The sequence below is a fragment of the Lynx canadensis genome, chromosome D1 (assembly GCF_007474595.2).
Source record: "Lynx canadensis isolate LIC74 chromosome D1, mLynCan4.pri.v2, whole genome shotgun sequence".
NCBI classification, from domain to species: Eukaryota; Metazoa; Chordata; class Mammalia; order Carnivora; family Felidae; genus Lynx; species Lynx canadensis.
The window spans coordinates 107,024,347-107,089,250 of NC_044312.2; the positions used below are offsets into that span (position 1 = coordinate 107,024,347).

General features: G+C 41.7%; 1 protein-coding gene and 1 non-coding gene across 2 annotated transcripts; both read right to left on the bottom strand.

Annotated features, from left to right (window-relative positions):
* Positions 1-34,913: 34,913 nt before the first annotated feature.
* Positions 34,914-36,929, bottom strand: LOC115526460 (solute carrier family 22 member 9-like). The gene is given in 2 exon segments (XM_030333848.1): positions 34,914-34,988; positions 36,528-36,929. Coding segments are annotated over 2 exon segments (477 nt in total).
* A 20,678-nt stretch (positions 36,930-57,607) lies between these two features.
* On the bottom strand, positions 57,608-57,692 carry TRNAQ-UUG. The gene has a single exon. It is a non-coding gene; the product is annotated as a tRNA-Gln (tRNA).
* Positions 57,693-64,904: the final 7,212 nt, after the last annotated feature.

A 64,904-nucleotide genomic window follows, 5' to 3' on the forward strand; every position in this document is an offset into this window, starting at 1 on the left:
GTATCGACACTTTAACAATATTTGTTCTTCCTATCCAGGAGCATGGAATCTTTTGCCATTTCTTTGTGTCTTCTTCAATTTCTTTCATAAGCTTTCTATAGTTTTCAGTGTATAGATTTTTCACCTCTTTGGTTAGATTTATTCCTAGGTATTTTATGGTTTTTTGTACAACTGTAAATGGGATCGATTCCTTGATTTCTCCTTCTGTCACTTCATTGTTGGTGTATAGGAATGCAACTTATTTCTGTGCATTGATTTTATATCCTGCAACTTTGCTGAATTCATGAATCAGTTCTAGCAATTTTTTGGTGGAATCTTTTGGGTTTTCCATATAGAGTATCATGTCATCTGCGAAGAGTGAAAGTTTGACTTCCTCCTGGAAAATTGGGATGCTTTTATTTCTTTGTGTTGTCTGATTGCAGAGGCTAAGACTTCCAATACTATGTTACAGTGGCAAGAGTGGACATCCCTGTCTTGTTCCTGACCTTAGGGGGAACGCTGTCAGTTTTTCCCCATTGAGGTTGATATTAGCGTTGGGTTGTTCATATATGGCTTTTATGATCTCGAGGTATGCTCCTTCTATCCCTACTTTCTTGAGGGTTCTTATCAAGAAAGGATGCTGCATTTTGTCAAATGCCTTCTTTGCATCTATTGAGAGGATCGTATGGTTCTTGTCCTTTCTTTTATTGATATGATGAATCATGTTAATTGTTTTGCGGATATTGAACCAGCCCTGCGTCCCAGGTATAAATCCCACTTGGTTGTGGTGAGTAATTTTTTTAATGTATTGTTGGATCCGGTTGGCTAATATCTTGTTGAGGATTTTTGCATCCATGTTCATCAGGGAAATTGGTCTATAGTTCTCCTTTTTAGTGGGGTCTCTGTCTGGTTTTGGAATCAAGGTAATGGTGGCTTCATAGAAAGGGTTTGGAAGTTTTCCTTCCATTTCTATTTTTTGGAACACCTTCAAGAGAATAGGTGTTAACTCTTCCTTAAATGTTTGGTAGAATTCCCCTGGAAAGCCGTCTGGCCCTGGACTCTTGTTTTTTGGCATATTTTTTATTACTAATTCGATTTCCTTATTGGTTATGGGTCTGTTCAAATTTTCTATTTCTTCCTGTTTCAGTTTTGGTAGTTTATATGTTTCTAGGAATTTGTCCCTTTCTTCCAGATTACACATTTTATTGGCATATAATTGCTCATAATAGTCTCTTATTATTGTTTTTATTTCTGTTGTGTTGGTTGTGATCTCTCCTCTTTCATTCTTGATTTTATATATTTGGTCCTTTCCTTTTTCTTCTTGATCAAACTGGCTAGAGGTTTATCAATTTTGTTAATTCTTTCAAAGAATCAGCTTCTGGTTTCATTGATCTGTTCTGCTGTTTTTTTGGTTTCGATAGCATTAATTTATGCTCTAATCTTTATTATTTCCTGTCTTCTGCTGGTTTGGGGTTTTATTTGCTGTTCTTTTTTCAGCTCCTTAAGGTGTAAGGTTAGGGTGTGTATTTGAGATCTTTCTTCCTGCTTTAGGAAGGCCTGGATTGCTATATACTTCCCTCTTATGACCGCCTTTGCTGCATCCCAGAGGTTTTGGGTTGTGGTGTTATCACTTTCATTGACTTCCATATACTTTTTTGTTTGTTTGTTTTATTTATTTTTGAGACAGAGAGAGACAGAGCATGAACAGGGGAGGGTGAGAGAGAGACACACACACACAGAATCTGAAGCAGGCTCCAGGCTCTGAGCTGTCAGCACAGAGCCTGATGCGGGGCTCGAACTCACGGACTGCGAGATCACGACCTGAGCCGAAGTCGGACGCTTAACCGACTGAGCCACCCAGGCGCCCCTTCCATACACTTTTTAATTTCCTCTTTAATTTCTTGGTTAGCCCATTCATCCTTTAGTAGGATGTTCTTCAGTCTCCAAGTATTCGTTACCTTTCCAAATTTTTTCTTGTGGTTGGTTTTGAGTTTCATAGTGTTGTGGTCTGAAAAGATGCACGGTGTGATCTCGATTTTTTGCACTTACTTAGGGCTGATTTGTGTCCCAGTATATGGTCTATTCTGGAAAACGTGCCATGTGCACTGGAGAAGAATGTATATTCTGCTGCTTTAGGATGAAATGTTCTGAATATATCTGTTAAGTCCATCTGGTCCAGTGTGTCATTCAAAGCCATTGTTTCCTTGTTGCTTTTTTGATTAGATGATCTGCCCATTGCTGTGAGTGGGGTGTTGAAGTCTCCTACTATTATAGTATTATTATCGATGAGTTTCTTTATGTTTGTGATTAATTGATTTATATATTTGGGTGCTCTCACATTTGGTGCATAAATGTCTACAATTGTTAGGTCTTCTTGGTGGATAGACCCCTTGAGTATGATATAATGCCCTTCTGCATCTCTTGATACAGTCTTTATTTTAAAGTCTAAATTGTCTGATATAAGTATGGCTACCCCAGCTTTCTTTTGTTGACCATTAGCGTGATAGATGGTTCTCCATCCCCTTATTTTCTTTTTTTTTTTCTTTTTTTTTTTTTTATTTATTTTGGGACAGAGAGAGACAGAGCATGAACGGGGGAGGGGCAGAGAGAGAGGGAGACACAGAATCGGAAACAGGCTCCAGGCTCCGAGCCATCAGCCCAGAGCCTGACGCGGGGCTCGAACTCCCGGACCGCGAGATCGTGACCTGGCTGAAGTCGGACGCTCAACCGACTGCGCCACCCAGGCGCCCCTCCATCCCCTTATTTTCAATCTGAAGGTGTCTTTAGGTCTAAAGTGGGTCTCTCGTCAACAGCATATAGATGGATCTTGTTTTCTTATCCATTCTGTTACCCCATGTCTTTTGATTGGAGTATTTAGTCCATTGACATTTAGAGTGAGTACTGAAAGATAGGAATTTATTGCCATTATGACGCTTGTAGAGTTGGAGTTTCTGGTCATGTTCTCTGGTCCTTTCTAATCTTTTGTTGCTTTGGGTATATATATATATATATATATATATATATATATACATCTTTTCTCCCCTCAGAAAGTCCCCCTTAACATTTCTTGCAGGGCTGGTTTAGTGGCCACAAACTCCTTTAATTTTGTTTGGGAAACTTTTTATCTCTCCTTCTATTTTGAATGACAGCCGTGCTGGATAAAGAATTCTTGGCTGCATAGTTTTCCAATTCAGTGCATTGAATATATCCCACCACTCCTTTCTGGCCTGCCAAGTTTCTGTGGATAGGTCTGCTGCAAACCTGATCTGTCTTCCCTTGTAGGTTAGGGACTTTTTTGCCCTTGCTGCTTTCATGATTCTCTCCTTCCCTGAGTATTTTGTGAATTTGACTATGACATGCATTGTTGATGGTCGGTTTTTGTCGAGTCTAATGGGGGTCCTCTGTGCTTCCTGGATTTTGATGTCTGTGTCTTTCCCCAGGTTAGGTAAGTTTTCTGCTATGATTTGCTCACATAACCCTTCTACCCCTATTTCTCTCTTTTCCTCTCTGGGAACCCTGTGATTCTGATGTTGTTCCTTTTTAATGAGTCACTGATTTCTCTAATTCTTAAATCGTGCTCTTTTACCTTAATCTCCCTCTTTTTATCTGCTTAATTATTCTCTATAATTTTGTCTTCCTGATTCTCTGTTCTGCCTCATCCAGCCTTGCTGCCGCTGCATCCATCCATGATTGCAGCTCAGTTATAGCATTTTTAATTTCATTCTGGCTGTTTTTTACTTCTTTTATCTCTGCAGAAAGGGGTTCTAATCTATTTTTGACTCCAGCTAGTATTCTTATTATTGTGATTCTAAATTCTGGTTCAGACATCTTGCTTGTACCTGTGTTGGTTAAATCCCTGGCTGTCGTTTCTTCATGCTCTTTCTTTTGGGGTGAATTCCTTCGTTTTGTCATTTTGAAGGGAGAAAAGGAATTAATGAGGTAGACAAATTTAAATTAAAAAAATTAAAATTGAAAAAATATTAAAATTAAAAGTTAAAAACACACACACACACAGAAATCGAATAGATGATGCTAGATGCTACGTGTGTTTTGGTCTGGGGGTTGAAAGTGGTTTGACAGATTAGAGAAAAAAAGGGGGGAGGGGAGAAAAAAAGAAAAAAAAAGAAAATCGTTTGAGAATTTGAAAAATGAATACACTGGAGTAGACTAAGATGAGATGATGGGGGTAAAATAGAATTTGAAAAAATATACACAAAAGTAAAGAATATAGTTGAAAAAAATTAAAGAAAAACATTTTTCATAAAAATTAAGAATAAATATGATTTTTTCATTTTCTGTATTTAAGAAAAAGAAAAGAAATGAAAAAGAGAAGAAAGAAAAAAGAAAAAAGAAAGAAATCGTTTGAAAATTTGAAAAAGTGAATACACTGTAGTAGACTAAAATAAACTGATGGGAGTAAGATAGAATTTGAAAAAAATTACATAAAAGCAAAAAATATAGTAATAAAAATTAAATAAAAATATTTTAAAAAGAAATTGAAAGTAAAAATGAAGATTTTCTCTTTCTGCATTCAAGAAAAAGAAAAGAAATGAAAAAGAGAAAAAAGAAAAAGAAAGAAAAAAGGAAATTGAAAATTTGAAAAGGTGAGTACACTGAAGTAGCATAAAATAAAATGATGGAAGTAAAATAGAATTTGAAAAAATTTACACAGAAGTAAAAATATAGTAATAAAAATTAAAGACAGATATTTTTAATAAAAATTGAAAATAAAAATGAATTTTTTCTCTTTCTTTATTCAAGAAAAGGAAAAGAATTATAAAAGAGAAAAGGGAAAAAGAAAAAAAAAGAAAGAAAAAAACTGAATAGATGAATCTGCTATCAGATTGAAGTAGGACTGAAATTGCTTTGTTTTCCCCTAGAGGTCAGTCTAGATAGGTCTTTATAGTCCATAAATTAAGCCGGCGGTGAGGTTTGTGTTCTTGAAGAGCGAAGGTGGCCCAGTTGGGCAGGGCTCGGTGTAATAGCTCTGCTCTCCACTAGATGGCGCTGCTAGAATACTGGGGTGGATTGCTGCAGTGCTCTTGGTGCGTATGCGCGTGCGTGGGAGCGGTGAAAATGGCGCCACCCATCTACCGAATCTGTTCTCCCGGATCAGCAATGGCGCACCCGTCCTCTGTCTTCAGCTCTCGTCCACTCCCCGCTTTTTCCCTCTCCGTGACCAGGCCCCAGGCAGACCTCTCTCCTGAGTTTTGTCTCAGATGCGGCTGTTTTCCCCGGCCCCTTACTTCCGAAGGACTGTGGCTTTGACCCGTTCCGCCCCTCTGCCGGAGGGTCTCACCGAGCAATGGCTGAATGAGCAATGGCCGAATGTCGGCTGCACCCAGAAATGCCCGCTGGACCTTGCTGTTGCCGGTGCCCTGAGACTGCGGCCAGGTGCCAGCCCGCCCCCAAAAAAGATGCAAGACAGTATAGCAGCAGCGTTTCAGGGATTATGGAAAATTACTGGCACCAGGCTTCACCCTCAACGACCTTGTTCCAGCACCAGCAAATGTGGCCACCTTCCGGGGTCTGCTGGGACCAGGTGGCTTCAACAGTCTCTACCAAATGTCCTTCCAGCAGTGGAACCGCTTCTCCCCGTGTGGCCCGAGAACCTCCCGGACCCCACTCTGCTCCTGGGGATTCGCCCTTCCCACCAGAGCACCGCCAGGTATGGAGCTGCGGAGTTGCAGCCTTTGCGCTCCCTTTGTTTACAGTCTTAATGGAAGTTAAACCCTCTCCTTTCTCCTTTCTCCCTTTTTAGTTTAGTCCCTGCGGCTGTTTCCAATTTTCCACTTTCTTTCCAGCTGCTTTTGGGGAGTGGTGCTTTTCCCGTATGCTCCCCTGCCTCCCCAGTCTCCATCCTCTCTCCACCTGCAAAAGGGGTTCCCTACCTTTTGCGGCTTCTCGCTCCCCAAGTTTGGCTCTCCATGCCATGAACCTCCTGAATTCTGTGGTTCAGGTTGTGCAGATTCTTCTTCTCCTTCTCCCCTCCCCCTCCTCCTCCTCCTCCTCCTCCTTCTCCTTCTTCTCTTCCTCCTCCCCTTCCTCCCCCTCCCCCTCTCCCTCCTCCTCCTTCCTCCTCTTCTCCCCCTCCTCTTCTTCTTCTCTTCCTCCTCCCCTTCCTCCCCCTCTCCCTCTCCCTCCTCCTCCTTCCTCCTCTTCTCCCTCCTCCTCTTCTTCTTCTCTTCTTCCTCCCCTTCCTCCGAAAAAGAAAAGGAAAGCAAAGAAGGAGAGGGAAAGAAGAAGGGAGGAGAGGACGGAAAGGAAAAAAAGAACCGAAAGAAGAAGACGACCGAAGAGGAGAAAAATAGGGGGGGGAGAAGACAAGAAGAGGAGGGAAAAAAAGAAAGAGGGAGAGGAGGAGGGGGCGAAGTGGAGGGGGGGAGTCTTCCCCCCCTTCCCCTCCTCCCCCTCCCCCTCCCCCCTCCCCCTCCTCCTCTTCCTTCCTCCTCCTCCCCCTTCCTCCTCCTCCTCTTCTTCTTCTTCTTCTTCTTCTTCTTCTTCTTCTTCTTCAATTACCAGTTTATTTCAAGGGATATTAAAGGATACAAATTAACAGATGAAGAGATACATAGGACAAGGTACACAGTGAGGGAGCTTCTGTCCTCATGGAGTTTGGGTTTTACTATGGTGGCCTGTAGAAACATTCTGTTCCCCAGTCTGGAGGTCAGACTCCACTTCTCATCAGGGAGATCATGTGTCATTACAAGGCCATAGTTGTGAGGGGGGCAGGGGTAAGGATTTGCGGCATAAGGATATTCACAGTGTCTTAGACTGCTGGGACTGCTGTAACAAAATACCATAGGCGGACTGATTTAAGCAAGAGAAATTTATTTCTCACAGTTTTGGAGGCTGGGAAGTCCAATATCAAGGTGCTGGCAGATTCAGTGTCTGGTGAGGACCCGCTTCCTGGCGTGTAGACAGCTGCCTTCTCACTTTGGCCTTACGTGGACTTTCTTCAGTGTGTGCATGGAGAGAGGCCAGATCTTCCTATTTTCCTCTTCATATAAGGTCATTAATCTCATCAGGAGGATCCCCCTCTCATGACTGAATCTAAACTGAATTCTCTCCCGAAGGACCCGCTTTCAAATACCATCACAGTGGGAGGGCTTCAAACATAGGAGTTTGGGAGAATTCAAACAGTAGCTCGTAACATACAGATACCAAAGAGAACATCTGTCCGTGGGCATAGAGTGGTGGATTACTTTCCTGAGGCTGCTGTTGCAAATTACCGCAAACCGCATGGCTTACACCAATAGAAATTTATGCTCTGACAGTTTTGAAGTCCAGAGGTCTGAAAGCGAGGTCTCGGCAGGGCCAAGCTGCCTCTCGAGCACCAGGGCAGAATGAGTTCTCTGCTTCTCCTTCCTGGTGGCTCCTGGCATTCGCCAACTTGTGGCCACATCACTCCCATCTTGTTCTCCATGGTCTTATTGTCCCCTCCTCTGCTGTAGTGAAATTCCCCTGTCTGGCTCTTATAAGGACACTTGTTATTGAATTTAGGGCCCGCTTGCAAGACAAGTCCTTCCTCTCAAAACCCTTAACTTAATCACATCTTTTTCCTATGAGGGAATAGTCACTCTTACCATATAAGGTAATATTCACAGGTTTTAAGGGTTAGAATGGAGACATGTCTTTTTAGGGGCCATTTAGTTCACTACAAGTAGGTTTTGGAAAACTAGATTTATCTCGGTCAGTTTTTTTTTTTTTTTGACATGAAAGACTGGTTGCATTATTATTATTATTATTTTAATGTTTATTTATTTTTGAGAGAGAGAGAGAGAGAGCGCAAGTGGGGGAAGGGTAGAGAGAGAGGGAGACACAGAATCCAAAGCAGGCTCTAGGTTCTGAGCTGTCAACACAGAGCCTGACGTGAGGCTCGAACCCACAAACGTGAGATCATGACCTCCCATGATTGAAGTCAGACGCTTAACCGACTGAGCCACACAGGTGCCTGACACTCAATTTTGTGAAGGTGGAAAGAGAGGGTATGGGTGGGTGAGTGAGTAGGTGCTAGATTTCAGGGGGGAGGTTTGTCATGAAGCCACTGGAAGGCTATTATGAACGTGATTCGGGAACTTTCTCTAATGGAGGAAAGCACACAGACTCCAAGTGCATCCTCGTTTTACTGAAATTGGCCTTGTTGTTCAGTACATCTTATATCATGAGGAAAAAAGTCCACACTTCAATCTCCAACATGCCCATTCCAGATCCTTCCACAAACTCAGATTTCTGTGGAACATACTCTATTGGTTACATACTACTGTGTAACAAATTGCCCCCAAGCTTAGTGGTTTAACCAACGCATATTTATTAGCTCACAGTTTCTTTGGGTCAGGATTCTGGACCTGGCTCCCCTGGGTGCCTTGGGCTCAAGGTCTGTTAGGCAAATTCAGCCAAGCTGGGGCTAGGGCTAGGGTCTTATCTGAAGGCTGTGTTGGGGGCAGGGGATCTGACTCCATGTGGTTGTTGTCAGGCCTCAGTCCCTCACCATGTGGAACTCTCCTCAGAGCTACCTTACAATATGGCAGCTGGCTTCCTCCAGAGTGAATGATGAGGGAGGGAGAGAGCAAGAGAGAGAGACTGACTCAAGATGGAAGCCATAGCCTTTTTCTAATCTAATCTCAGAAATGACAGCTTATCACTTTTATTGCTTTCCGTGTGTTAGAAGCCACTCAATGAGTGCGACCCACACTTAAGGACAGACTACACAAGAGTTTGAATACTGGGAGGCGGGAATCATTGGAGGCATCTTAGAAGATGCTTTCTACAGTCTCCAAAATTTAGGAGACATGGGGCATGGAATGAATCTCATTACCTTTACTGTTAATAGGGGATTGTTTCCTAATTTATGATAAAAAACCCAAACACTTAAGCACTAATGTTTGTGTCCCCGAATCACCAGTTAGACGGACGTCAAATGCTTCAGCAGGATTTTGAGTGAGGCTGAATTATCTTCCCCTCCCTTCAGTTTTTCTAGATGAGGAAGGGTTTAGAGAAGTTAAAAGTGTTTCTGAAGCGAACAGCAGCCGGTAAGCCTGCGTTCAAACCCAGATCTGCTCAGTCCCACACTCTAGAGGTGCCCTTTCTATCAGGTCAAGATGCTCCTTGAGGTCAAAGTGGATTTTATGAGGAACACTCAGCTGCCTATTGGTCGGCGCTTCTTTGTCACTCAGTTGACTCTGTATCCGTTTCCCGGGGCTGTTGCAACAAAGTACCACAAGCTGTGTGGCTCGGAACATCAGCAATTGTCTCACACTTCCGGAGGCTCGAAATCCAAAATGGAGGAGGTGCCAGCAGGATTGGTTTCTTCTGAAGGTTCTTAGGGAGAGTCTGTTCTATGCCTCTCTCTATGCCTGCAGTGGCCCCAGGCATTCCTTGGCTTCTAGATGCGTCATTCCAATCTTCCACCCTCACACCATATTCTCCCCGTGTGTCTGTGTCTTCTTGTGGGGACCCTGCTTGGACTGGGTTAGGCCCCATCCTATTCCAGTCTGACCTCATCTGCGATGACCCTCTCCCCAAACAAAGTCACATTCTGGGTTAACGGGGGATAGGACTTCAACATATCTTTTTTGTAGGGAGACACAATTCAACCCGTAACAGACTCCCAATGAACTGAAAAGGGTAGAATTTAGGACATTTAGACTAGTTAGAAAAATGACCTTCATTGTACCTAATTAAAGCAGGTATCTGAAATTGCTCATTCAGCTTGATGGTTTTAAAACCTTGACTCTGGGGCTTGCCTGACAGGTTGAAAGTGGCTCCAGTTTTAGCCATAGGTGGCCTTTAATTGGGCCACTGCTCGTGGCAATCACTCCACAGGGACTCTTCTTTGCCCTCAGGTATGGGACAAGGGTCAAGAGGCTGGAGGGGCATTTCCTTCAGCAAATGTTCCTGTCACGGAATACCTAGCTGTTGACTGGGGTTGGGAGGAGAGGGTGCCCGGAGAACACCTGGAGAGAGCTTATTCCAAGGCATCTTTAAAGCCTCTTGGGCAGCAGCCTTTTTGGTTGAGGGACAGACACCCCTTATGTGAGTGGAGTATGCTGGAACATTGTGGAAGCTGGCTCATCTTATTCTGCTCCAGGCCAGGGACCATAGACCATATAGACATGTGTACCAAAAAACAAGCCAGGGGGGCCTGAGTGGCTCAGTCAGTTGAGTACCCAACCCTTGATTTTGGCTCAGGTCATAATTCCAGGGTCATGAGTTTGAGCCCTGCGTCAGGCTCTGTGCTGAACGGGGAGACTGCGTAAGACTCTCTCTCTCTCTCTCTCCCTCTGCCCCTCCCCTACTTGTGTGCTCTCTCTGTCTGTCAAAACAAACAAACAAACAAACATAAAACAAATAAGACAGTCCCAGGAGTGCCTGGATGGCTCAGCCGGTTAAGCGTCTGACTCTTGATTTCAGCTCAGGTCATGATCTCAAGGTTCATGGAGTCTAGCCCCATGTCGGGGTCTGCACTGACAGCGCGGAGCCTGCTTGGGATTCTCTCCCCCTCTCCCCCCACCACTCACTCTCTCTCACTCTCTCAAAATAAATAAACATCAAAAAATATATATATATAAGCCAGTCCCAGAAGAAAGCTTCTTACCTGGCTTTGCCCACTCTTGGATTAAGAATGATGTTGGGTTTGGGTGGCCCATTTGATCTAGTCACCTGGACAGTTTTTTAAGTTGGGGTTCTGTTTGGAAAACAAGAGGATATATTGAGAGTGATGGGGGCCCTGGTCTGAAATGAGAACTATATATAAACCCTGGATTTCTCCTCCTTTACCTCAACTCTTTCTCTTCATGGAATCCACCAGCAATCTTGTTGGCTTCAACTCCAAAGTGAAGCCCAGTCCTGTGTCTCCTGTCCTTCTTAATTCAAGTCACCTTCTTCCTCCCCTAGACCTCTGCATTAATCTTCCGACGGTCTTTCTGCCTCCCCCACGGTCCATTTTCCACTTGTTCCCCCACAGTCCATTTTCCACCTAGAAGCCAGAGCGGTGTTTTAGGAACCTCAGTCCAAGCCTGTGGCTCCTACGTTATAACCTCCACTCGATTCCCTTGATGTTTCAACTCCTACACAATCTGGCCCCTGTTTACCTTCACCTGACACTGTTTGTATTCTTTTCTTTCTTACTTGTGTCTATGGAAAATGAAAAAAAATGTTTAGAGTTTCTTCTTCTTTTTTTTTAGTTTATTTATTTATTTTGAGAGAGACAGAGAGAATGCCAGCGGGGGAGGGGCAGAGAGAGAAAATCCCAAGCAGTCTCTTTGAGGTCAGTGCACAGAGCACGACGTGGGCCTCGAACTCATGAACCTTGAGATCATGACCTGAGCTGAAATTAAGAGTCGGACGCTTAACCAAATGAGCCACCCAGGCGGCCCCCACCAAAACGTTTAGAATTTCTAAAAAAAAAAAAAAAAAGGAAGAGATTTGTTCAAGCCCACGTGAGGACAGCTCCCTGGGATATATAATCTTTGCAAAGCAGAGAAATCTCTGGAGAAGGAACGTGTGACACACGGTTACGGTTACGGATTTTGTTGTTACCTCGGGAGTTCCAAATCGTCATGAGGCAGGATATTTCAGAAAATTGCAAACTTTATCTTAGGTTTTTAGTATGTGCAGGGTTGCAGGCTTCAGAGGCATGGGAAACATTTACTCTTTAATTTGAAATGTTTCTTTTAGGTTATTTGCTAATGAAGCAGATGTACAACGTTGGTGAAGTCCCTGTGACCTTGGTGAAAACGTAACTTCCTTGGGAGCCCAGGAGCAGGGCACACAAACATCAAAAGCTGAAAATTTCCTTTGTCACTCGTTACAATCTGTTCCTTCCCCTGTCCCTGTCCCTGTCCCCCCTCCTCCCGTCAGAACGTGAATCTGAGAGCAAGCATCTTATCTGTGTGTTGATCCTGAGACACAGAACTGTGCTGGTGCCTTGTAGGTGCTCAGCCAACATGTTTACAACGCACACGACATAAAGGAATTTAGGTGAGGAACCATGGAAATTCTGTACTCAGTTCTGACATCGACTTCCGGTGCTTTTTACTGAAGAGCGGGTGGGACTCCCGAGCCAGGTGGTAGAGGGCATGATCAGGATTTCTTCTAGGTTCTGCCGATACCCTTCTAGGTATCCCGACAACGTTCCTGTTCCACACTGACCCACGGTGCCTTTTCATACACCGCCCTCTGCTTTGCCTCAGCAGCTACTGAACAATTACGTCAACTACCAGATCGTTCCACCAGAGGGCAGTAGAGCACAATGTTAAGAGTTTGCGAACTGGGGGTGCCTGGGTGGGTCAGTCGATTGGGCGTCAGACCGTCAGCGCAGAGCCTGCTTGGAATTCTAGCTCCCTCTTTCTGCCCCTACCCCACTCATTGTCTCTCTCTCTCTCTCTCTCTCAAAATAAATAAATAAACTTAGAAAAAAAAGTTTGTGATCTGGAGGCAGCTCTTGTTTGCATCTCTTCCCTTCCAGGTGGGGTTCTAGAATGCTGGGGAATGAATCATTTTGGATCATCAGCCTGGCGATGGTGGAAGAGCAAGATGGAACCCAGGGCGGTTTAACACTTTGGCACGTATAACATGATAGTTCAGAATTAGAGGTTTTTCTGTTTTGTTTTATTTTTTTTTTGTTTTGGAGGTGAGCCGCCTAGGTTCAAAAGTGGAAGGAGAGGAGACGGTGTATCTCTTCTCTTGAAAGACCACCTAGAGGTTATGTACCTCATTTCTGCTCACATCCCATTGTCCAGAAAACACTGCTGCTATGGCTTTTTATGGCCACACTTTTCTGCAAGACAGGCTGTGAAATGTAGCCCTTTTTTTTTTTTTTTTTTTCCTGAGTGGCCACAATTCTGGATTATGGAAGAAGGGGAAAAATGAATATCAGAGGTTACCTGGCAGTTTTGACCACAAATTCTCAAACCAGCTGAGGTTAAAGGAGCAACCTGGGTTATAAATGGACTGAGTTAGAGCAGGGGACTTCCAAGGTGATTCAGATCCAAGCCACTGGTCGTTAGGCTTAGCTTTCTTCTTTGTTTGTAGTTTAGCTTAATTTGTTACGTCAGGTAGATTTTTGGATTTTACAACCCGGATCCTCCCCTGGTGATATATATGTTTTTTCCGAATCCTTTTTGCCTGGTGTCCTGTCATTATGATTATGCTGTACTGGTCCTTTAGCATTATTTAAATTTTTTGTTTGCCTTCTTAGCATCTTATTGTATTTAGTAGAATCATATGGGAGTTTCATCTCCCAGGACATGAGTGATGAAGTCTGAGTGGTCAGCTCTCTTTTTTTACATTTGGCTGATTAATCACTTTGGAACACACTGTTGAACCCCAATCTTTTTTTTTTCTTTGTTTATCTTTGTTTTCTCTATTATTTTTTTTTAACGTTCATTTATCTTTGAGAGACAGAGAGAGACAGAGCATGACTAGTAACTGATAGTAACTGATAGTAACTTCATTTCCTTTGGATATATACCCAGAGGTAGGATTGCTGGATTATATGGCAGTTTCATTTTTAATTTTTGGAAAACCTTTATTCCATTTTCTATAGTGGCTGCTCCAAGTTACAGTCCTACCAAGAGTGCACAAGGATCACCTTTTCTCCATATCCTTGCCAACAATTACTTCTTGACTTTTGATGAAAGTCTTTCTAACAGGGGTGAGGCGATATCTCATTGTGGTTTCGAATTGTATTTCCATAAGGATGAGTGATGTTGAGTATCTCCTCATGTGTCTGTTGGCCATCTGGATATCTTCTTTGGGAAAATGTCTATTTGTTTCTGTGGGGCTTGAGTTCACAATCCTGAGATCAAGACCTGAGCTGAAATGGAGAGTTGGACGCTTAGCTGACTGAGCCACCCAGGTGCCCCATTGCTCTGCCTTTTTAAAAAAAATTTTAATGTTTATTTATTTTTGAGAGAGAGACAGATGGGGGGGGAGGAGGGGCAGAGAGAGAGGGAGACACAGAATCCAAAGCAGGCTCCAGGCTCCAAGCCGGCAGCACAGAGCCCAGCATGGGGCTCAAACCCACGAACAGTGAGATCATGACCCGAGCTGAAGTCAGACGCTTAACTGACTGAGCCACCCAGGCACCCCTCCTCTGCCTATTTTTTAATTGGATTCTTTCTCTTTGCTATGTATTTTAGATAGTAACCCCTTATCTGATACATGATTTAAAAATATTGTTTCCCAGTCTGTAGGCTGTCTTTTCATTTGTCGACTCTTCTTTTCCTGCACAGAAGCTTTTTAGATTGACATAGTCTCACCACATAGTGATGACAGTGACACAACATTGTGAATGCACTTCATGCCACTTATTGTGCACTTTTAAATGACTAAAGTGGCTATACCTACTTCACAATTAAAAAAATTACTACACAAACATACATTAATAAATCACATTATAGGGGCCTAGTAACAATGAGCTTGGCTTAAGATGTTTATCCTGTCCCAACAAAATGAGATCTGCAAAAATATTCAGATGTTGGAATTTGTCAGACGCATGAGAAGAGTAAATATATATTTATCTATACCTAACGAAGTAAAAACAAGATTAAAAATATTTGCAGGGATAAGAAAACTATAAGACAGCATAGCTGTGAAAAAAGTAGGGCTTTCCAAAATGAAAACTACAAATGACGTCTTTGGCAGCTGACTCCAGCAATTCTTTAAAAAAACTTTTTAAATGTTTTTATTTTCTGTTTGAGAGAGAGAGAGAGAGGGAGAGAGAGAGAGAGAAAGAGACAGAGCACAAGCAGGGGAGGGCCAGAGAGAGAGGGAGACACAGAATCTGAAGCAGGCTCCAGGCTCTGAGCCATCAGCACAGAGCCCCACGCGGGGCTTGTACTCACAAGCTCATGACTTGAGCCAAAGTCAGACACTTAACCAACTGAGCCACCCAGGTGCCCTTGACTCCAGCAATTCTAACAAAAAAAACTTTCAAGTTCAAGAGATTTAATATTATAATTATAATTATATAAAATTATAGTTATATAAAATTATAATTATAATTATAATTTTTCTTATTCACTCAAAAAGTTGGAGTAAGTTAGACAGCTTTCCTTGGTAGCTCTCCTTGGGTAAAGATTTGGACTTCTTTCTATGAATGACTTTGACATCTTAAGAGTCCTTTTCTTTCTTCCAGACAGGTGTGTGTGTGTGTGTGTGTGTGTGTGTGCGCGCGTGCACACACGCACGCACATGCAAGCAAATGCGCTTTTTCAATAAGTAAACTGAAAAATAGTCTGGGGTTATAATAGATACTATTAATATAATTTAGAATTAATTTTATCTTCTACATTTATTTAAATAGGTTTTAGGACATCCGAACTAGACGTAAAGATTTCAAAAATGATGTCTGGAATTTTTGCTTTATAACACTAGAGAAATCACTTGGCTGATATTAATAGTAAAAAAATTGTCTCTAAATGATGAAAATAAACAAAGTTTCGAGATGCTGTTTTCTCTCCATTCATTGCAGGTGTGGATAGAATTAATTCTCAACCAATGAAAAGACAAATTGGATGTAATCATTTTAGATTTTTCTTTCTTAGCACTGGTTTTCAAAATACTTGGGACATCTGGCTATGTGCTATGTAAGAATTTTGTTTAGATAATTTCAATGAAGATCCAGTTAAAATAATCCTGAAATGAATTTGCGAAATTACTATCATTATCATGCTCCTTGTTAACTTGTGTTTCAACATCAGCTTCTCCACTGCTTTCTCTACTTGACCATCAGTCAATTATGTATATAAATTAAACAATATGTGATTAAGGATAAACAAATTAAAATTCCAAACAGTCCAAAACATCACCGTTGCTGGCAAATTCTGCTGAGTGAGAATCCACTAAGTTGTGAACACACTTACTAGATCTTGACCAATTGCTGTACTTTATCATGCAGAATTCTCTTTGTCCCATTTAAAAAAGACAAATACTGGGGCGACTGGGTGGCTCAGTCGCTTGGGCGTCTGACTTCAGCTCAGGTCACGACTTCACAGTTCGTGAGTTTGTGCCCCATGTCAGGTCTGTGCTGACAGCTCAGAGCCTAGAGCCTGCTTCAGATTCTGTGTCTTCCTCTCTCTCTGCCCTTCCCCTGCTTGCACTCTGTCTCTCTGTCTCTCTCTGTCTCTCTGTCTCTATCTCTCTCTCTCTCAAAAATAAATAAACCTTAAAAAAATAGAAAAGACAAATACTTTAAAACTATTTTGTTAATCAAGGCGGTGGAAAATTAAAACAGATTTCCAGTTTTATATTATTAGTTTATTTATTTTAATATAATTTATTGTCGACTTAGCTAACATACAGTGTATGCAGTGTGCTCTTGGCTTTGGGAGTAGATTCCCATGATTCATCGTTAACGTACAACACCCCGTGCTCGTCCCAACAAGTGCCCTCCTCAATGCCCATCACCCATTTCCCGCCCCCGCCCCCCTCCCCCTGTTTTCCAGATTTGTTTTTATTTGTTTGTTTGTTTGTTCGTTTATTTATTTATTTTTCCAGATTTAGATAGGATCTGAAACTAGCATGTCCTATTGGGATCATTCCTCAAGCCCAACCCTAAAGGGGCCAGAGGAGTAAGAGAGAGAGATTCATGGGTAGACTCCAATAAAACCCAAGAGAAACCCTGGAGGAGGCTAGATGGTTGGATCACAGAGTGCGGGTGTGTAAAACGGCAGGCGGGTGCATGAGCAGATTCTCCCCGAGAAGGAGACACCTCAGATATATTATTCCCCATCCTCATATTACTCAAGGTGGATCATTTCCCTCTCTCCTACTATCTTATCCCTACTTCCCACCTCTTGATCGAGATGTCATTGACATAAAACATTGTGTAAGTTTAAGGTGTACAATGTGATGATTTGATATACGTAAATGTCGTTAAATTGTTTACCACAATAAGGTTAATTAACATATTCTTCACGTCACATAATTACTGTGGTGTAATTATTGTTGTTCCAATGAGAACATTACAACTATACCCTCATGGTGATTTTCAAGTGTACAATACGGTATTGTTAACTGTAGTCACCATGATGCACCTTAGATCCTGGAATTTATTGTATAACTAGAAGTTGGTACCCTTTGACCAACATCTCCCCATTTCATCCAATCCCTCCCCGCTACCGGCAACCACCTTCTGCTCTCTGTTTCTATGAGTTTCGTGGTTTTTTTGTTTGTTTGTTTATTTATTTATGAGGAGAGAGAGAGAGAGAGAGAGAGAGTGCGTGCACACCCAAGTGGGGGAGAGAGGCAGAAGGAGAGGGAGAGAAAGAATCTTTACAAAAAAAATTTTTTTATGCTTATTTATTTTTGAGAGAGAGGGAGAGATAGAGCGTGAGCAGGGGAGGGGCAGAGAGAGAGGGAGACACAGAATCCGAAGCAGGCTCCAGGCTCCGAGCTGTCGGCACAGAGCCCGACGCAGGGCTTGAACTCACAAACTGTGAGATCATAACCTGAGCCGAAGTTGGACGCTCAGCCCAACTGAGCCACCCAGGTGCCCCAGTGGGAGAGAAAGAACCTTAAGCAGGCTCCACACCCTGCATGGAGTTCGAGCCCATGACCCTGGGATCACGACTTGAGCTAAAATCACAAATGGGATGCTTAACTGACTGAGCCACCCAGGCACCCAGGCACTTAGATTCCAAGTATAAGTGATATTATATAGTATTTATATTTCTCTGTGACTTACTTCAGTTGGCATAATGCTCTCAAGGTCCATTCTATTGTCACAAATGGCAGGATTTCTTCATTTTTTATAGCTAAATAATATTCCATCACACACACACACACACACACACACACACACACACACACTATATTTTCTTTATCCATTCACCCATCAGTGGACACTTAGGTTGTTTCCATTTGTTGGCTATTGTAATGCTGCAGTAACATGAGAATACAGATATCTCTTGAAGATAGTGATTTGATCTTCTTTGGTTCTATACCTGGAAGTGGGATTGCTGGATCATATAGTAGTTCTATTTTACATTTTTTGAGGAGCTTTCATACTATTTTCTATAAGTGGCTGTACCAATTTACATGACCACAAATAGTGCCTAAGTGTTCCCTTTTCTCCACAACCTTGCCAACATTTATGTTATTTATCAAAAAAATTTTTTAAATGTTTATTTATTTTTGAGAGAGTGGGAAAGAGAGCATGAGTGTGGGAAGGGCAAAGAGAGAGGGGGGCAGAGGAGAGCAGAGAGCCTGCTCTGCGGACAGCAGAGAGCCTGATGTGGGGCTCAAACTCACGAACTGTGAGGTCATGACCTGAGCTGAAGTTGGAGCTTAACTGATTGAGCCACCCAGATGCCCCCTTGCCAGCACTTATCTTTCATCTTTTTGAAAATAGCCATTCCAGGGGCGCCTGGGTGGCGCAGTCGGTTGGGCGTCCGACTTCAGCCAGGTCACGATCTCGCGGTCCGTGAGTTCGAGCCCCGCGTCAGGCTCTGGACGGATGGCTCGGAGCCTGGAGCCTGTTTCCGATTCTGTGTCTCCCTCTCTCTCTGCCCCTCCCCCGTTCATGCTCTGTCTCTCTCTGTCCCAAAAATAGATAAAAACGTTGAAAAAAATTAAAAAAAAAAAAGAAAATAGCCATTCCAGCAGGTATGAGTGATATCTCATTGTGGCTTTGATTTGAGTTTCCCTGATGACTAGTGATATTGAACATTTTTTCATATACTTGTTGGCCACATGTGTGTTTTCTTTGGAAAAATGTCTATTTGGATCCTCTGCTCAGTTTGTAATTGGATTGTTGTTGTTTGCTATTGAGTTGTGTGAGTTCCTTGTATATTTTGGATACTAAACCCTTATTCGATGTATGGTTTTCAAATATCTTCTTCCAACATGAACACACATTTTTAAAAGTTTATTTATTTTGAGAGACACAGGAGCTGTGTGTGGAGGGAGGTGCAGAGAAAGAGGGAGAATCTCAAGCAGGCTCCACACTGTCAGTGTAGAGGCTGGTGCTGGGCTCGAACTCATGAACCTGTGCCGAAGTCAAGAGCCAGATGCTCAACCGACTGCAACCAATTGAGCCACCCAGGAGCCCCTGAATAGACATTTTCCCGAAGAAAACATCCAGATGGCTAACAGACACATGAGGAGATGCTCAACATCACTCATCATCAGGGAAATACAAATCAAAACCACAATGAGATACCACCTCACACCTGTCAGAATGACTAAAATTAACAACACAAGAAATAGCGGGTGTTGGTGAGGGTGTGGAGAAAAAGGAACTCTCTTCTGCTGTTGGTGGGAATGCAAACTGGTGCAGCCACTGTGCAAAACAGTATGGAGGTTCCTCAAAAAGTTAAAAATAGAACTACCATATGATCCAGCAATTGTACTATTTATGAAAAGGATATAGGGGCGCCTGGGTGGCGCAGTCGGTTAAGCGTCCGACTTCAGCCAGGTCACGATCTCGCGGTCCGTGAGTTCGAGCCCCGCGTCGGGCTCTGGGCTGATGGCTCAGAGCCTGGAGCCTGTTTCCGATTCTGTGTCTCCCTCTCTCTCTGCCCCTCCCCCGTTCATGCTCTGTCTCTCTCTGTCCCAAAAATAAATAAAAACGTTGAAAAAAAAAATTAAAAAAAAGAAAAGGATACAAAAATACAGATTCAAAGGGGTACATGCGCTCTGATGTTTATAGCACAATTATCAATAATAGTCAAACTATGCAAAGAGCCCAAATGTCCATTGACTGATGAATGGATAAAGATGTGATATATCTATCTATATCTATATATCTATATCTATATCATCTGTGATCATATATGTGTATATATAGATACATATATATATATAATGGAATATTATTTAGCCATTAAAAAGAATGAAGTCTTGCCATTTGCAATGATGTGGATGGAGCTAGAGTGTGTTATGCTAAGTGAAATAAGCCAGTCAGAGAAAGTCAAATGCCTTATGATTTCACTCATATGTGGAATTTAAGAAGCAAAACAGATGAACATAGGGGAGGGGGAAAAAGAGAAGGAAACAAACCATAAGAGACTTTTTATTTTTATTTTTGAGACAGAGAGAGACAGAGCATGAATGGGGAGAGGGTCAGAGAGAGAGGGAGACACAGAATCAGAAGCAGGCTCCAGGTTCTGAGCTGTCAGCACAGAGCCCGATGCGGGGCTCGAACTCACGGACCACGAGATCACGACCTGAACCGAAGTCGGACGCTTAACCGACTGAGCCACCCAGGCGCCCCCATAAGAGACTCTTAACAACAGAGAATGAACTGAGGGTTGATGGAGGAAGGTGGGTGGGGGATGGGCTGGATGGGTGGTGGGTATTAGGAAGGCATTTAAAAAAAATTTTTTTTAACATTTATTTATTTTTGAGACAGAGAGAGACAGAGCATGAATGCGGGAGGGTCAGAGAGAGAGTGAGACACAGAATCCGAAACAGGCTCCAGGCTCTGAGCAGTCAGCACAGAGCCCAACGCCGGGCTCGAACCCACGGACAGTGAGATCGTGACCTGAGCCAAAGTCGGACGCTTAACCGACTGAGCCACCCAGGAGCCCCTAGGAAGGCATTTTTTATGAGTACTGGGTGTCATATGTAAGTGATGAACCACTGAATCCTACTCCTGAAACCAATATTACACCATATAAAAACTTGAAAAGAAAATATAAAACAAACAAACAAAAACTCCAAATAGCTTCTTCCAGTCTGTAGGTTGCCTTTTCATTTTATCGGTAGTTTCTTCTGCTGTTTAGAAGCTTTATAGTTTGATAGAATCCCACTTGTTGATTTTTTCTTTTACTGTTTGTGCTTTCAGTATCATTTCCAAAGACCATTGTCAAGGAGCTTTCCTTCCCCCTGTTTTCTTTGAGCTAATGTAACCAAATAGAGATAGGTCAAATAGAGATAGGGTAGACCCTAATTCAATGACTGGTGTCCTTCTGAGAAGAGAGAAATTTGGGACACAGAAGCACATAGGGAAAATACCATGTGATGATGGTATTTTCTACAAGCTAAAGAAACCCAAGAATTTTCAGAAACAGCCAGAGGCAATGAATGATTCTCCCTTAGACACTTCAGATGGGGTACGGCCCTGCTGACACCTTGAACTTGGACTTCCAGTCTCTGAAATTGTGACGGGATAAACTTCTGTGGTTTTAAGCCACCAAGTTTGTAGTACTTTATTATGGTAGTTGTAGGAAACTAGCACAACCTTTTCTCTTTCCCTAGCTCCTGTTCAGGTCACTCTTTCTCGGCCTCCCACTGACCTGTGGGACCTCGGCCTTCCCACTAAACATACTGACCTGTGCCAGCTCTTCAAATGCCCAGGCTCTCTCCCATCTACGAACCCTCAAACAACCTGCTTCATCTTAGCTGAGTAACGTTTCCATCAATGATTACTCCACCAACTCTCAATACTTCAAGAACTGATAAATATCTTTCAAGTGTCAGTTTAAACACACATTTTTCCAGGAAGCCATCCCGATCTCGGGAGATTATATTAGGAACCCTGCTACGTTATCATTTTACATTCTGTTTGTCACGTAGCACAGTGATTCTCAGCGTTGGCATGTTTCAATTTCCTCGGTAAATTTCAAAAATCCAAATCCTCGAGCCCATGCCTAGTTTCTTATTTAACTGACCTCAATTGTTGATGTTGGTGAAGATCCCATTCAGACGAAGGAGGTGTCACTGGAGGTGAAGAAATGGTGACACTTCTCTAGCTTTAGCTTTGTGTTCTGTGATCAAGATTCACATGAAGGCCTTTGGGATCCAGGTCCCAGCGTCATTAGCAAAGGGTGTCATGGTTTAGGGTGTGGATCTGGCAGCAGTAACCAGGAATGTCTTTAGTGAAGTTCTCCAGTGGAATGAGAATATATCGTGTTTGAAGTAATAAGGAAGCCATCCGAAGGATTGGGGAATTCCCTTGATTCAGGCGCTCTTCAAAGGACATTGAAGTTGAGGGGCATCGGAGTGGCTCGGTCGGTTAAGCGTCTGACTTTGGCTCAGGTCATGATCTCATGGTTTGTGGGTTGTCTGTGCTGACAGCTCAGAGCCTGGAGCCTGCCTGGGATTCTGTGTCTCCCTCTATCTCTGCCCCTCCCCTGCTTGCACTCTGTCTCTCTCTCAAATATAAACATCAAAATAAATAAATAAATAAATAAATAAATAAATGAAAGAATTGAGCTTTATCCTGCACATCAGAGGCTCTCATTCCTTAGTTTCATAATAGTCACCTCTGGGACAAGTTGTGTAATGAAGATTCTGTTCAGTAAATTATTCTGAGGTGGGAGGTTCAAAGCTTAAACTTGAAGTGTCACTTGCTCTTTAGGCGGTGGATTGGCAAATGTTTCCTGTAAGGTGTAGCAAATGCGCTTTTACATAGTAAGCAGTTTAGGGTTTATAGGTCAACAGGCAAAATTGAAAATATTATATAGGTATTATATTATATAGAAATTATGTAACAAAAGAGAAACAAATTCCCAATTTTTTGTGTGTTTTGAAAAAATGTTTATTTATTTATTTTGAGAGAGAGAGCGCACGAGCCAGGGAGGGACAGGGAGAGAGAGAGGGAGAGAGAGAGAGAAGAGAGAATCCTTAGCAGGGTCTGTGCTGTCAGCAGCGAGCTTGATGTGGGGCTTGAACTCATGAACCGTGAGATCACGACTTGAACCGAAATCAAGAGTCAGACGCTTAACTGACTGAGCCACCCAGGTGCCCCCCCCCAAATGTTTTGATTGACAAAGTTCAAAATATAATAATAGTAATTGAGTACAAGTGTTTGCAAAGCAAGTCTGTCAATGAGAAGAATGGGATTCTCTCTTTTTTTGAGATAACATTTCATTTAATTAGGGTTCAAAGTGACTTTTACCTATCATCAAAATCAATTGCAAATGTTATTTATTAATGATGATTTGTAACGAGATTTTGTATATTTCATCTTGAAATACACTGCTAAATACTGTTATTAATCCGTGGGCATATGATAGTTGAACGTGTATTACTTGAAAGGCGTTTACAGAATTCTATCCAAGCATTCTCTTGATATTAGGTTAGGTGGAAACTCCTCAGCTGCTCAGCGAAATGGATATTTAAACATAGAAATTGCCTCAGCATTTGCAACGAGGTGTGAAGAATGCAGTTAAGCTGTAATTTGAACTCGGAAAATACATTTGCTGCAAATTTGTGTGGAAATATGGTTCTCGCTTCTTGCTTTAATGTTTGGCAACACAAGAAGTGTATAAAACAGACTGACATGTGATTCAACCAACGTTAGTTGTTGTTAGAGTGATTCCACTTTAAAATTTTTGAAAAAAGTTTAGTTATTTATTTTGAGAGAGAGAGAGAGAGTGTGTGTGTGTGAGCCGGGGAGGGGCAGAGAGAGAGAGGGAGAGAGAGAGAGAATCCTAAGCAGGCTCTGCACTGTCATTGCAGAGCCCTTTTAAAAGTTTATTTCCTGAGGTGTCTGGGTGGCTCAGTTGGTTAAACATCTGACTTGGGCTCAGGTCATGATGTTGTGGTTCATGGGCTCAAGCCCCGCGTTGGACTCTGTGCTGACAGCTCGGAGCCTGCTTCAGACTCTGTGTCTCCCTCTCTCTTTGCCCCTCCCCTACTCACACTCTGTCTCTCTCTCAAAAATAAATAAGCACCGCAAATTTTTAAGAAAATTTTATTTATTTATTTATTTATTTATTTATTTATTTATTTAATTTTAACTTGTTTTATTTTTTATTTTTTTAAAATTTACATCTATATTAGGATATAGTGCAACAATGATTTCAGGAGTAGATTCCTTAATGCCTCTGACCCATTTGGCCCATCCCCCCTCCCACAACCCCTTCAGCAACCCTCTGTTCTCCATATTTAAGAGTCTCTTACATTTTGTCCTCCTCCCTGTTTTTATGTTCTTTTTGCTTCCCTTCCTTTATGTTCATCTGTTTTGTCTCTTAAAGTCCTCATATGAGTGAAGTGATATGATATTTGTCTTTCTATAACTGACTAATTTCACTTAGCATAATACCCTCCAGTTCCATCCATGTAGTTGCAAATGGCAAGATTTCATTCTTTTTGATTGCCGAGTAATACTCTACTGTGTGTGTGTATATATATATATATATACACCGCATCTTCTTTATCCATTCATCTGTTGATGGACATTTGGGCTCATTCCATACTTTGGCTATTGTCGATAGTGCTGCTGTAAACATGGGGGTGCATGTGCCCCTTCAAAACAGCATACCTGTATCCCTTGGATAAATACCTAGTAGTGATATTGTTGGGTCATAGGGTAGTTCTATGTTTAATTTTTTGAGGAAGCTCCATACTGTGTTCCAGAGTGGCTGCACCAGTTTGCATTCCCACGAGCAGTGCAAAAGAGATCCTCCTTCTCCTCATCCTTGCCAACATCTGTTGTTGCCTGAGTTGTTAATGTTAGCCATTGTGACATGTGTGAGGTGGTATCTCATTGTGGTTTTGGTTTGTATTTCCCTGATGATGGGTGATGTTGAGCATTTTTTCATGTGTTGGTTGGCCACCTGGATGTCTTCTTTGGAGAAGTGTCTATTCATGTCTTTGGCCCATTTCCTCACTGGATTATTTGTTTTTTGGGTGTTGAGTTTGATAAGTTCTTTATAGATTTTGGATACTAACCCTTTAAATGATATGTCATTTGCAAATATCTTCTCCCATTCCATCGGTTGCCTTTTAGTTTGCCGATTGTTTCCTTCACTGTGCAGAAGTTTTTATTTTGATGAGGCCCTAATAGTTCATTTTTGCATGTTTCCCTTACCTCTGGTGATGTGTTGAATAAGAAGTTGCTACGGCCAAGGTCAAAAGGTTTTTGCCTGCTTTCTCCTTGAGGATTTTGATGGCTTCCTGTCTTATGTTTAGGTCTTTCATCCATTTTGAGTTTATTTTTGTGTATGGTGTAAGGAAGTGGTCCAGGTTCATTTTTCTGCATGTTGTTGTCCAGTTTTCCCAGCACCACTTGCTGAAGAGACTGTCTTTATTCCATTGGATATTCTTTCCTGCCTTGTCAAAGATTAGTTGGCCATATGTTTGTGAGTCCATTTCTGGGTTCTCTATTCTGTTCCATGGATCTAAGTGTCTGTTTTTGTGCCACTACCATATTATCTTGAAGATTACAGCTTTGTAACACCACTTGGAGTCTGGGGTTGTGACGTCTCTTGCTTTGGTTTTCTTTTTCAAGATAGCTTTGGCAATTCGGGGTCTTTCCTGGTTCATACAAATTTTAGGATTGTTTGTTCTAGCTCTGTGAAGAACGCCGGTGTTATTTTCATAGGGATTGTGAACAAGTAAGATTATTTAGGAAGAAAAATAATATGTGGAATATTACAAAAGTGGACACATTTTGAAGTTTAGAGTAAACGTTTAATAAGTGAAACATTGCACTAGAGCCCTGGGGGAATAATTATATTTATCAAGAGCAGAAATCACAGATGTAACTCTCCCTATTTGTTGATATGAGACTGTTGTCAAAGCTCTCTCATCAATCTATTACCAGAAGACCTCTTAATGCCATGTGAAACCATATAAAAGAAGATGAAATATGGGACGTTGTCACAAATGTTTATTATAAAATACATGCATTTAGGATAGTGGATTTGTGTGTTGTGTTTAGAGAGTTGATAAGTGAAATCAAGAGATCAGTACTTGGTCCCCTGTGTAGAGCACCATGACCCACATTTGATTCAGCTCCAGCCATTTTTCCAGGTAGCCCCAGTGCTGAGTTGTCCTGAGTCAAACTGGCTTACGCCTCTCCAGCTCTAGTTAGTCACCCCAAACCACCAGTCTCACATAGTCTACACAGGGGATTTTCCCACACAGGGACACTCTTTCAAACCTGGGAAATGTAGCTGTTTTGTCTAATTCATAGAAACAAATACAGGAAGTCAACCAAAATGAGGAGACAGAGGAATACGCTGCAATGAACGAATAAGACAAAACTTCAGAAAAATAACTAAATGAAATGGAAATAAGCAATCTGCTTCATAAAAAATTCATGGCAGTGGTCATAAAGATGCTCACCAGACTTCAGAGAAGAGTGGATAAACTTAGTGAGAGCTTCAGTAAAGAGATAGAAAATATAAAAAAGAAGTGAGGATAGTTGAAGAATACAATAACTGAAGTGAAAAGTACACTAGAGAGAATCAACAGCAGATTAGAGGATGCAGAAGAATGGGTCAGCGAAATGGAAGACAGGGTAATGGAAAGTGTTCAAGCTGAACAGTGACAATAAAAATGAATTTTATTTTTTAAATTTTTTTAACGTTTATTTATTTTTGAGACAGAGAGAGACAGAGCATGAACGGGGGAGGGGAAGAGAGAGAGGGAGACAGAATCGGAAGCAGGCTCCAGGCTCTGAGCCATCAGCCCAGAGCCCGACGTGGGGCTCGAACTCACGGACCGCGAGATCGTGACCCGGGCTGAAGTCGGACGCTTAACCGACTGAGCCACCCAGGCGCCCCAATAAAAATGAATTTTAAAAAGTGGTGATAAGTTAAGGAACCTCTGGGACAACATCAAGTGTACTAACATTTGCAGGATATTAGGGATCTCAGAAGGAGAAAAGAGAAAGAAAGGGTGAGAAAACTTATTTGAAGAAATAATAGCCGAAAATTCTCCTAATCTGGGGAAGGAAACGGATATCCAGGTGCAGGAGGCACAGAGATGGCCCAAACGAGATGACCTCAAGGAGGTCCACACCAAGACACATAATAATGGAAATGTCAAAATTGAAACATAAACAAAGAACCTTAAGAGGCAAGAGAAAAGCAACTTGTTATGCACAAGAAGAAGCCCATAAGGCTATCAACTGATTTTTCAGCAGAAATTTTGCAGGCCAGAGGGGAGTGGTATGATATATTCAAAGTGCTGAAAGAAAACAACCTACAACAAAGAATACTCTGCCTGGCAGAATTATTCATAATTGAAGGAGAGATAAAGTGTTTCCCAAACAAATAACAGTTAAAGGGGTTCATCACCATTACACTGGCCTTATAAGAAATGTTAAATGGACTTCTTAAGGTAGAAAAGAAAAAACCATAACTAGAAGTGAGAAAATTATAAAAGAAAAAAATTCCATGGGTAAAGGCAAACATAGTAAAGTAGTAGGTTAATTACTTCTATAGCTAGTATGCAGGTTAAACCATAAAAGTAGCAAAATCAATTATATCTAAGAAATTGGTTAAGGGATTCATAAACTAAAAAGATGTAGAATATTACATTATATACATAAAGCATGGCGAGGGAGAGTAAAAATGTAACACTTTAATAATGGGTTTGACAGAAACCCATCGGGGAGGGGAAGGAAAAAAAAAAAAAGAGGTTAGAGTGGGAGAGAGCCAAAGCATAAGAGACTGTTAAAAACTGAGAACAAACTGAGGGTTGATGGGCGGTGGGAGGGAGGGGACGGTGGGTGATGGGTATTGAGGAGGGCACCTTTTGGGATGAGCACTGGGTGTTGTATGGAAACCAATTTGACAATAAATTTCATATATTGAAAAAAAAATAAAAAATAAAGAATGGGTTTGAACTTAAGTGATCATCTATTTAATATAGACTGCTATACTTAGGATCTTATATACGAATTTCATAGTAATCAAGAAATAGAGACACACAAAAAAGGGAGAAAGGAATCCAAGCATAACATAAAAGGAATAACATAACATGAATCACAAGGGAAGAGAGCAAAAGAAGAACAGAGAACTGCAAAAACATCCGGAAAACAATTAACAAAATGGCAACTTGTACATACCTATCAACAATTACTTTAAATGTAAATGGTCTAGGGGCGCCTGGGTGGCGCAGTCGGTTAAGCGTCCGACTTCAGCCAGGTCACGATCTCGCGGTCCGTGAGTTCGAGCCCCGCGTCGGGCTCTGGGCTGATGGCTCGGAGCCTGGAGCCTGTTTCCGATTCTGTGTCTCCCTCTCTCTCTGCCCCTCCCCCGTTCATGCTCTGTCTCTCTCTGTCCCAAAAATAAATTAAAAAAACGTTGAAAAAAAAAATGTTAAATGTAAATGGTCTAACTGCTCCAATCAAACGCGTAGGGTGGAAGAATAGAAAACAACAATAATAGACTCATCCATTTCTGCCTACAAGAGACTCACTTCAGACTTAAAGACACATACAGATTAAAAGTGAAGGGATGGAAAAAGATATTCCATGCAAATGGAAGCAGAAAAAAAAAAAGCTGGAGCAGCAATACTTAGGCAAAATAGACTTTAAAACAAAGGCTGCAACAAGAGACAAAAAAGGCATTACATGACGATAAAGGGATCAACCCAATAATAGGATATAACATTGTAAATATCTATGCATCCAACATAGGAGTGCCTAAATATATAAAGCAAATATTAACAAATATAAAGGGAAAAATTAAAAATAATATGATAGTGGCAGGGGACTTTAATATCCCACTTACATCAGTGGATAGATCATCCAGGCAAAAATCAACAAGGAAAGGGTGCTTTTGAACAACACATTGGGCCAGAGAGATGTAACAGACATACAGAACATTCCATCCCCAAACAACGTAATACACATTCTTTTCAAGCACACATGAAACATTCTCCAAGATAGATCACAAGTTAGGCTATGAAACAAATCTCAAAAAATGTAAGAAGATTGAAACCAAATCAAGCAATTTTTCCAATCACAATGGTATGAAACTAAAAATCAATTATAAGAAAAAGAAAACCTGGGAAAAACGCAAACACCTAGAGGTTAAACAACATGCTACTATGCAGCCAATAGGTCAATGAGGAAATCAAAAAACAAATAAAAAAACAACAACCTGGAAACAAATGGGAAAATGGAAACACAACATTTCAAAATCTTTGGGATGCAGCAAAAGCAATTCTAAGAGCGGTGTTTATATCAATACAGGTGTACCTCAAGAAACAAAAATCTCAAATAAACAAAGTAACCTTCCACCTAAGTGAACTAAAAAGAACAAAAAAGGGGCGCCTGGGTGGCTCAGTCAGTTAAGCATCTGACTTCCGCTCACGTCATGAGATCGAGCCCCGTGTTGAGCTCCAATCTTGCTTAAGACTCTCTCTATCCTTCTCCCTCTGCCCCTTCCCCCCTCAAAAATAAATAAATAAATAAATAAATAAAAGAGCATAGGCCCATAAAAGCATTTTCCCAGAGAAGACATAGAGATGGCCAAGAGACACACGAAAAGATGCTCAACGTCAGTAATTATCAGGGAGGTGGAAATCAAAACCACAATGAGATATCACCTCACACTAGTCAGAATGGCCAGCGTCAAAAAGACGAGAAATAACAAGTAGTGGTGAGGATGTGGAGAAAAGGGAACTCTTGTGGACTGTTGGTGGGAATATAAATTGGTGCTGCCGCCATGGAAAACCCTACTGAGTTATTTTTCACTCAGAAAAATGAAACTATATTGCACACCTGAAACTAATAAAACACTTTATGTTATCTAACTGGAATTAAAATAAAACTTAAAAAAATCACAAAAAATTAAAAATAGAAATACCATATGATCCAGTAATTCTACTTCTGGGTATTTACCCAAAGTAAACAAAAACACTAATTTGAAAAGGTATAGACACCCCTATGTTTATAGTAACATTATTTACAATAGCCAAGATATGGAAGCAGCCCATGTTCGTTGATTGATCGAATGGATAAAGAGGATTACACACACACACACACACACACACACACACACACACTGGAATATTAGCCATAAAAAAGAAGGAGACCTTGCTGTTTGTGACAACATGGATGGACCTACATGGTATAATGTTAAGTTAAATAAGTCAAAAAGAAAAAGACAAATGCCATAAGATTTCGCTTATATGTGGAATCTTAAAAACAAAACAAATGAACGAATAAATAAAAAACAAATATAAATCAGAAAACTGGAGACTAAACTGGGGTTGCCAGAGGGGAGTTCGGTGAGGGATGGATGAAAGAGGTGAAGAGATTAAGAGGTACAAACTTCCAGGTTAAAATAAGCCAAGAGGATGAAAAATACAGCATGGGGGAATATACTCTATAATACTGCAATAATTTTGTAAGGTGACTGATGGTAACTACATTTATTGTGGTGACCATTTCATATTGTATACAATTGTCAAATCACCCTATTGTACAGCTGAAACTAACATTATATTGTATGTCAACTATACTTAAAAAAAAAGACCTAAGAAAAAGAGATTTGTACTTGAGTCTGAATTATCAAGGTAAAGACCAAACTTATTTGAAAGGAATATGGGATTCCAATACATCAAGGTTGCAGATAGACTGCACAAGAGCCATTCAGCTTTGTCTGGGTTTAAAGGCCTTGAGGAATGTGTTTTAGCTCAAGCAGAAGACAGCACAGAAACCATTTATTTCAGTGCAGGGACTGATAGAAAGTTCCGAGTGGAGAGAGAGAGAATATGGAATTAAAAAAAAAGGATAAACAAAAAGAAGGGAATTCTGTATGTCAGGGAGTGGCAGGAAAAGGGTTCGTTCTGGAGTCGATGTGGACAAAATTACATGAGCTGATACAAAATCCTGGTAGTATTAACATATGGACAAGCATTAGTTTTGGATATCTTCTCTGAAACAGTTGATACTTTAGTATATTTCAGTCATTATAAGTCTTGTAAAATGCTTGAAATGTTTGTATATATTTGACTATTTTTTACAATATGTATTTTACTATTGTGTCTGTATCAGAGAACTTGTAATAGAATAGAATTGTTTTTTAAAAAAGAGCTATGATTGAGGGAGGTAAACCATAAGAGACTCTTAAATACAGAGAACAAACTGAGGGTTGACGGAGGTGGGGAGAATGGGTGATGGGCATTAAGGAGGGTACTTGTTGGGATGAGCACTGGGTGTTATATGTAAGTGATGAATCACTGGGTTCTCCTCCTGAAGCCAAGACTACACTGTATGTTAACTAACTCGAGAATAAAAATAAATAAACAATTTTTAAAAAAGTAAAAAGAGCTATGATTGAGGACATGATGGAAAGGCAATCATTGGAAAACTGAGAAATAAAAATACGGTAACTATATATAACAAGACTCTAAATATCCTAAATAGATTCTCATGGTTCTGGTCGCCAGAGGATAAGAGGGAGGAATGACTAGATAGAGCACAGGTCATTTTTAGAGAGATGCTCAATGGTGGATGCATAACATTCTACATTTGCCCCCAAGACCGTACAACACAAAGACTGTGCCCATTAAACTATGAACTTAATAATGTATCAATATTGGCCAATCCATTGTAACAAATGGGCACATGTTGGGATGAGCACCGGGTATTGTATGGAAGTGATGAACCCCTAAATTCTACTCCTGAAACTAATATTACACTACATGTGAACTAACTGGAATTTAAGTAAAAACTTGAAATACAAAAATTGCAACACACCTACCACATTTATACAAGACATTAACAATACGGGCAAGTGTGAGAGAGGGGGAAATTAGACTCCTCTACTTTCTACTCTGTATTTCTGTGAAACTAAACTTGCTCTAAAAATTAAAGCCTGGTTGTGAAGAAAAGTTCTCATGGTAAAGGGACATATATCAAGGTTAGAGATAGGCGTGGTGTTAGGAGTGTTGTGGGAATCAGGGAAAGAGAATAGGGTAAAAGGTGGAGCTCACCACAGAAAGCTATGGAGTAGTGAGAAGCAACAGACCGGGTATACACACAGGAATGCACGCAGATCTCAAAAACCTATTGGTGAATAGTAACAAGCAAGAAAGAGATTGGATAAATAACATGATGCCTTTGATGTACATTAAGATACCTGCATACCCCATGATAGTACACATTTATGATAACATATACAAATAAAGAGATAACTAATTAGGAAGCACATGAGAATGGTCTCTATGGTGAAGGATGGGAATGAAGACAAATGTGAATACATATATTCAATTTTAGTATATGTGCTACCTAAGTGAGCACGAATACATATATTCAGATATGCATATAAGAAAGAAGTCTTGGGGTGCCTGGGTGGCTCAGTTGGTTGGGCGTCCGATCTTGCAGTTCGTGAGTTCAAGCCCTGTGTTGGGCTCTGAGCTGACAGCTCGGAGCCTGGAGCCTGTTTCGGATTCTGTGTCTCCCTCCCTCTGCCCCTTCCCCGCTCATGCTCTGTCTGTCTCTGTCTCTCAAAAATGAATAAATGTTAAAAAAAAATTTAAAAAAATTAAAAATAAAAAAATGGTGATCACATGGTGAGTTATTGCTTTAGGCGGGGTTGAATCCACTTGATATCTAGCTGCATTTCTTTCCTGAGTTACCTCTTCCACTCTCATAATTATAAAAATATTTATATGCTAATAACATCCAAGTGAATACCCAGCCTTGACCTCTTCTGTGACCTTAATATCCATAAAAGCACTTATCTGCCTGAACCTCGGTATGCATGTCTGTTCGGGAACTCCAACTCAGGAAGTCAAAACGCACATCTTGATTATCTTCCCAAATTTGCTTCTATCCTAGTGTTCTCCCACCTTGTATACTGGCATCAGAATTTACTCATTTGTTCAGGCCAGAACCTATATTCCCTTGGATACATCTATTTCTCTCACTAGAAGCTCTCCAATAGTAAAAAAACCAAAAAAACCAAAAACAAAAAAACAACCCCGCCCCCCCCCCCCAAAACCAATAATAATCGAAACCACTACCAAGTTTTATTGCCTCTATCTCTAAAACATTTCCCCAGTCCAGCTACATCTTATCATCTTCATGGACACCTCTTAAATTTACTCCCCTGCCATTTCTTTTCTGGACGATTTCAATAGTCTCCCGAATGGTTCCTGCTACCCCTCAGTGGAGAAGTGTGACTTTTAAAAGGCCATGTTATCAAATTTCCCTTGAAAAAATAAAGGCTGGGATATACAACAGGAGTAAACAAGGAGTCAGGGAAGAGATCTTTGAGGAGGTAATATCTGAATTTGAGAAATTAGAAGGTATAGGATGAGCAATGTAGAGGGAAGAGAGTATTTGGGGCAGAAGAAATGGCAAGTGTAAAAACTATGAGGAGGTAACCAGCTTGATGTTCTGAAGATGAGCAGGGAACGGGAGAAGGTGGTAGGAGATGAGGTGGGAAAGGGATGCAGGGGCCAGATCTCATGCCTGGCAGGGCTTGCTCAGAAACTTGGATTTTAGGGGCACATGGGTGGCTCAGTTAAGCATCTGACTCTTGATTTCGGCTCAGGTCATGATCTCATGGTTTGTGGGATCACAGGCAGTGCGGAGCCTGCTTGCAATTCTCTCTCCCCCTCATCTGCCCCTCCCCTGCTCTCTCTGTCTTTCTCTCAAAATAAATAAATAACCATTAAAAAAAAAAGAAACTTGGATTTTATTTTAAGTACACTGGAATATCACTGGAGCGTCATGGGGGTCCTGGGGTAAGAGAGACAGAAAGAAGTTCAAGCTTGAAAAGCCCGGTAAATGGATGAACTGTGTAACATTAACAATAGTCAAATACTTGCGGGTGGTGCCTTTTAAAGGCAGGAGCTACACATTCTCAGAAGTTTTCTAACAGAAACCGGGTGGTTATTAATCAGAAGTGCTGGGCTGCTTTTCATCTGACAGGGAGCAGAACTCAGTAACTTCAAAGTTCCTTTGAATATCTTCTAAAATATCCTTTCCAATTTAACATCTGGTAAGATGATCTGAGCCATAGGTATTGAAATCAACCCTCTTACAACTGGTCTTCTGGTTGCCACTGTTATCTCTTACTCAATTATCCTTCCAACCCAGCTGTCGCATCCCCGTTATTATTATATCTCTTATTAAACATTTCGTGGGGGTTAGCTGGAGTTTGAACACTGGGGAAAGTGGTACATACTGGCTCAGAGGCTGGACTCTGATCCGAAGATCTACATAGGTAATGTTTAATGGTGATCAACTCAAAGGTCACAATTTTTAGTTAACACTACCAAGTGGCATCACACTGATGGACGGATGTTCAGGAGCATATAAAGTTCCCTTAGTGCTCTCATGGGTGACAGCAATGGTTGACTGCCTCCTTCAGAAGGAGCTCTGCCAAGATGCAGGAGATCCCAAACTTCTCATTTCCCCAAGCCATGTCCTCCTGGGTTCCTAATATTATTTACCTTACATGGTTACAAATATTATGTATTAAAGCTATTTCACGGAGAGCCGCACCCAGGTGACAGGTGCAATATCTTACCATCCCATCGGTGCCACATTGCTACACAACCCACAGATTGTGTAAAGATTATTACTCGTTGCACATGAATACCTGCATTGTAGGTATGCAGTGATGACCAGTCTGGCAGCATTCAAAACCATTTATCTTACTGGTCTAGGTAGTTGAGAACATTTTCAAGGCCAATTAATAATACTAATAATAATTCACAAATTTGCGCTTTCAAACATGTTGGTACTTTCTGCCTCAAAACCTCATCCTCTCCCTGCATTCAAATAACTCCTAGACATAAACCTTGTGTCCTGGCATCAGCTTTGAAAATCCTTCCCTGAAACTTCTTTGAATCTGAGTTAGATGCCTTCCTCTGACCTGCTTCAGGCAAGACAAAGAACACATTTATCACACCACACTATAATTTATTAAGTACTCTTATTAGGTTGTGGCTCCCTGGAGTCAGAGATAGAGGTCAGCACATAGCACGATGCAGAACCTACAGTGAGATCTCAGTAAAGGTTTCTTTTTTAAATTTCAATGTTAGTTAACATACAGCGCCATACTGGTTTCAGGAGTAGAATTCAGAGATTCATCATTTACATACAACACCCATGCTCATCCCAACGAATGCTCATCCCTCCTTATTACCCATCACCTATCTGGTCCATCTTCCACCCACCTCCCTCCCTCGACCCTCAGTTTGTTCTCTATCATAAAGAGACTCTTGTGGTTTGTTTCCCTCCCTTCTCTTTATCTCCCTGCTCCTTCCCTAGAATAAACCTAACTCAGTGCCCCAGCTATAAATAGGAATTGGGCCACTGATTTTCATGACTGAGATTCACATATCAGTTCCCACTGGAAGAGGAGGAAAGCAGCACAGAAGTTTTAGAAGAGTTTAAACCCTTTAGTAGACATTGACTCCAAACTCTTACATGCGATGGATGGGATCCTCTCCCTTGTGATCCTGCCTTTGTTTCCAACCACTCTCCCCCGGTGTCTCACAGCTATAATACTGAGCTTGCTTCAACACTTGAAATGAGGCTGGTTCACTCTCTTGTGCCTCATATCCTCTGAATCATTTGCATCCATGTGCCTGTATATCTCTATTCATTTTCCTCTTAGACCACCAATTCCCTTTGTTGCATTAACTTATACACATTTTTCAGGTATTGTCTCCAACACAATTTTTTCAAGAAACCTACTCTCATCCTATAGGTAATACAGAAGCCCTGCCTTGGACTTCACTTAGCAATCTACATTCACCTTTATGGTAACTCTTATCTTTGGCCACACATCAAATCACTTGAGAAAGCTTAAAAAGTGCTGATGCCTGGATCCTTTGCCCAGAAGTTCTGATTTACTCTCCTCTGGAAATCAGTTTTCAATGAGTATTGAGAACCACTGATGTAGCGTAACATTACTTACATTTCTCTTTAATGTTTATTTATTTTTGAAAGAGAGGGAGAGAGGGAGAGATAGAGAGAGAGGGAGACACGGAATCTGAAGCAGGCTCCAGGCTCTGAGCTGTCAGCCCAGAGCCCAACGTGGGGCTGGAGCCCATGGACCGTGAGATCGTGACCTGGGCTGAAGTCCGGTGCTTATCTGGCTGAGCCACCCAGGCTCCTCTAGCATAACATTACTTTTTAAATTATAGGTCTCTCTCAGTAGATTGAATGATGTCATAGCAGGCACGTGTTTAGATTGTTCACTAACCTCAATACAAATACTCTTGACCGTCGTAGTATAGATAAGCAATTACTATCTGCTGAACGAATGAAGAAAAGTCTGGCTGCAGTGTCCACGTTGGGACTAAATGTATAAAGCAAGTCTATTTTTTGTGTAGTTCTTTTTTAAATTTATTTTTAATTATTTTTAATCTTTATTTATTTTTTTTTTTGTTTTTTTTTTTTTAATTTTTTTTCCACGTTTATTTATTTTTGGGACAGAGAGAGACAGAGCATGAACGGGGTTGGGGGGTTGGGCAGAGAGAGAGGGAGACACAGAATCGGAAACAGGCTCCAGGCTCCGAGCCATCAGCCCAGAGCCCGACGCGGGGCTCGAACTCACGGACCGTGAGATCGTGACCTGGCTGAAGTCGGACGCTTAACCGACTGCGCCACCCAGGCGCCCCAATCTTTATTTATTTTTGAGAGAGAGACAGAGAGTGAGCAGGGGAGGAGCGGAGAGAGAGACACACACAGAATCCAAAGCAGGCTCCAGGACCTGAGCTGCCTGCATAGAGCCCAACGCGGGGCTCGAACTCATCAACCGTGAGATCATGACCTGAGCCGAAGTCAGACACTCAACCGACCGAGCCACCCAGGCGCCCCAATTTTTTGTGTATTTCTAAACACTTTGATCATATAAGTGGAAGATTTAAATGGGACTTCTTACCTCAATCACAATGGTGACAGGGAATAAGCTTTGGTCATCCACCCAGCCTTCCACACAGGGCTCTATGTCTGGCCCACTCGTGTTGCAGAAGGTACCATTCAGGTGAAGGAACTGCCCCTGGGGATGGATGAAGCGATGGCATTTCTCTGGCTTCGTGTTTGAGTCCAGTGGGATGGAGATTCTCAGGAGTACCTCTTGGCTGAAGATCCCAGTGCTGTTAGCAGAGACCGTGTCATTGTGAAGGATGTGGACCCAGCAGCAGTGACCAGGGATGGCTGCAGTGAAGTTCTCCAATAAAATATGAGTTTTCACTATGAGGCTGGAGATACAAAGGAAAATTATCTGAAGGATCTGGAATCTCCCCAGGCCTCCATCTTGATCCAGGAGGCACTGAAGGGCCATGGAGGCTGAAGAGTCGATCTGTAAGAGAAGGCACAATGACTTTACTGAAATAAGTTCAAAGGGAGAAAATATTTCCTTTCGCTATGTCACACTAAGTGCATATATTTTTTTAATGATTATTTATTTTGGAAGAGAGAGAGAGTGTGTGTGTGCACACACACAAATGAAGGAGGGGCAGAGAGAGAGGGAGAGAGAATTCCAAGCAGGCTCCCTGCTGTTAGCACGGAGCTGGACATGGGCCTTGAACCCAGGAACCAGGAGATCATGACCTGAGTTGAAATCAAAGAGTCGGAAGCTCAACCGACTGAGCCACCCAGGTGCCCCCACACTAAGTGCATATGGATCCTGACCCCACTTTCTCCTTAGTGGGGCCTGCCTGACCGACACAGAAGAGTGGTCACAGATACATGTATCTGGCAAAGAGACTTAGCTGTTGACAACTAAACTTGCTCAAAAGACTACTCAGTGAATGATCCTGACCTTACAGGCTCCTGGGAAGTCAGTAGCGTTTAGACGGAAATATCCCTGTTTGGCATATAACCTAAAACACAACTGTTCAATCATCTATTATTTTCAGAAAAGGGATGTATGGAGGCCCAAGGGTGAACTTCTTTGTGATATTCCTGTGTAAAGAGCAGAGAGCAGGGATTTGTCTTGATTAGAACTGCATTTTTATTAAAGATTAAAGAAACCCATCCTCAGTTAAATCAAAGTGGAATGTTGTGAACGAATGCTAACTTTTGGTAACTGAAGTCCTGCTACAGTTTAAATCACACCGTAACAGCGGTTTTAAGATTTTTGAAATGAGGACATTTCAAAATGGGGGAAGGAAATTGTATTTTTTTCTGTAATGGTTTGTTTTCCCAGAGTTACTGAGTCATCCGAATAGCATTTTGGACTAACTTTCTTTGCTATTGCTGTAAATAAACCAATGTCATGTGTTTATACGTATTTGTATATTATATTTTTATTTATAAGTTTCTAAGTGAAACATGAGGTCAGTGTTTCAAGGTCTTATAATCCAGTTAATAAGAGATAGATACATAAATAATTACACTGCAATATCGTAAGATAATTATAAGAGAAGTACACAATGTGCTGTGGAAAAATGAAAAAGACAATGTTTCATGATTCCCGGGGAGACGCCATGGGCCAAGGAAATGGTCTTTATAGAAGTGAACTTTTAACTACTCTTGAAGGAAGATTCTTGAGACAACAAAGCAGTGGGTGAACAATTGAAAAAAAAGAACAGTTTATAACCAAGAGAATAATAAGCATACAATCATAGGAAAAGGTAAATAATATTTGTGCATTTATAAGATATTCAAAAGATGGAATCTACAGAATATACAGGGCAATAATGGGAGAAGGTAGGTTGATTTTTAAAAATCTTTAGAATTTATTCTGCAGACTAGAGTTTCTTATTCTTTTAAAAAATTTTTTAAAGTTTTTATTGGGGCACCTGGGTGGCGCAGTCGGTTAAGCGTCCGACTTCAGCCAGGTCACGATCTCGCGGTCCGGGAGTTCGAGCCCCGCGTCAGGCTCTGGGCTGATGGCTCAGAGCCTGGAGCCTGTTTCCGATTCTGTGTCTCCCTCTCTCTCTGCCCAACCCCCCAACCCCGTTCATGCTCTGTCTCTCTCTGTCCCAAAAATAAATAAACGTTGAAAACCAACGCACACATGCACATAGCCACTAACCATACATCACACTCTGCTAACATTTAAAAAAAAAAAAAAAGTAAAGTTTTTATTTAAAATCCAGTTAGTTAACATACAGTGTAATATTAGTGGCAGGTGCACGATATAGTAGTGATTCAACAGTTCCATGCATCACCTGGTGCTTACCATGACAAGTGCCCTCCTTAATCCCCATCACCTATTTGCCCATCCCCCTGCCCACCTCCCCTCTGGTAACCGTCCGTTTGTTCTCTATAGTTAAGAGTCTATTTCTTGGTTTGCATGTCTCTCTCTTTTTTCCCTTTGCTCATTTGTTTTGTTTCTTAAATTCCACAGATGAGTGAGATAATATGGTATTTGTCTTTCTCTGACTGACTTATTTTGCCTAACACAATACTGTCTAGCTCTACCCATGTCATTGCAAATGGCAAGATTTCATGCTTTTTTGTGGCTGAGTAATATTTCATTATATGTATAATATGTAATATTCCATTATTTATATCTATATCTATATCTATCTATATCTATATCATGCCACATATATATATGCCACATATTTATCCATTCATCAGTCAATGGACACTTGAGCTGTTTCCATGATTTGGCTGTTGTAGATAATGCTGCTATAAACATCGAGGTGCATGTATCCCTTTAAGTTAGTATTTTTGTATTCTTTGGGTAAATAGTCAGTAGTGCAATTGCTGGATTGTAGGGTAGTTTTATTTTTAGTTTCTTGAGGAACTTCCATACTGTTTTCCAGAGTGGCTGCACCAGTTTGCCTTCCCACCAACAGTGGGAGTCTCCTTTCCCACTGGGAAAGAGGGCTCCCCTTTCTCCACATCCTTGCCAACACCTGTTGTTTCTTGTGTTGTTGATTTTAGCCATTCTGACAGGTGTGAGGTGATAGCTCATTGAAGTTTTGAATTATATTTCCCTGATGATCAGGGAATGATCATGATGTTGAACATGATCATGATGTTGAACACCTTCTCATATGTCTGTTGCCCATCTGGATGTCTTCTTTGGAGAAATGTTTATTCATCTCTTCTGCCTATTTTTAATTGCTTATTTGTTTTTTAGGTGTTGAGCTTGATAAGTTCTTTATAGGCTTTAGATACTAACCCTTTATCAGACATGTCATTAGCAAACATCTTCTCCCATTCCATCAGTTGCCTTTTACTTCTGTTGATTGTTTCCTTTGATGTGCAGAACCTTTTTATTTTGATGAAGTCCCAATAGTTTATTTGTTTATTTAATTTATTTTGTTTCCATTGCCTCAGGAGACATATCTAGAGAGAAGTTGCTACAGCTGATGTCAAAGAGGTCACTGCCTGTGTTCTCTAAGATTTCAATGGTTTCCTGTCTCTCATTTAGGTCTTACATCCATTTTGAGTCTATTTTTGTGTATGGTGAAAGAAAGTGGTCCAGTTCCATTCTTCTGGATATTGCTGTCCAGTATTCCCAATACTATTTGTTGAAGGGATTTGTCTTCTTCCCTTTGGATATTCTTTCCTGCTTTGTTGAAGATTAATTGACCATATAGTTGTGGGTTCATTTCTAGGTTTTCTATTCTGCTCCATTGACCTGTGTGTCTATATTTGTGCCAGTATCGTACTGTTTTGATCACCACAGCTTTGTAATATAACCTGAAGTCCAGAACATGATGTCTCCACCTTTGCTTTTCTTTTTCAAGGTGGTTTTGGCTATTCAGAGTCTTATTCTTGAATTCAAATTCATCACTTGTGGGACACCTTAGAAAGTAGATCTATGTCCAGCCTACAGAGATTCCTTTTCAGGAAATGACTTAAATGGAACAATTACAAAGATGAAATTTCTTGAATCATTGGGTGCTATTGTAAAGCTTTTGAAAGAGGGATATCTTAGTCTTCTAGGGCTACCATAACAAAATTACACAGACTGGGTGGCTTAAACAACAGAAAGTATTTTGTTTCAGTTCTGTTGTTAGAAACAACAGAAAGTTAGAAACTAGAAATCAACAAGAAAGATAAAGCTGGTTCTATTTGCTTTTCTTTTGTTCTTTTTTAAGTTTTTAATTTAAATTCCAGTTAACTAACATACAGTATAATATTAGTTTCAGGTGTACAATTTAGTGATTCAACACTTCCATACAATACCCAGTGCTCATCATGACTAGTGCACTCCTTAATTCCCATCACCTACTTCACCCATCCCCCCCCCACTCTAGCATGTATGAAGCTATTATATCTGAGATCCTCTGTTTCTCTACCTGTAAAATGGAAATAGTATGGCTTGCCTTATCTCTCAAAGTGTTTATGAGGACCAAATCAGATCTGAAAGCACAGCATAAATATTAAAATATCACAGACAAAACAAACTTGTATAGGAATGTTCATAGCAGCATTATTCATAATAGCCAAAAAGTGAAAATAACTAACTCAAAGATCCATCAATCAGTGAATGGATAAACAAAAATAACATAGCTATATTTAGCCATAAAAAGGAATGAAATGCTGATGCATGTTACAATGTGGACGAACCTTCAAAACTTTATGCTAAGTGATAGAAGCCAGAAACAAAAAGCCACCTTATATGATTCCACTTATATGAAATGTCCAGAGCAGAGGAATCCACCAGGAAATCATATTAGTGGTTTCAGGGCAGGGGGTGAAGGGGATAGGGAGGATTAGGGAGTCACTGCTAATGGGGACAAGGCTGATGAAAATGTTTTGAAATTAAGATCATGGAGATGGCTGCATGACTCTGTGAATATACTAGAAGCCACCGAACTGTACACTTTAAAAGGATCAGTTTATAGCACATGAATTATATTTCTATTTTAGAAATTCTACAATAAAAATACGTTATACAAATATTAAAGAAAAAAGAAAGCTGGAAAGTTTAAAAGCACGTGGAAACTAAACAACATACTCCCGAACAACCAACGGGCCAAAGAAGAAATCAAAAGGAAAGTGAAAACAATCTTGAAACAAACAGAAATGAAAACACAACACACCAAAACCTATGAACTGCAAATCAGTTCTTAGAGAAGTTTAAAGAAATGCAAGCATCTATTAAAAAACAGAAAAGTCTCGAGCAACCTAATTTTACATCACAAAGAACTAGAAAAAGAAGAACAAATTAAGCCACAGTTTGTTATAGAAGGAAGGATATAATAGAGCAGAATGGAAATAAATGAAATAGAGACTAGAAAAACAATAGAAAAGGGATGAGCACTGGGTGTTGTATGTAGGTGATGAATCACAGGAATCTACCCTCGATATCAAGAGCACACTGTATACACTGTATGCTAGCTAACTTGACAATAAATTATATTAAAAAAAAGAAAAAAGAAAAATAGAAAAGATCAAGATCAATGACTAAGAGCTGTTTTTTTTTTTTTTTGAAAATGTGAACAAACTGACAAACGTTTTGCTAGACTACTCAGAAAAAAAAAGAAGACTAAAACAGAAATGAAAGAGAAGGCATTTCAACGGATACTACATGAAAACATAGGATCATGAGACTGCTGTGAACACTTATATGCCAATAAATTAGATAACCTAGAAGAGTGGATAGATTCTAAGAAGCATACAGTCTACTAAGACTGAATGAAAGAAATAGAAAACTTGAACAGACCAATAATGAATAGAGGGATTGAATCAGTAATCAAAAATTTCCCAATACAGAAAAGCCCAGGACCAGATGGCTTTACTGGTGAATTCTACCAAAAACTTGAAGAAGAATTAATGCCAATCCTTCTCAAACTCTTCAAAACATTGAAGACAAGGGAACGCTCCCAAACTCATTTTATGAGACCAGCAGTACCCTGATACTAAAGCCAAATAAGGACACTGCAAAAAAACAATAGACCAATACCCTTGATGAATATAGATGTAAAAATTCCTAGCAAAATAGTAGTAAACAAAATTCAACAACACATCAAAGGATTATATTCCATGACCAAGTGGGATGCTAGGATGGTTCAACATAAACAAAACATTAAATATGATATACCACATTAATAAAATAAATGATAAAAATTATAGGACACCCTCAATAGATGTAGACAAAATATTTGGCAAAATTCAACACGGTTTCATGGTAAAAAACCCCAACAAATTGAGTATAGAAGGAACATACCTCCACATAATAAAGGTCATATGTGAAACACCCACAGCTAACATCATAGTCAACAGTAAAAGGCTAAAAACAAACTCTTCTTGTAATGTCAGGAACAAGGCAAAGTTGCCTACTCTCAACACTCTTATTCAACATAATACAGGAAATCCTAGATAAAGCATTCAGGCAAGATAAAGAAATAAAAGGAATTCAAATGGGAAAGGAAGAAGTAAAGTTGTTATCTGCAAATGATATAATCTTATATATAGGAGATCCTAAAACTCAACCAAAGAATTTTGGAACTAATCAAGGAATTCAATAGTCCACCCACAGGTATTAGTGGCATTTCCATACACTAACAATGAATTATATGAAGAAAAAAAAATCCCATTCATATTAAAATAAAAAACAATAAATATTTAGGAATTAGTTTAACCAAGGAAGAGAAAGATCTGTACAATGAAAAATATAAGACACTGATGAAAGAAATTCAAGAAGACACAAATAAATAGAATGATACTACTTGTTCACGAATGGAAAAAATTAACATTTTTAAATGTCCATACTATCTAAAGCCATCTATAGATTTAATGCAATCCCTACTAAATTCCAATGGCATTTTTCACAGAAATAGAAAATACAATCTTATAATTCATATGGAACCACAAAGGACCCTAAATAGCCAAAGAAATTCTGTGAGGCATCACACTTCCTGATATCAAGCTATATTACAAAGAGTAATTAAAATATCATGGTACTGGCATAAAAGTAGACACACAGTAAAGTGGAATAGAATAGAGTCTCCAGACATAAGTGCCCACATATATGGTCAACTAATATTTGACAAGAAAACCAAGAATACTCAATGGTGGAAGGAAGTCTCTTCAACAAATGGTGGTAAATAACCAAATGCAGAAAAACGAATGGGCCCATATACCACTCACAAAAATTAACCCAAAATGGAGGAAAGACTTAAATATGAGGCCCAATAAATGAAAACTCTTAGAAGAAATCATAGAGAAGAAGCTCCTTGACATAGGTCTTGGCAATGATTATTTGGATATGACAACAAAAGCACAAACACATAAGCAAATATAAACAAGTAAGAGTACTCAAACTAACAATCTTCCTCATAACAAAAGAAACAATAAACAAAATGAAAAAGCAACAACCTACGGAATAGGAGAAAATATTTGCAAACGATATATTGGATAAGACATTAATATCCAAAATATGTAGAGAACTCATATAACTCAGTAACAAACAAAAACAGATTTAAAAACGGGCAGATGAACTAAACAGAGATTTTTTTTTTTAAAGGAGATACCCCACATAACCAACAAATACTGAAAAGATGCTCAACGTCACTAATTACCACGGAAATGCAAATCAAAGCCACTGTGGGATATCACCTCACACTTGTTAGAATAGCTAAGATCAAGAAGGCAAGCTGTAAGTGCTGGCGAGGTGGGGGAGAAAAGGGAACCCTTGTACACTGTTGGCGGCAATGTAAATTAGTGCAGCTACCATGGAAAACAATATGGACGTTTCTCAAAAAGTTAAACATAGAACCACCATATGATCCAGCAATCCCACTTGTGGGTATATATCCAAAAGAAATCAAGATATTGAAAAGATGTTTGCACTCTCATGTTTATTGCAGCATGCTTCAAAATAGCCAAGATGTGGAAAAACCTAAGTGTTCGTTGATGGATGAATGGATAAAGAAGATTTGGTATCTATATCAATGGGATATTATTCAGCCATGAGAAAGAAGAAAATTATGCCAATTGAGACAACATGTTGAACTTTGAGGGCACTATATTATGTGATATGTCAGAGAGAGGATGATAGATATTGTATATAACTTGTATGTCAAATCTAAAAAAGCCAAACTTTTAGAAACTGAGAGTAGAATGGTGGTTATCAGGATCTGGGCAGTGGGGGAATTGGTGAGCTGTTTAAGGATACAAACTTGCAAGTAGTAGATAAATAAGTTCTGGAGTTCTAATGCATATCCAAGTGATTATAGCAAATATTGTATTATAGATTTTAACCTGGGTAAAGGACTGGATTTTAAATGTCCTCAACACAAAAAAGTAATTATAGGGGCGCCTGGGTGGCGCAGTCGGTTAAGCGTCCGACTTCAGCCAGGTCACGATCTTGCTGTCCGTGAGTTCGAGCCCCGCGTCAGGCTCTGGGCTGATGGCTCAGAGCCTGGAGCCTGTTTCCGATTCTGTGTCTCCCTCTCTCTCTGCCCCTCCCCCGTTCATGCTCTGTCTCTCTCTGTCCCAAAAATAAATAAACGTTGAAAAAAAAAATTAAAAAAAAAAAGTAATTATAATTTTGTGACACAAATGAGGTGTTCGCTAAGGTTATGATGGTAATCATTTTGCAACATACAAATGTATCAAATCAACATGACCTACATCTTAAACTTATACATTATTATATGTCATTAAATGTCACTAGAAGACAAACAAACAAAAACTAGAAACAATCCATATGGCCTTCACCAGGTGAATGGTTGAACCAGCTTTTGTATACACATGCCATGTATTTAGCAATAAAAAAAAACCAAAACAAGTATTGATATACGTAGCATTTCCTGTAAGATAGGTTTAGTGATGTTGAAATCCCTTAGCTTTTGTTGGTTTTGGAAAGTCCTTATCTCCTTCATTTCTGAAAGACAGTTTTGCTGGGTATAGTGTTCTTGATTAATATTTTTCTTTTATTATTTTGAGTATATCATCTCACTTTCGCCTGCAAGGTTTCAGTTCAGGTTTCTGGTCATAGTGTTATGGCAGCTCCCTTGAATGTGATGAATCACTTTTCTCCTGCTGCTTTCAAAATTCTCTTTGTGTTTGACCCTCAACAATTTCATTATAATGTGTTTCAGTGAAGCTCTTTTCAGGTTTAACCTATTTGGGGTCTTCTGGGTCTCATGAATCTGATGTCCATTTCTCTCCTCAAGTTTGGGAAGTTTTCAACCATTATTTCTTCAAATTAACTTTTGTCCTTTTCTCTTCTTCTTGGATTCCCATAACACATATATTATTTCCTTGGTTGTATCATAGAGCCCATAGGCTTTCTTTATTCTTTTTCATTCTTTTTTTCTTATATAACTGGGCTTATTTTCTAGTTCTTTGATTCTTTCTTCTGCATGGTTGAGTCTTCTGTTGAAATTTTCTATTTAATTCTTTATTTAACTCATTATATTCTTTAACTCTAGGATTTCTACTTGGTTTCTTTGGACAGTTTCTATTCCTTTGTTGAATTTCTTCTCTTCCAGATTTATAGGTTTACTTTGGCAAGAAAAGATTTTCACTAATCAGCTCAGCTTGGAGTACTGGATGGGTCAGTTGATAGCACACATGGGCAGGTGGGGTCTTTTATTGGCATGTCTAGTTGACAAGACCACTGACTATTCTCTGAGGTTGGGCCAGGGCTTCTTCTGGCTGGGCTCCACCTATAAGTGGGGATGGTGGCTCCCTATTGGGCGAAGTAGCTGGATTTACTCTGTGATCAGGTGAGGCCACTAGCTGGGCTCTGCAATTACCGCTGGTTGGGTGAAGTCGCAGACCATTCTTTGGTAAGGTGGTGCCACTAATTGGACTTTGTGGTTGGACAGGGCTTCAAACTAAGTTATGCAATTGCTCTTGGTTGTTGGGATCTTAGGCTGTGCTCCCCAACTGGATGGAGTTTTTTGGTGGACCCTGTGTTCAAGTGGGCCATAGGCAGAGCTTCACAGTTGGATGAGGCTTTGGCTGTACTCTGTGATTAAGCAGAGCTGTAGGTTATGCCCAAATTTGAGTGAGTATGCAGGCTGGACTTCATGATCAAGTAGGCCACTGACTTTGGTCTACTGTTGAGCAAGTTTGCTGGCTGGGTCTCTGGTTGGGGAGGGGCTACCAGGTGTGTTGCACAGTTGGATAGGATTAGAGGCTATGCACGTGGTTCAGCAGGTTTGCTGTCTGGGCTTCCTTGTTGTGTGGGGCTACAGGCAATGCTCCATAATAGGGTGGTGTCACTAGATAAGGCTTACCTGAGGCAAGGCCATAGACTGGATTCTGCTGTGGGGTGGAGTGGTTGTCTGAGCTCTGTGGCTGTGAGATGTCATGGTCTGGGTTCTGAGGCTGACTAGGGTCATTGTTCAGGGCCCCTGGTTATGTGGGGGCCAGAGGCTATTCTTTTATTTTCTTTATTTTCTTTCTCTATTATTGCAAGCATTCTTTTTTAAATTAATTTATTTTTTAAATTTATATCCAAGTTAGCATATAGTGCAACAATGATTTCAGGAGTAGATTCCTTAGTGCCCTTACCCATTAGGCCCATTCTGCCTCTCACAACCCCTCCAGTAGCCCTATGTTTGTTCTCCATATTTAAGAGTCTCTTCCGTTTTGTCTCCCTCCCTGTTTTTATATTCTTTCTGTTTTCCTTCCCTTATGTTTCTCTGTTTTGTATCTTAAAATCCTCATATGAGTGAAGTCATATGATATTTGTCTTTCTCTGACTGACTAATTTCGCTTAGCATAATACCCTCCAGTTCCATCCATGTAGTAGCAAATGACAAGACTCTATTCTTTTTGCTTGCTGAGTAATACTCCATTTTGTGTGTGTGTGTGTGTGTGTGTGTGTGTGCGTGTGTATATCACACATCTTTTTTTAAATTTTTTTTTTAACGTTTATTTATTTTTGAGACAGAGAGAGACAGAGCATGAACGGGGGAGGGTCAGAGAGAGAGAGGGGGACACAGAATCTGAAACAGGCTCCAGGCTCTGAGCTGTCAGCACAGAGCCTGACGCGGGGCTTGAACTCACGAACCGCGAGATCATGACCTGAGCCGAAGTCGGACGCTTAACCGACTGAGCCACCCAGGCGCCCCTCCCACATCTTCTTTATCCATTCATCTGTCGATGGACATTTCGCCTCTTTCCATACTTTGGCTGTTGTCGATAGTGTTGCTATAAACATTGGGGTGCATGTGCCCCTTTGAAACAGCATACCTGGATCCCTTGGATAAATACCTAGTAGTGCAATTGCTGGGTCATAGGGTAGTTCTATTTTTAATTTTTTGAGGAAGCTCCATACTGTGTTCCAGAGTGGCTGCACCAATTTGCATTTCCACCAGCAGAGCAAAAGAGATCCTCCTTCTCCACATCCTCGCCAACATCTGTTGTTGTCAGAGTTAATGTTAGCCACTCTGACAGGTGTGAGGTGGTATCTCATTGTGGTTTTGATTTGTATTTCCCTGATGATGAGTGATGTGGAGCATTTTTTCATGTGTCCATTGGCCATCTGGATGTCTTCTTTGGAGAAGTGTCTATTCATGTCTTTTGCCCATTTCTTCACTGGATTATTTGTTTTTTTGGGTGTTGAGTTTGATAAGTTCTTTATAGATTTTGTATACGAACCCTTTATCTGATATGTCGTTTGCAAATATCTTCTCCCATTCCATTGGCTGCCTTTTAGTTTTGCTGGTTGTTTCCTTTGCTGTGCAGAAGCTTTTTATTTTGATGAGGTCCCAATAGTTCATTTTTGCTTTTGTTTCCCTTGCCTCTGGAGACGTGTTGAGTAAGAAGTTGCTGCGGCCAAGATCAAAGAGGTTTTTGCCAGCTTTCTCCTTGAGGATTTTGATGGCTTCCTGTCTTATGTTTAGATCTTTCACCCATTTTGAGTTTATTTTTGTGTATGGTGTAAGAAAGTGGTCCAGGTTCATTTTTCTGCATGTTGCTGTCCAGTTTTCCCAGCACCACTTGCTGAAGAGACTGTATTCCATAGGATGTTCTTTCCTGCTCTGTCAAAGATTAGTTGGCCGTATGTTTGTGGGTCCATTTCTGGGTTCTCTATTCTGTTCCATGGCTCTAAGTGTCTGTTTTTGTGCCAGTACCATACTGTCTTGATGATTACAGCTTTGTAATACAGCTTGAAGTCTGGTATTGTGATGCCTTCAGCTTTGGTTTTCTTTTTCAAGATTGCTTTGGCAATTCGGGGTCTTTCCTGGTTCCATACAAATTTTAGGATTGTTCTAGCTCTGTGAAGAATGCTGGTGTTATTTTGATAGGGATTGCATTGAATATATAGATTGCTTTGGGTAGTTTTGACATTTTAACAACATTTGTTCTTCATATCCAGGAGCATGGAATCTTTTTCCACTTCTTTGTGTCTTCTTCAATTTCTTTCATAAGCTTTCTATGGTTTTCAGTGTATAGGTTTTTCACCTCTTTGGTTAGATTTATTCCTAGGTATTTTATGGTTTTTGATCCAATTGTAAATGGGATCGATTCCTTGATTTCTCTTTCTGTTGCCTCATTATTGGTGTCTAGGAATGCAACCGACTTCTGTGCATTGATTTTATAGCTTGCGATTTTGCCGAATTCATGGATCAGTTCTAGCAGTTTTTTGGTGGAATCTTTTGGGTTTTCCATATAGAGTATCATGTCATCTGCAAAGAGTGAAAGTTTGACCTCCTCCTGGACAGTTTGGATGCCTTTCATTTCTTTGTGTTGTCTGATTGCAGAGGCTAAGACTTCCAATACTATGTGGAACAACAGTGGCGAGAGTGGACATCCCTGTCTTGTTCCTGACCTTAGGGGGAAAGCTCTCAGTTTTCCCCATTAAGGATGATATTAGCATTGGGTCGTTCATATATGGCTTTTATGATCTCGAGGTATGCTCCTTCTATCCCTACTTTCTTGAGGGTTTTTATCAAGAAAGGATGCTGTATTTTGTCAAAAGCTTTCTCTGCATCTATTGAGAAGATCATGTGGTTCTTGTCCTTTCCTTTAATGATGTGATGAATCACATTGATTGTTTTGTGGATATTGATCCAGCCCTGCATCCCAGGTATAAGTCCCACTTGGTCATGGTGAATAATTTTTTTATTGTATTGTTGGATCCGCTTGGCTAATATCTTGTGGAATTTTGCATCCATGTTCATCAGGGAAATTGGTCTATAGTTCCACCTTTTTTTTACTGGGGTCTTTTTCTGGTTTTGGAATCAAGGTAATGCTGGCTTCATAGGAAGAGTTTGGAAGTTTTCTTCCATTTCCATTTTTTGGAACAGCTTCAAGAGAATAGGTGTTCACTCGTCTTTAAATGTTTCATAGAATTCCTCTGGAAAGCCATCTGGCCCTGGACTGTTTTTTGGGAGACTTTTGATTACTAATTTGATTTCTTTACTGGTTATGGGTCTGTTCAAATTTTCTATTTCTTCCTGTTTCAGTTTTGGTAGTTTATATGTTTCTAGGAATTTGTCCATTTCTTCCAGATTGCCCATTTTATTGGCATATAATTGCTTGTAATATTCTCTTATTATTGTTTGCATTTCTGCTGTGTTGGTTGCAATAGCTCCTCTTTCATTCTTGATTTTGTTTATTTGGGTCCTTTCCTTTTTCTTTTTGATCAAACTGGCTAGGGGTTTATCAATTTTGTTAATTCTTTCAAAGAATCAGCTTCTGGTTTCATTGATCTGTTCTACTGTATTGTTGTTGTTGTTGTTGTTTGTTTGTTTTATTTTGTTTTGTTTCAATAGCATTGATTTCTGCTTTAATCTTTATTATTTCCTGTCTTCTGCTGTTTTTGGGTTTTATTTGCTGTTCTTTTTCCAGTTCTTTAAGGTGTAAGGTTAGGTTGTGTATCTGAGAACTTTCTTCCTTCTTTAGAAAGGCCTGGATTGCTGTATACTTCCCTCCTATGACTGCCTTTGCTGCATCCCAGAGCATTTGGGCTGTGATGTTATCATTTTCATTGGCTTCCATGTACTTAAAAAAATTTTTTTTAATGTTTATTTATTTTTGAAGGAGAGAGAGACAGAGTGTGAGTGGGGAAAGGGCAGAGAGAGAGAGGGAGACACAGAATCTGAAGCAGGCTCCAGGCTCTGAGCTGTCAGCACAGAGTCCAATGCGGGGCTCAAGCTCACAAACTGTGAGATCACGACCTGAGCCAAAGTTACATGCTTAACTGACTGAACGGCCCAGGCACCCCCATGTATTTTTTAATTTACTCTTTAACTTCTTGGTTAGCCCATTCATTCTTTAGTAGGATGGTCTTTAGTTTCCAAGTATTTGTTATGTTTCCACAATTTTTCTTGTGGTTGATTTTGAGTTGCATAGCATTGTGGTCTGAAAATATGCATGGTATGATCTTGATCTTTTTGTACTCGGTGAGGGTTGATTTGTGTCCCAGTATGTGAAATATTCTGGAGAATGTTCTATGCCCACTGGAAAGCAATGTGTATTCTACTGCTTTAGGATGAAATGTTCTGAATATATCTGTTAAGTCCATCTGATCCAGTGTGTCATTCAAAGTCACTGTTTCCTTGTTGATTTTCTGTTTAGATTATCTGCCCATTGCTGTAAGTGGAGTGTTGAAGTCCCCTACTATTATGGTATTATTATCAATGAGTTTGCTTATGTTTATGATTAATCAATTTATATATTTGGGTGCTCTCACATTTGGAGCATGAATGTTTACAATTGTTAGGTCTTCCAACAGACACATGAAAAGATGCTCAACGTCGCTCCTCATCAGGGAAATACAAATCAAAACCACACTCAGATATCACCTCATGCCAGAGTGGCCACAATGAACAAATCAGGAGACTATAGATGCTGGAGAGGATGTGGAGAAACAGGAACCCTCTTGCCCTGTTGGTGGGAATGCAAATTGGTGCAGCCACTCTAGAAAACAGTGTGGAGGTTCCTCAAAAAATTAAAAATAGAACTACTCTATGATCAGCAATAGCACTGCTAGGAATTTACTCGAGGGATACAGGAGTACTGATGCATAGGGGCACTTGTACCCCAATGTTTATAGTAGCACTCTCAACAATAGCCAAATTATGGAAAGAGCCTAAATGTCCATCAACTGATGAATGGATAAAGAAATTGTGGTTTATATACACAATGAAGTACTATGTGGCAGTGAGAGAGAATGAAATATGGCCCTTTGTAGCAACGTGGATGGAACTGGAGAGTGTGATGCTAAGTGAAATAAGCCATACAGAGAAAGACAGATACCATATGTTTTCACTCTTATGTGGATCCTGAGAAACTTAACAGAAACCCATGGGGGAAGGGAAGGAAAAAAAAAAAGAGGTTAGAGTGGGAGAGAGCCAAAGCATAAGAGACTGTTAAAAACTGAGAACAAGCTGAGGGTTGATGGGGGGTGGGAGGGAGGGGAGGATGGGTGATGGTATTGAGGAGGGCACCTTTTGGGATGAGCACTGGGTGTTGTATGGAAACCAATTTGACAATAAATTTCATATATTAAAAATAAAAAAAAATAAAAAAAATAAAGTGCATTACTAGAACCCTCATTTGGTAATGGCTGAAATTAGATAGTTTGACAATCTCAGAGAGTAGTGATGATATGGGTAACTCTCATAGATAAGAGTTGAAAGTCTAAACTGGTGTAATCCACTTCAGTCTACTGTTGGGATAGGAGCTACTGAAGCTGAGCACACCTGCACTTACTTAGATTTACTAAAGGTGAGTATACACATACCATATGGCATAGAAAATAAATATATATGCCATATATATATGTGTGTGTGTGTATATGTGTATACATATAAATATATATCAGAAAAATAATTTTTCCATGTCATCTAGATGACCAATTTGTTGGCATACATTTGTCATAGTGGTCCTATTATAATCCTTCTTTATTATTTAATATTGGTAGTGATGTCCCCACTTTTATTTATTTATTTATTTATTTATTTATTTACCGTCTCTGATGGAGAATTTTGTAGAATAGTGGAATTCATCTGGAATTCTTCTCATGAGAGTACTGGAGATATGTTTTTTTTTTTAAAGAGTAAGAAAACAGATAAAGCATCATTTTGGGGCACCTGGGTGGCTCAGTTGGTTGAGCGTCAGACTCTTGATCTCGGCTGAGGTCATGATCTCATGGTTTGTGAGTTCCAGCCCTGAGTTGGGCTTTGCACTGACAGTGCAGAGCCTGCTTGGAATTCTCTCTCCTTCTCCCCCACTCATGCTCTCTCTTTCTCAAAATAAATAAACTTAAAAAAAATTTTTTAAGTACCACTTTCATTACATCTTAGCAATGGCACAGACTATCGGTATGACCACTGCATTTGCATGTTCTCTATCAGTCTAACTAAAAGGGTGTTGAGGAAGATGGTGGCATAGGAGGACGCTGGGCTCACCGCGTCCTGTTGGTCACTTAGATTCCACCCACACCTGCCTAAATAACCCAGAAAACCGCCAGAAGACTAGCAGAACGGATTCTCTGGAGCCAAGCATAGACGAGAGGCCCACGGAAGAGGGTCGGAAGGGTGGAGAGGTGGTGCACGCTACATGGACTGGCGGGAGGGAGCCGGGGCAGAGGGGCAGACTGCCAGCCGAGCAGAGCCCCCGAGTCTGGCTGGCAAAAGCAGAGGGGCCAGATGGAGTGTGTTCGGACAGCAAGCGGGACTTAACATCTGGAATGTTATAAGTTAACAGCTCTGCTCGGAGAGCGGGAGGGCTGGAGGACAACGGGAGGGAGAGTTGTTGAGCCCCGGACGACAGAGCTCAGCTTGGTGGGGAACAAAGGCGCTGGGAAGCGCCATCTCCCTTGCCCATCCCCCAGACAAAATCCCAAAAGGAGCCAGTTCCTATCAGGGAACTTGCTTGCACCGCGCAAACGCCCAACTCTGTGCTTCTGAGGATCCATCCCTCCGGCGGCAGGTCTGACTCCCTCCCGGTGCTGCAGGGCCCTCCCAAAGCGGATCTCTGAAGGAAAAGCGAGCTGAGCCTGCCCCTCCCTCCCCTGTGCACCTTGCCGATCCACCCCAGCTAATACGCCAGATCCCCAGCACCACAAGCCTGGCAGTGTGCAAGTAGCCCAGACAGGCCACGCCACCCTACAGTGAATCCCGCCCCTAGGAGGGGGGAAGAGAAGGTGCACACCAGTCTGACTATGGCCCCAGCAGTGGGCTGGGGGCAGACCACGGGTCTGACTGCGGCCCCGCCCACCAACGCAAGTTATTCAAGACAGCACAGGGAAAGTGCCCTGCAGTTCCGCACCACTCCAGGGACTATCCAAAATGATGAAACGGAAGAATTCCCCTCAAAAGAATCTCCAGGAAATAGCGACAGCTAACGAACTGATCAAAACCGATTTAAACAATATAACAGAAAGTGAATTTAGAATAATAGTCATAAAATTAATCGTTGGGTTGAAAACAGTATAGAGGACAGCAGAGAATCTATTGCTACAGAGATCAAGGGACTAAGGAACAGCCAGGAGGAGCTAAAAAATGCTATTAATGAGCTGCAAAATAAAATGGAGATGACCACAGCTCGGATTGAAGAGGCAGAGGAGAGAATAGGTGAACTGGGAGATAAAATTATGGAAAAAGAAGCTGAGAAAAAGAGAGATAAAAAAAATCCAGGAGTATGAGGGGAAAATTAGACAACTAAGTGATGCACTAAAGAGAAATAATCTACACATAATTGGTATTCCAGAGAAGGAAGAGAGAGGGAAAGGTGCTGAAGGTATACTTGAAGAAATAATAGCTGAGAACTTTCCTAATCTGGGGAAGGAAAAAGGCACTGAAATCCAAGAGGCACAGAGAACTCCCTCCAGATGTAACTTGAATCGATCTTCTGCACGACATATCATAGTGAAACTGGCAAAATACAAGGATAAAGAGAAAATTCTGAAAGCAGCTAGGGATAAATGTGCTCTAACATATAAAGGGAGACCGATAAGACTCGTGACAGATCTCTCTACTGAAACTTGGCAGGCCAGAAAGGAATGGCAGGAAATCTTCAATATGATGAACAGAAAAAATATGCAGCCAAGAATCCTTTATCCAGCAAATCTGTCATTTAGAATATAAGGAGAGATAAAGGTCTCCCCAAACAAACAAAAACTGAAGGAATTCATCACCACTAAACCAGCCCTACAAGAGATCCTAAGGGGGATCCTGTGAAACAAAGTACTAGAGACATCACTACAAGCATGAAACCTACAGACATCACAATGACTCTAAACCCATATCTTTCTATAATAACACTGAATGTAAATGGACTAAATGCACTAACCAAAAGACATAGGGTATCAGAATGGATAAAAAAACAAGACCCATCTATTTGCTGTCTACAAGAGACTCATTTTAGACCTGAGGACACCTTCAGATTGAAAGTGAGGGGATGGAGAACTATTTATCATGCTACTGGAAGTCAAAAGAAAGCTGGAGAAGCCATACTTATATCAGACAAACTAGACTTTAAATTAAAGGCTGTAACAAGAGATGAAGAAGGGCATTATATAATTATTACAGTGTCTATCCATCAGGAAGAGCTAACAATTATAAATGTCTATGCGCCGAATATGGGAGCACCCAAATATATAAAACAATTACTCACAAACATAAGCAATCTTATTGATAAGAATGTGGTAATTGCAGGGGACTTTAATACCCCACTTACAACAATGGATAGATCATCTAGACACACGGTCAATAAAGAAACAAGGGCCCTGAATGAGACGTTGGATCAGATGGACTTGACAGATATATTTAGAACTCTACATCCCCAAACAACAGAATATACTTTCTTCTTGAGTGCACATGGAACATTCTCCAAGATAGATCACATACTGGGTCACAAAACAGCCCTTCATAAGTATACAAGAATTGAAATCACACCATGCATACTTTCAGACCACAATGCGATGAAGCTTGAAATCAACCACAGGAAAAAGTCTGGAAAACCTCCAAAAGCATGGAGGTTAAAGAAAACCCTACTAAAGAATGAATGGGTCAACCAGGCAATTAGAGAAGAAATTAAAAAATATATGGAAACAAATGAGAATGAAAATACAACAATCCAAACGCTTTGGGATGCAGCGAAGGCAGTCCTGAGAGGAAAATACATTGCAATCCAGGCCTATCTCAAGAAACAAGAAAAACCCCAAATGCAAAATCTAACAGCACACCTAAAGGAAATAGAAGGAGAACAACAAAGACAGCCTAAATCCAGCAGAAGAAGAGAAATAATAAAGATCAGAGCAGAAATAAACAATATAGAATCTAAAACAACTGTAGAGCAGATCAATGAAACCAAGAGTTGGTTTTTTGAAAAAATAAACAAAATTGATAAACCTCTAGCCAGGCTTCTCAAAAAGAAAAGGGAGATGACCCAAATAGATAAAATCATGAATGAAAATGGAATTATTACAACCAATCCCTCAGAGATACAAGCAATTATCAGGGAATACTATGAAAAATTATATGCCAACAAACTGGACAACCTGGAAGAAATGGACGAATTCCTAAACACCCACACACTTCCAAAACTCAATCAGGAGGAAATAGAAAGCTTGAACAGACCCATAACCAGCGAAGAAATTGAATCAGTTATCAAAAATCTCCCAACAAATAAGAGTCCAGGACCAGATGGCTTCCCAGGGGAGTTCTACCAGACGTTTAAAGCAGAGATAATACCTATCCTTTTCAAGCTATTCCAAAAAATAGAAAGGGAAGGAAAACTTTCAGACTCATTCTATGAAGCCAGTATTACTTTGATTCCTAAACCAGGAACATTGGGAAGGGGTGGAGGTAGGGGAGGGTCTGTGGATACCAGGGGGCTATGGTCCCAGTCATGAGCCCTGGCAGCATCCCAGGGAAGGGCAGACCCCTCACAGAGCAGCTGTAAGGGGAGCTGAGGGATCCACGTGGAAACCCTGGGTTTCCAGTGCTGGTGCTGCTGCTGCTACAGTGTTGAGGCCGCGAGGCCACCCTCTTCCTGGGCATGGTGGCCCTGTCCACGGTGATGAGAAACCCAAGAGAAAAATGGAAAAGAAGCAGCTAAAAGATGAACGGGACGGCTTCCAGACCAGGGCTCCAGGCCACTCATGAGATACACTTACAATGCCTCTGCTAATCTCTTTGAACAAGGAACCGATGACCAGTGGCGGCCCCTATTTTTTCCCACCTCATCATGTTGGCAGCACGCACGCCCCTGGAGTCTTGACAGTCCTGGTGTGGAGGATTTATGGAAATCATAAACTTTTACACCTGTCGATGCATCTTCAGTGGGTATGTTTTCCACTAGACAGAAAGAGAAGTCATCTATCCGGTTTTCTATTGGGGGCCCATTGCTCCTCACAATGCCCACCATTTTGTGACAATTGAGCCATTTCTTGTTGCGTTGTTGTTGAAGGTTGTGAGATCTAGCATGCAGGAAGAGCTGGGGACAGCACAGAAAACACCTGCGTGTGACTTGTTCCAACGCCCGAGTTGAGGAAGGAGGTCTGTTTACTGGCCTTTGTGAAGGAGGTTTCCCACCATGCCTGAGGAACGTTAAAATAGTGGAGACCTGAATCTGTTCCTTACCAAAGAATGCAACGTGTGTGGTGACAGGTGGGTAGGTAAAACATGAGGAAGCCATAAAGATAATTGCTGTGTTTGGACGGACCCAGGACTAATCATACAGCGAGGAATCTCGTCTACCTGTCACCCTACCAGACTCATCAGCCGGAAACTGAAGCTGGGAACTTCAGTCACAGTTCAGATTTTGGCTTTAACTTCCTTCACTTGTTTGTTGTTATTTTAATTGAGGCAAAACTACAAACAGTAAAGTGAACAAACACGTACGGTTCAATGAATAGTTCCATGTGTAAATATGCAACCAGGTGAAGATACAGAAAAAAAACTCTAACACCCTAGAAGGCTCCATCATGTATCCTCTACAAGAACAGTCTAAGCCCTTCCCCCCCACTTAACAACAATTAGCAGCTCAAATTATACAATTATTTAAAAATTTTTAAAGTTTATTTATTTTTGAGAGAGAGAAAGAGAGAGAGAATGTGGGCGGAGAGGGGCAGAGAGAGAGGAGACACAGAATCCGAAGCAGGCTCCAGGCTCTGAGCTGTCAGCCCAGAGCCCGACGCGGGGCTTGAACCCACGAACCGTGAGATCGTGACCTGAGCCAAAGTCAGATGCTCAACCAACTGAGCCACCCAGGCGCCCCTACAATTATTTTCTAGTTTAAAAATCGTCACCCGGCAAGGAAATATTCCACAAAACATAGCAGGTCTTTATACTTAAAACCAGTCATTGGTTGCCTGGGCCTCTATTTATTATTGTCCTTTATAAGATGTAAACTCAAAACTTATATAAGTGTCTTTTATCTCTGTTGGGCACAGATTTTCAAGCCTCCTGGACTCTCCACCTCGAGCACTTGGGTAGCAGGGTTTTCCTGATTCAGGTTTCTTGGATGTGGAAAAAGAGTGAGTAAACCCCCTGGCTGTCCCTGAGGGGAGCTGTGTGCTCTAGGTCTGTAGTGAGGAAGGCAAGCCATCATTCAGGGTCACTGTTCCTAGGGAAAGATTTATGAACATTTCTTTTTTAAGTAAGCCCAATGCCCAGTGTGGGACTTGAACTCATGACCCCAAGATCGAGAGTTGCCTGCTCATACTGATTGAGCCAGCCAGCTGCCCCTCCCAGGGAAAGATTTAGACCTGGACTGTTCCATGTGGCCAGTGCCTCTGGTTTAGCTATAGCCTCATCATTCCTGCCACCAACCTCAGACTCCCCCACGGCTCCCTAGATCATACAGACCGGCTCTGCCCAGCTTGCATCAGTAGGTTTAATGGTGCAGGGGCCAACATTAGGTGACCTCGTGTGACATACACACCCCGGAAGGTATATCACAAACATGCCCACATCCAAACACCAGACTCTCATCCCTCAGACCCTGGCAGCCCCCAGCCCAGGGAGTGCAGTCAGCTCCCCGGGGCTGCCAGTTCCTGTAGGCCTGAGGACTGTCCTGGCCACTGAAGAAACCTGAGCAAGATCAGGGAGAGGACCTGAGCCCCTCCCACAGATGACAGTACATCTCAGGGGACGAGCCCTGTTGTGTGGCCTGTGACATTCAGATCGTCTGGTTTCACTGGGAATTAAACCGCTGCAGAAAAGGGTGGTAAGTATTGGGATTCTGAAGTGATAACACATGAGAAGGGATACCAAACCTTGCTGTGTTTCCCCTGCCTTTTCCAAATCCCTTTAGCCAATGCCAAGGGTGAGAGTTGAAACTCTGGCGACTGCCTTCTCAGATCCTGCCCCGGGAGGCTGGTCATTTATTTCGGAAGATTTACTCAGCCCCTCGGGGAAAGGGTCATGGTTTATACGGAAGCCAGTGGGGAAAGGATCGCTTGTTTTACTGAATGCAGAACATCTGTGTTTATTCTATGTCTTTTTCTTTTGTGTTGGTTGGTTCATCATATATCACTTAGGAGGGTAGGTGGCCGATTCATAAAAACTGATATTTCTTGTCAAAGAAAGTCCCATAGATCATGGGGCGCCTGGAGGGCTCAGTCGGTTAAGCGTCCGACTTCGGCTCAGGTCATGATCTCCTGGTCTGTGAGTTGAGGTCATGATCTCTCGGTGTGAGTTCGAGCCCTGTCTCGGGCTCTGTGCTGACAGCTCAGATCCTGGAGCCTGTTTCAGATTCTGTGTCTCCGTCTCTCTCTGCCCCTCCCCCTCTCATGCTCTGTGTCTCTCTCTGTTAAAAATAAACGTTAAAAAAAATTTTTTTTTTTTTTTTAAAAGAAAGTCCCGTAGATCTTCCATCGGCTGTGACCCATCAGCTGTGATGTTCTGTGGTGCAGGGCAAACAGGACGAGGCATATTTTAGGTGGAGAAATATAGTGAGCACACGTCTAAAAATGCTGTGCTCAGAGGGCTGGGCCAGTTTCCTTCCAGTGTGACAACAGGCAGCAGATGCCCTCTAGACAGTCATGTTTTCAAATGGTCATCCCTTTGCAATGGGTTACCAGGGAACACATTTCATTTACTTTGTGTTTTGCAGTAATTCTTTTTTTATTGATTGCTTTTTAGGGAAAGAAAAAGAGAGAGTGAGCGGGAGGGGGTCAGAGAGAGAGAGAGAGAGAGGGAGACAGAGGATCCAAAGTGGGCTCTGTGGTGACATCAGAGAGCCTGATGCGGGGCTTGACCTCATGAACCGTGAGATCATAACCTGAGCTGAAGTTGGACACTTAACCGACTGAGCCACCCAGGCGCCCCTTTGGTAGTAATTCTCGAAGGGATTCTTATAGAGAGAAAAACAAGTTGGAGAATCAATGGTGACATCAGAAAACAGGGGAAAAATGCTAGAAATTATGGCAAATTCTGTCTTCTAATTGGGGGATTAGAGCTTCTTCCTGGACATGGGCACAGATCACCCCTTAAGGAAGGTTCTGTTGGGGCGCCTGGGTGGCGCAGTCGGTTAAGCGTCCGACTTCAGCCAGGTCACGATCTCGCGGTCCGGGAGTTCGAGCCCCGCGTCGGGCTCTGGGCTGATGGCTCAGAGCCTGGAGCCTGTTTCCGATTCTGTGTCTCCCTCTCTCTCTGCCCCTCCCCTGTTCATGCTCTGTCTCTCTCTGTCCCAAAAATAAATAAAAAACGTTGAAAAAAAAATTAAAAAAAAAAAAAAAAAAAAAAGGAAGGTTCTGTTAACCATCTCTTTCTGAGCTGTATTCTCAATTCTTTCAAGATTCCCCGAATTCTCGTCCTTATTATAGCACCAGCTCAAGGTACCCGATCTTATCATCTCAGTAAGATCCAGGTACAGATGTGGCTCATCAGGTGTAGGTCCTTAAGCACGGCTGCTGTAGTTCATTAACTCTTGCCTAACATTACATATCAAGGTTCCCCGTCACCCAATTTCCATTAACATGGCCCTCAGTCGTCTTTAGCCCTGTTCTGATTTTGCTAAGTTAACATTTGTTAAGTGGAGCACAGGGTGCCAGGTGGTGAGTTGTAGTTCAGTAAAAGACCACAAGAGAAAATGAAATAGAAAAGTTTATTACTCGCAGACCCTGGAGGCAGTACCCAGCATGCCTCAAAGGGCACCATGGGGAGGCGAAGGCAGGGGGCAGCCAGAAAGAGCAACAAAACTTGGGGCCCATGCTTTATTAGGGAATGTGGGTAGAGTGCTTTGGGGTCCCCCTCTAGGGCTGCATTGGTGAATATCAACCCAAAAAGGTGGGGTTTTGGTAAAGCCCCACGGGGGTCTTATTGAAGGGGCGCATGAGGCATGCAGGTGCTGGGAGGCAGGGAAGACCGTTGATGACAAGGGCTGTTGGGAAAGTCAGGGCGGGAACTTGGATTTGCCTGGACTCTGGGGCTGCCAGTGAGGCATGCACTTGCACGAGGGGCTAGTGTCAGTTCAAGGCCTCTGCAGGCAACCAAGATGGGTGACAGGGCAGCACAGAGCCCTGCTGAAGGGGCCACTAGATCCTGGAAATCTGTTTTGGATTTCATTTTCTTTTTAAAATTTTTTAATGTTCGTTTATTTTTGAGCGAGAAAGTGAATGCGCGAGAGAAACAGAGCACGAGTAGGGGAGGGGCAGAGAGAGAGGAGATGCAGAATCCCAAGCAGGCTCCAGGCTCTCAGCTGTCAGCACAGATCCTGATGTGGGGCTCTAACTCACGAACCTCAAGATCATGACCTGAGCCGAAGCTGGACGCTTAACCGACTGAGCCACCCAGGTGCCCCTGGATTTCATTTTCTAGTGTGACTAGCCATCCACTAAGTGGGGGGGCCCATTTTCTTCTCCCTGAGGCCCACACAATTCCTCTAGTGGGGCCCGGAGCTATAATTTTCATCTCCTGCAAACTTTTTGGTGAGTTTGTTTTAATTAATGAGACTTTATAAACCGAATAGTAAGGCAAAGCTGTTTGCCTTAACCTCATCTAGGCTAATAATATATGTATGATCATAATCTCTAAGCAATTTGGCAGGGGTTTGTCCCCTAGGGCTCTCCATTATAAGACTCATATTGCACAATCTGCCCTCTATCAGTGTGGAAGATGGCAAGATGAGCGAAAATCAAAATGGTAAGGGAAACATCCATTTGGTAAGCACATGTGAATAATGTCTTTTCTGAGGTCAAAAGCGTGGGGGTTCCCTGGGAATGAGTACTAACATGGAATCTTTGGAGGAGACTGGTGGTTGGTGTAAGGTATTTGGAGATCTTAGGGCCGGGAAATAGGCAGTATTAGAGACTGGAGTAAAATTTCTGTCCATCTGGGGGACCACTTGTTTAAAAGCTTGAGGAGCATGTCTTTGAGTAGGTCATTGTACGTCTTTATGTCTGGCCAAGGGGGTCCGTTGGCTAAGTGGTAACTCCATGAGATCCTATGTTCCAGAACCCGTGATTGAACACTTGGGAGGAGAAATGGGCACCTTGATTTGAATCCATAATGTCTGGTGGGTCAAAGGGAGTGAACATATGTCTGGTTAAGGAGGAGATCATGTGACAGGAAGCAGCATGCCTGGAGAGAGCTGTCAGCACAAGTCACCAGGTAAGGGATCAGCGATGATGGGTACATACCCAATAGCTCCAGCAGAGGGTAACGGTGGCCCAAGAAAACATATTTGCCATCCAGCAGGGTCTGTCCCCCTGCTGCCCAAGCCCCATCTGGGAGGCTTTCAGGATTTTGTTTGGGAGCAAAGGAGGTAATTGACTACCCCCACTTTGGCTAGAGCCAGGGTGAGGGCTCGAAACAGGCCATGCTTGTATTCCCAGACAGTGAAGACTGTCCCTCCCCGATGGCCTGATGTAATATGGGCCCACTCCACTAGTGGGTATGCCATCTCTGGAGGAATAGTTGTGTCTGGGGCAATGTTGGGTATTCTGGTTCATGTGGGGTCTTGAAACAGGCAAGCCTTCTGGATAAGGATCTGCAGTGTGGTTATAATCTGTTTCTGTTGTCTGCCGGTGTGTGGGTGGGTTCGTGCAGACACAGAATGACCAGAATCAGCATGTGAGAGTGGGCTGTTTCTCTCCGAATGGAGGCACCCCAGATAGGCCTTCCCTGAATCATGAAATGACCCCTTTGCCATTTTCTAGGACAGACAACGAGATCATTGGCTACCGTCCAGAAGTCAGTAAAAATGAGCGTCCTTGGGAGTCTCGCTTTTGCGGCCTGTGTAGAGCCAGGCACACCGCTACCGATTCTGCTAGTTGGACCAGGCCAGGAGGGCCCTCCCGACTAGGAATGTGCCGCTGGCAGGATGATAAACTGAAGCCTTCCAGGCAGCTGCGTTGCGTACAGGGACTTTGCTGCGGTCAGTGAAAAACACCAATTCCCTTTCCACTTTTTATTTGTTTGTTTGTGTGTTTGTTTGTTTAGAGACAGGGCATGAGTAGGGGAGGGGCAGAGAGAGAGGGAGAAAGAGGGAATCCCAAGCAGGCTCCACCCTGCCAGCGCGCGGAGCCTGACGTGGGGCTCGAACCCATGAACCGTGAGATCATGACCTGAGCGGAAACCAAGAGCCGGATGTCTAACCGGCTGAGCCACCCAGGCGCCACCACTGCACCTCAGTGTCAGTGGACAAGGGGCTGAGCGTGGAGGAAGCCGCATCCCCTCATAATTTGGAAAGGCCCTTAACACGAAATTTAGCCCTTTCTTGAAGGTATCGTTTCCTTTTTGTCAGTGAGGCCTCCGTGGCCAGGCCAAGCCTCTGCTGAGTCGAATCTCTGACCCAAAGCAGGGTAGGGCTTGTGTGTAAAGCAGTTTGAACTGTGAGAACATTAACGCCTCTTTCTCTTAAAGGGCCCAGTAAGCTGCCGAGATTCCGTGCTCGTATATGTATGGTGAGTACAAGGCTGCTATCTGGAGCAGACGGTCGGTCTGGAACCCACAAGCAACCAGGTAGAGCCACGTTCAGTCCAGTGACTCCACGAGGCATAATCAGGTATTGCCAGTAATTCAACTCAGAGTTCTGGGCCCGGAGGAACTAATGGCAGGGCCTGCTGTAAGGCAGTTGATTAAGCTTCTCCCCAGTGGAAAGAGGCTGATTTGCTTGCAGCGGCATAAATGGGCCTCAGGAGAATGGAGAGGCGTGGAACGTGTTGCCCCCCAAAGGTGAAAAGGCCTCGCATGTGCTGTGCCTGCCGAAGCGTAGCAGGAGGCTTGACGGTGAGCGGTTGGTATTTTCCAGAGAGATCGACTCCGCAGCCCTCAGCTGACTGCACTCTGCCGAGAAACTTGACAGAAGTGGCCAGTCCTTGGACCTTACACGGGGCAACCACAGTCCTCTGTGCTGTGAACGTTGTGTCACTAGATAAGAGTCTTCCTGTGTGGCATTCTCAGAGGGCCCCCATAGTAGAATGTCATCTATATGATGTCAGAGGCGGCAGTGGGTTAGTTTGAGTGGGTCTGGATCTTGTCTGCAGAGGCTAGAGGCTATATCTGATGGGGGGCTATTCAGCTCCTCCATGGACAGCCAAGGAAAGGTATATCGGATGCCCCTGGAAGTGAAAGAAAATTGAAGTTGTCTTCAGTCTTCAGTCATTGGAACCCAATAAAACATGTTGGCTACAGCTAGGACAGCAGAGAGAGGCCCTGAGCCTTTGCAGACCACCTATTATCTCTACAATATTGGGAAGGGGAAGCCTTAATGGCAGGAGCTGGTGCATTTAAATTTTGATAGTCACTTGTTAGTCTCTGTTCATTGGTGGTCAGTTTTAACACCGTCCACGGCTCTTAAAGGGTGAGATGGTAGGGCTAATGACCCCGGGGTCAAGCATGTCTCTGACGAAAGGGCCAAAGTCCTTCTGTACTTTGCTTCAGCCAATATGTTGGTGTATTTAACATTTTCACTACAGGAGGCAATTGGACGGGTTCTCGTTGGGCAGCTCTCCAGAGAAAGTCCAGGAATTTGGGTTTATTCCCAGGTGTGTCACTGAGCGAGGGCATTGGTACTTCTGATAGGAAAAAACAAGAGAGCTAGGGGGCCACCACCATTGGCAACTGTTCTAGAAATACGGTGCCAATAGACACATCTAGATTAATATTCACTCCCTTTAGAGTTTCAGCTGCCATGCCTTGTAGACTGTACGGTCGCTGGGGGAACTGAGAAGGGTTACCTGGAATTGTCCTGACTTGAGCTCCTATGTCTAATAGGACCAGTCGATATATAAATGGGTGACTGTCCTTAGGAGGCAGGGCATGCTCCAGGGAGCCACCAGATCCCTAGGGTAATGCCCTGGGGAACTGATGGCTGCAGTTGGGGAAGTTGTTTGGGAGCAGTGGGGGCCTTGAGATCTTGGGCCATTGAAGTTGGCCTCTGTTAGTGAGATCATTGCTTGTTTTAGGGAGAGGAATTTGCACCAGGGCTACTGTGGGTCAAGGTCATCAGAGACCAATTGGCAGAACTGCCAGTATAG